This window comes from Onychomys torridus, chromosome 3 (genome assembly GCF_903995425.1).
Source record: "Onychomys torridus chromosome 3, mOncTor1.1, whole genome shotgun sequence".
Taxonomy (NCBI): domain Eukaryota; kingdom Metazoa; phylum Chordata; class Mammalia; order Rodentia; family Cricetidae; genus Onychomys; species Onychomys torridus.
Window position 1 is genome coordinate 27760479 of NC_050445.1, and position 72089 is coordinate 27832567.

Genomic DNA, 72089 nt, shown 5'->3' on the forward strand with positions numbered 1-72089 from the left:
TTCCACCAGAAAACTTACAGTGGAAGGACCAGTAGAAAGCGTTGAATCTACAAGTGTGATTATGATAAATCCATGTCTGATGATTAACATAGGGGAAATGCAAATGCTAAATAGACACCCAGAAAATGGTAAGTAAAAATAATGCCGGGGGGTGGTGGCACACGCCTTTAATCCCAGCACTCAGGAGGCAGAGCCAAGCGGATCTCTGTGAGTTTGAGGCTAGCCTGGGCTACTGAGTGAGTTCCAGGAAAGGTGCAAAGCTACACAGAGAAACCCTGTCTCAAAAAACCAAAAACAAATAAATAAATAAATAAATAAATAACCAGATTTGAGACATAAAAAAGATGGGAGATGCTGTATTCGTTCACATCCAGCGATGTAAGTATTCCACTTGGATCTGGAAAATTGGGTTAAAGATTTGAGGAGTACAGTTACTTGATAAAACTCACCATCAGTAGTGAGAACATGATCAGCTAAAACCAGGTGAGAGAAGGGAGAGACGTAAGGCAGGATAATGAGCATAGATGAATGTTCATCATCGTTGATAGCAGGTAATTACCTACCTGTAGCAGATGATTGATTTAATGCAATGAAATGGAAGATGAAGAATAGCCCCAATCTAGATGGAGGCTGGGGGTACGGTTTAGTGATAGAGTGTTCACCTAGTCTTCATAAGGCCCTAATCCCCTGCACTACAGAAACAAGAGAAAAGTATTCTACTATTTTAGGAAGTTTAGAAAAAGGACTTATTTAGAGAAAAGAGGAAAATTGAGATCTAAAACTTCAATGGACTTCTAGAATGAAATTATTAGAAGGACTACAAAAATAAAACAACAACATAGTTTTCCTTTGGGCTTTTCCATCCACACACACAAGACTTTAAGAATTCCGTTTCTCTCATGTGACCTTTAGGTTTCCAGCAGGTATGTCGCCCTCACACTGAATTAGGTATGCTCCTAAATGTTACGAGTTTCCTGCAGATTCTACAGAGACAATCACATCATCTTTGAACAGATGTCCTCTATTTATTCCATCCCAATCCGTATACCTTTCCTTTTTATTGCTATTATATTCGTCAATGCACATTACAAATGAGTATGTTTCATTCTGGTACGTCATCACCTGCATCTGTTATGTGTTGAACATTGCCATCTTCTTTCCCACTCTTTCTCTCTTCTCCGACCTTCTTCCCTTTCCCTAGTAGTCTCTGTTCTATTTCCTTTTGTGTGTTTGTTTCCATATACTAGAGAAGACATGTGACACCCATCTTGCAAAACGGAATTTCATCATTCTTTGTGTTTTGTTTGAATAATAGGGGTGTGTGTGTGTGTGTGTGTGTGTGTGTGTGTGTGTGTGTGTAACTGACATTTTCTTTCTTTATCTTCTGATCATTTGATGTGGACTTACGCTGCCACTAGACTTTGGTTACTCTGAATAGTACTGGGATAAATGTTGGTGTGTATGTGTCTTTTATGTGTGCAGATAACTTCCTTGAGGTGGATGCCCAGGAGTAGTATAGCTGCATCACAGGGTAGTTCTAATTGCACTCTCTTGATGAGCCTCCAAACTGACCTCTACACACTATTTACCATCCCTGAGAGCAGTGGATAAGGGTTCCTGCTCACTCCTGCATTCCCACTAACATTTGTTACTCTGTTGTTGCTGTTTGAGTTCTGCATGTCGTAAATTGGAAGCTTAAAGTAATTTTGATTTACATTTCCCACATGGATAATGATAACAAATATATTTTTTAAAGGTGTAAGTTCAGCATAAGACTGGATAATAAACTTCCAAATAAACTTTTCAGTCACAATAATAAATGGCAACAAACTACTTATTAAAATACTTTACAGATTGGGCTTACTTTTAAAAAGCTCAACTTTATTCTTTTTACAGGAAAGATGTAAAACAGAGATTAATCAGGATTAGAAGAAGTTTGGACAGTAGCATGCCTGGATAGCACCAGCCACAGTATAGATGGTAAACCTCATTTCAGACAAGGTTTAATCCAGACCAAATGCACTAGTGGCATAGGAGAGTATGAGTAGGAACAGAATAATGCCTGACAGGAGACAATCCCACAGCTAAAACTTCTAAAACAATAAATGAAACAGGGCCAATTATTTATTTTTATTTTTTCAGAAATAGCACTGAACATTTGTTTTCATTTTACATATCAACCACAGATCCCTCTCTCTTCCCTCCTTCTGCCCCCCAGCCTTCTTCTCTCATTCCACTTCACACTCCCTCTTCTGACAAGGTAAGGCCTTTCATGGGAAGTCAGCAGAGCCTGCTACACTACATTCAATAGAGGCAGGTCCATCAAGATTGTGCAAGGTGTCTGCATACCTCATGATGTCATTGTTTTTCTCTGCTGAGTAGTACTCCATTGTGTATATGTACCATATTTTCTTTATCCATTCTTCAGTTGAAGGGCATCTAGGTTATTTCCAGGTTCTGGCTATTACAAACAATCCTATATGGACATAGCTGAGCAAATGCCCTTGTGGTATGATTGAGCATTCCTTGGGTATATGTCCAAGAGTGCTACAGCTGGGTCTTGGGGGAGATGGATTCCCAATTTTCTAAGGAAGCGCCATATTGATTTCCAAAGTGGCTGTACAAGCTTGCATTCCCACCAGCAGTGGAGGAGAGTTCCCCTTGCTCCAGCATAAGCTGTCTTTTGTGTTTTTGATCTTAGCCATTCTGACAGGTGTAAGGTGGTATCTCAGAGTTGTTTTGATTTGCATTTCCTGGATAATTAGGGATGTTGAACAATTCCTTAAATGTCTTTCAGCCATTTGAACTTCCTCTGTTGAGAATTCTCTGTTTAGTTCTATAGCCCATTTCTTAATTGGACTGTTGGGCATTTTGATGTCTAATTTCTTGAGTTCTGTATATATTCTGGATATCAGCCCTCTGTCAGATGTGGGGGTGAAGACCTTTTCCCATTCTGTAGGCTGTTGTTTTGTCTTGTTGACCGTGTCCTTTGCTCTACAAAAGCTTCTCAGTTTCAACAGGTCCCATTGATTGATTGTTTCTCTCAGTGTCTGTGCTACTGGTGTTATATTTAGAAAGTGATCTCCAGTGCCAATGTGTTCAAGAGTACTTCCTACTTTCTCTTCTATCAGGTTTCAGAGTAATTGGATTTATGTTGAGGTCTTTGATCCACTTGTACTTAAGTTTTGTGCATGGTGACAGATATGGATCTATTTGCAGCCTTCTACACATTGACATCCAGTTATGCCAGCACCATTTGTTGAAGATGCTTTCTTTTTTCCATTGTACATTTTTGGCTTCTTTGTCAAAAATTATATGTTCATAGGTGTGCGGGTTAATGTCAGGGTCTTCAATTCAATTCCATTGGTCCACATGTCGGTTTTTATGCTAGTACCAAGCTGATTTTATTACTGTAGCTCTATAGTAGAGCTTGAGGTCGGGGATCGTGGTGCCTCCAGAGGTTGTTTTATTTTACAGGATTCTTTTGGCTATCCTGGGTTTTTTGTTTTTTCATATGAAGTTGAGTATTATTCTTTCCAGATCTGTGGAGAATTGTGTTGGTAATTTGATGGGGATTGCATTGAATCTGTAGATTGCTTTTGGTAAGATCACCATTTTTACTATGTTAATCCTGCCTATCCATGAGCATGAGAGATCTTTCCATTTTCTGACATCTTCTTCAATTTCTTTTTTTCAGGGACTTAAAGTTCTTGAAATTGATGGATCTAGAAAAAATCATCCTGAGTGAGGTAACCCAGACTCAGAAGGACAAACATTGTATGTACTCACTCATAGGAGGATACTAGATGTAAAACAAAGATGGCTAGACTGCTACACAACTCCAGGGAGGCTACCTAGAAAACAGGACCCTAGGAAAGACACAGGGATCACCCAATGACAGAGAAATGGATGAGATCTACATGAACAACCTGGACAACAGTGGGAGTAATGAAGGGCAAGGTTTGAGGGAAAGAAAGCTTAGGGGAGCAGGAGATCCCAGCTGGATCAAGAACAGAATGGGAGAACAAGGAATAACAGACCATGATAAATGAAGACCACATGAGAACAGGAATAGGCAGAGTGCTAGAGAGGTCCCCAGAAATCCACAATGATACATCCTCTCTAGACTGCTGGCAATGGTCGAGACAATGCTTGATCTGACCTAGTCTGGTGATCAGATGGCCAAATACCCTAACAGTTGTGCTGAAACTCTCATCCAATAACTGATGGAAGTGGATGCAGAGATCCTCAGCCAAGCCCCAGGTGGAGCTCCAGGTATCCAATTAATTGTCGAGAAAGAGGAAGGACTGTAAGAGCGTGAATTGTTGAGACCAAGATTGGAGAGGCACAGGGACAAATAGCCAAACGAATGGAAGCACATGAATTATGAACCAAAGCCTGTGGAGCCCCCAACTGGATCAAGCCCTCTGGATAAGTGAGACAATTAAATCGCTTGAACTCTTTGGGAGGCACCAAGTCTGTGGGACCGGGACCTGTCATTAGTGCATGAGCTGGCTGTTTGGAACCTTGGGCTTATACAGGGACACTTTGCTTATCCTAGAAGGAGGTGACTAGACCTGCCTGTACTCAATCCACCAGGTTGAAATAAATTCCCAGAGGAGTCTTGGCCCTGGAGGAGATGGGAATGGAGGGGAGGGGCTGGGGGGAAGGTAGGGGTGGAGGTGGGAGTGGGGAGGACAGGGGAACACATGGCTGATGTGTAAAATTAAAACACAAACATATATATATATATATAAAGATTGTGCAAGGTGTTCCACCATAGGTAGTGGGCTCCAAAAAGCCAGCTCATGTACCAGGGGTGGATCCTGATCCTACTGACAGGGGGCCCCTTAAGCAGATCAAGCTACACAACCGTCTCATTTATGCAGAAGGCCTAGCCCAGTCCCATGCAGGCTCCACAGCTGTGGGTCTAAAGTTCAGGAGTTCCCACTAGCTTGGTTTGATGTCTCTGTAGGTTTCCCCATCGTGATCTGGATGCCCCTTGCTCATAGAATCCTTCTTCTCTCTCTTCAGCTGGACTCCTAGAGCTTGGCCCGGTGCTTGGCTGTGGATCTCTGCATCTGCTTCCATCAGTTACTGGATGATGGCTCTATGATGACAGTTAGGGTATTCGCCCAATCTGATTACCGGGGTAGGCCAGCTCAGGCACCCTCTCCACTATTGCTAGTAGTCTAAACTGTAGTCATCCTTGTGGATTCCTGGGAACTTCCTAGCACCTGATTTCTCCCTATCCCCATGATGTCTCCCTCTATCATGGTATCTCTTTCACTGCCCTCCCACTCCATCCCTGTTTCAGCTTGACCATCTTGTTCCCTTTTGTTCTCATCCCCTATCCCCTTCCCTCCATTGCCCCCACTTTACTCCTGGAGATCTCATCTATTTCCCCTTCCCAGGGCAATCCATGTGTCCTTTTTTAGTTCTTCCTTTTTAGCTAGCTTCTCTGGAGCTGTGGGTTGTAGTCTGGTTTTCCTTTGCTTTCCATATAATACCCACTTATGAATGAGTACACACCAGGTTTGTCCTTCTGAGTCTGGGTTACTTCTCTCAGGATATTTTGCCTGCAAACTTCATGATGTCATTGTTTTTTTTTTTTTTTTTTTTTTTTTTACTGTTGAGCAGTATTCCATTGTGTATATGTACCACATTTTTCTCTATCCATTCCTCCATTGAGAGGCATCTAGGTTGTTCCAGGTTCTGGCTATGACAAATGAAGCTGATATGAACACAGTTGAACATGTGTTCTTGTAGTATGATTGAGCATCCCTTGGGTCTATGCAGGGCTGGTTTTTATAATGAGAAACCACACATGATTCTTTAATTAGCCACAAAAGTGGCTAAAGATGCGAATTCACTTTTCTCACCCATAGGAGATCATGGGGAAAGAGAATATACAGAAGGCCAAACAATGGAATGGACAAAGCAATCCGGTGAATATTCCAGAGAATCTGAATCCTGAAGTCAATGTACCTTCTTGTCAAATGCCAAAAGAGTTTTCAAGCACCAAGAAAAGGGAAGAGACTAAACTCCACATAAAACTGGCTGCAAAAACAGAAAACAAAACAGATATAATTTTTCTCAGCTCAGTTTAAAAATTAAAATTTGAAAGTATCTTAAAATTTCAAACTTTCCAAAATATGTTCATGTATGGGAAAATGTTTAAATGCTATTGAGAGGCCAGATAGCAAGCCTTTGCAATTCTTCAATAGAAATGTTAACTTTTTTTTTTTTTTGAGACAGGGTTTCTCTGTGTAGCTTTGTGCCTTTTCCTGGAACTCACTCTGTAGCCCAGGCTGGCCTCGAACTCACAGAGATCCACCTGGCTCTGCCTCCCAAGTGCTGGGATTAAAGGCGTGTGCCATCACCACCCGGCTGAAATGTTAACATTTTAAACACATCAATTTCTCTGCAAATAGTTCAATACATAGCATTCAACCTGACTATAGGCAGCGGCAAGATTTGCTCATTTTTAACTTACATAGGATGATACTAACAGTATATGAGAAAGTAAAAAGAATGGACAACATGAAAATTCTGTATGAGAATGATGTTTAAGCCTAGCCTTCTTATCTCTTCAGACACTCTAAAATGACCATGATTTAAAGATTTAAATACTAAGTTACTGATTTGTGGCTGGAGAGACACATGATAAATTAATCCAATTCAATAGACTTTAGATAACCAAATAAATATGCCCTGAGATTTTTATGGTGCAGTTAGAGTCTCAAATCAGCGAGTCCACAGTGGCTTACAAGATAAATGTAACAAAACTACTAAAGATGCAGACAATAATTTGATTTACGTCTATCATCTTACATTATTATGCATCACAGAAACCTAGATTGTTCTCAAGGCATGCAGAAGCAAGGGGAGAGGGTATGTCCTGCTTCATTTCAAGGCTAGACCACACAGTACACAAATATTTAAAATCAACCAGATGTAAAAAGATCTCTTTTGTGTATTCAGCCTCCTGTGCTGGCTTTTCTCATTATGAAAGACTCAGGCTTGCAAAATGTCTATCTTGGGCACAGATTAACCAAGACAAAGTCAATGTGATTCAATAATACAAAAAGAAAGCAATCAGCATGGCTACCCTCATCCTACTTTGTATGTTGTTCTTTGAGTTATTTACATAATTGTGTGTAAAGGCTGAGCATAGGGACATGTGCGCCTTTAATCTCAGCAATTGGGAGGCAGAGACAGGAGGATCTCTATGAATTCAGGATTATCCTGCTCTACATAGTGAGTTCCAAGCCAGTCAGGACTACACAGAAATGTCATGTCTTTGTGTGGGTGACAGTTGAGTGGCTTGATCTGTTTGTGGGGTCCCTGGCAATGAGACCAGGACCTATCTAAAAAGTACATGAACTGGCTTTTTAGAGCCCATTTCTAGTGGTGGGATGCCTTACTCAGCCTTGATGCAGGGGGAGGGGCTTAGTCCTGCCCCAACTTGGTATGCCAGCCTGTGTTGACTACCCAATGGAGGCCTTATCCTCTATGAGGGTGAAGGGGTGTGGGGTGGGGAGTGGGGGGGGAGAACAGGAGAAGGGGAAGGAGGGGGAACACTGGTTGGTATGTGAAATGAAAAAAGTTTTAAATATAAAATCACAAATAATGTTAAGTAATATGAACTACTTAGGAATGGTTGTTTTCCACTCAATGCCATCCTGCGATGACCCTTGTCACTTGAGCCAGTGTTTTGTCATCTATAGATACTTCGTGAATCATAACACAAATTTCCAAAACACACTGTGTTCAGATTCCTTTAAGTTATTTGAAATGTTAGGCATTTTTAAATCCGGTAACAAGCTCTCGGAGGAAACATTTAACCAAGTCAGAAGCACCCATTGACACAGCAGTATAGTATTTTTTTCTTACTTGCTGTGGATATCTCCTTATGATTTTCAAGCCTGGCTGTGATTATTTAAGCACTGAAATGACTAGCTCTGAGCTTGTGCCTCTGATTTCATGTGTGGTACTAGCTCGACACAGCGCCTTTCATCTACAGATTTAAAGCGTTTCTTCATTCCATAGTTGATTGGCATTTTATTTATGATTTAACACTGCCTTCCAGTTTCATCCTGTCCCGGGCTCTCTGTTCCTTAACACAGTCTTTCTCCTCTCCTTTTCTTCAGTCAATGTCCTGTCCTGGTTTTTCTAGTCATCCAAATCCTACAGAGCTTTCAAAATCCAAAGCAAATTTTACATCTCCTAAACAAAAACTCTTTTTATTTAATCATAATGCTTTTGTATTGTTTTAAATCATCGTAACAATCCCCTTCATAGAATAATTCCTCTGTCTGTCCATCACATTTTACTTCATTTCCATATCCTCCTATTGTGGTGGACTACATGAGGTGAGTGCATTTCATCTAAGCCTAATAAAGACCATGGGAAGATTCTTAGTTTCAAATTTTAACTTATTTCCCTGTTAATAGAAAATGTTGGACCAGGTGATTATTTCAACACTAACTGTCCAATCTCTCCTTAGCTGAGCACTACCTACATTTACCACTAGATGGAGCCAACAGCAAATTAACACCACTTGGAAGCATCCATACCTATTTTTATTTTATTTAATTTTTTATTCGAGTTTTTTTCTATACAATACGTTTTGATTATGGTCTCGCTTCCCCCAAAACCTCCCAGATCTTCCCCTCTTCCTCACTCACCTAAAGCCACACCTTTCATTTCTCTCTCTCATTAGAATATAAGTAGGCATCTTTAAAAAAAAGTAAAAGAAGATAAAACAAAAACAAACCAGAACATAACATAATAAACAAACAAACAGAAGGAAAAGATTTAAAAAACTATAATTTTTTTTATTTATATATATGCACTATAAATGCAGTGACATCCATGTTCTCACACACAGAAATCCTATAAAACAGAAAACTGGAAACCATCAGGCATATGCAAAGGACATGGAAGATAACCTGTTTTTAAGTTAGTGACAAAAATATAACAGGTCAGTTGTCGCATCTACTGGTTGTCATTGGAGAGGTAAGTTACAGATTTCTGCAGACACCCATGATGCCCTCAAATCAATCAAGGGACAAAACATAATATCTCGAAATGTCTTCCCATCCTCCCATGGCTCTTATTTGTTTCTTCCTTATTTTTGTTTGGTGAAAAAATTTAACCAAGTATCTTTTTCACTAATAAAATATGCATAATACAGCATGAACAACAGACAGCATGTTGGAGTCTAGAACTCACTTATCTTATCAAACTGAAACTTTATGTTGAATGAGCAGCAGAATCCCATTACTCACTCCCCTCACAGCCAGCATTCTGGGGTTGAACTATTTATACCTTACATGAGGTTGTATCACTAATACAATTTGGACTAAAAAAAAAAAAATGATTATCTTATCTGTCATCTTAAATATAATTTACATTTTGATAACGAAGAATCACATAGTTGTTCTTGTTTTGAAATTGAACATGCTTGCTAAATAAACCCTAATGAATATCCTTTAAATAGTTTATGGAAAAATACTTGTGAAAGGTTCATCAAATACCTTATTTAACAAATATGTACTAATTGTTTGCTCTATACATAATAGTATTACAGTCATCTGAGACAATATAATATCATTCACAACTCTATGATATGAATGAGAAGACATGAAACATTGTTTCAAAAATCACAATACAGACAAAAATGAGGACACAGGTATAATTATCAGCTGAAGAAATTAACTGGGCTATGTATAAGAACTGGGATATTTTAGAAAAAGGGGCCAAGTTTTACCTTATACAAGAAAAACACACTGAATGGGCGGTGGAGAATGTTGACTGTCTAAGTTAAGTCTCCGGATTTCATTCCATAGATGATGGGACAACTGAAGACTTTCTCACACAGTCTCATGAGCAGAGCCTCCCTCTAGGCACTTAGTCTGCTGGCTGAGAGGATGTTTGGCAAGAGTGAGAAGTAGGCAACAGAGCCGCAGGTTGAGGGGTATGACAGTCCACACATACTCCTAGGAGTCAGCGATGGCCTAAAGAAGGCCCAGGAAAACAGTGACAGCCAGAGATGTCAAGGAACACAGGGAAGAATGACTGGTGTAGAAGCAGAGAAGAGAGAAACAACTGGAGTCCACTGTGATTTAGTGAACGGTGACAGAAACAAACGACCATCCACGTGTGTCTTGAGAATTAGAACCTGATGCCTGCACTCTTTTCCTTACTCACATGCATGCTTTCTGCCTTTTCTGATTGCCACTGTCCTTCACTTTCTTTGTTGGTTTAAAAACTAACTACATCTGTCAAGCCAGTGTGAGGATGGCGGTGCCATCTGAAGCAAGTCACTCATCAGTGAGACTGTGTTGTGTTTATTAGTACAGAACTGGAGGAGGGGGCTTTCTGTGGGATGAGTCTCTTCAGGAAACATTACAAGACATTAAAATAGTAATGGAGACAGAGTAATGGAAGCAGATGCAGAGATTCACAACCAAGCACGAGGCCGAGCTCCGGGAATCCAGTTGAAGAGAGAGAAGAAAGATTAGATGAACAAGAGGAGGTCACGATCATGGTGGGTAAATCTACAGACAACTGAACCAAGCTCATAGGAACTCATGGACTTTAGACCGACAGCTGTGGAACCTGCATGGGACCAGACTAGACTCTCTGCATACAGGGGACAGTTGTGTAGCTGGGTCTGTCTGAGGGACCCCTGGCAGTGCAATCAGGAACTATCCCTGGTGCATGAACTGGCTTTCTGAATCTCATTACCTATGGTGGGACACCTTGCTCACCCTTGAGGCAGGGGGAGGGGCTGGGTCCTGCCTCAACTGAGTGTACCAGACTTTGCTGTCCACCAATGGGAGAACTTATTCTTTTGGAGGAAAGGATGAGGGATGGGATGGGGGCTTAGGCAGGGTCGGTGGAGTGGAAGGAGGGATGAGAGGGGGATCTGTGGTTGGTATGTAAAATGAATATTTTTTTTAATAAAAAAAAAAAGTAGTGATGGAGAAATACCCATGTGTGGGTCCAGAAAACTTCTTGGTCCTTTTTCTTTTTCACAGCAGCTCCCCTCCTCCAACTGGACTTTGCTTAGTTTAACAGTGCTAATCCTGAATCAACTCCGTGTGAAGGCTCCAGAGCACCAAGATGATAAGTCAAGAATCATGTTCACTTGAACTTAGAGACACAGGGCAGAGCACTATTCCTTCTGTAAGAAGAAGGAAATGGTACCAGCTAAGATTCCTGATACAGATAAAGTCTAATGGAATGGCAAAGATAAAAATATTGCTCACTGGAAATAGCCTGAGTCAAGACAGGGAGGCTTGATGCAGCAAGCTGGATTTTAGAAACAATGATTAGTTTGAGAACATGAAGTCCTAGTGGGGAGTATCAGGGAAGACTGCGGCAGCAGAGATGCCAGGGAGAGACACGTGGCCAGAAACTGTCAACAAGCCATGAGATCAAGCCTAAGGGACAGTGGAGAGAAATCTTGCCTGTTTTTAAAAGGAAACTGGTCTCATTCGATTAGTCTTTTTATTTTGGTGATGGGTGATATTTCTCTTAGAAATGAACAATACAGAATTTCAAGACAGAAAAATACAAAGTAGAAAAATAAGAGGTGATACAGGCAGAAGAGATATAAAATCCTTGCATTCTGCCTATACCCAGGATTATGTCTTAAAATTTAGTAGTCATGTTTCTAGATGTATTGCTATTAGAAAGTTATTATTGGCCACATGGTTTCAGTACACCATGAGGATCTCTTAATGTTTCAAAATAAACATGAATTGTAAAGGGAATTGTGGCTTAGGAATGCAGCTCTATTGGTAGAATGTTGTCTACCTAGCATGCATATAACCTTGGGTTCTGTCAGTATCACCTAAACTAGGCATGGTGGTACATATTCCAATCCCAGTACTCAGTAGGTAGAGAAGGAAGGATAAGTTCAAAATCATCCTTGGATACATATCAAGTCTAAGGCCAACTTGGGATACATATTGCTAAACAAACAAACAAAAATGGCTAGTGAAATGTCTCAATTAGTAAAGCATTGGTCATGCAATCATGAGGACCCGTGTCTTAGTTAGGGCTTCTATTGTTGTGAAGAGACACCGTGACTATAGCACTTCTTATAAAGAAAAAAAACACTTAGTTGGGGTGGCTTACATTTTCAGAAGTTTAGTCCATTATCATCATGGCGGTATGCAGATGGACATGGTGCTAGATACACCTTGTCCAGAAGGCAACAGGAAGTGGACTGAGACACTGGAAGTGGCTTGAGAATATACAAGACCTCAAAGCCCACCTCCCCAGTGACACATTTCCTCCAACAAGTCCATATCTACTAATAGAGCCACTCCCTTTGGGGGCCATTTTCTTTCAAACCACCACAACCTGAAAGAAAATCCCAAACACCTGTTAAAAAAAAAAATCCAAGTGTGATGTCCTGCTCCTGTAATCCTAACACTGGGAACACAGAAATAGGTAGATTCTTGGAGCTCACTGACCAGCCAGGATAGCAGAATTAGTAAACTCCAGGTTGAATGAGAGACTTTCTCTTAGAAAATAAGGTGGAGAGAAACTGAAAAAGACATTTGGCATCTAACTCTGACCTTCAAATGCATTCATAAATGTATGCAGCACACTTATACCTGTGCATATGTGTGTGTTTGTACCCACATGGAGAGCATTGCCCAAACGTTAAGTATGCTTTTTCAGTTAAAAAGTTACCTTAAGCTTTTCTCAGCATTGTGCTCCACTATCACTATTGTGGTTTGGATATGAATGCCCCCCCCCACCCCCCAGGTTCAAATGTTTGAATATTCGGTGGTAGGTTAGTAGAACTATTTAGGAAGGTGTAGGTGTGGCCTCGCTGGGGGAAGTGTGTCACACGGGGTGGAGTGGGGGATGGGCTTGGAGAGTTTAAAGACTGCTGTCATTTGGAGTTATCTCTCTGCCTTGTGCTTGAGGTTCAAGATAAAGTCTTTCAGCTTCCTTCTCCTGCCATTGTTCCACTAAACGTTCACTCCACCTTCATGGACTCTAACCCTCGGGAACTGCAAACCCAAATAAACTCGTTCTTCTTTAAATTGTTTTGGTCAAATTACTTTTTCACAAGAATAAAAAGAAGCTAAGGTAGTTATCCTGCCAAATGCTGTAGCTTTCTATAGGAAATACATGGAGGTCCTTGTGCTCACAGATAAGCACTGGGGAAACCAGGGATGATAAACACGTAGGGTTTTCTGCCCAGAAGGCTGGGAATGGAGGTGGTTCACAGCCTGGTGACCTCTGTGCTGTCTGCATGGCCAGGTCCCCAGACCCTTATCTTAAGCCTGTTTATCTCAGTCTACAGCCCTATCCTCTTCCAGACTCTTATCATATGCATTGTATACACTTGAGCTTGCTTTCTCTGTTGTCTATAGAACCTATGTTTACAAAAGACGTCACTTGTACTTCACAACAAGTTTCAGTATAATCATGTCTTAAGCTTTTTTGTACACATGAGATTGAGTTAATTATAATCAGAACCTCACCCCCAATTGTGCTGTGATTAAATATGCCTAAAATGAACGCTAGAAGTTTGAAGCAACACTGGTTATTGAGTCATGTTGAATGGGACTTCCTTCTTGCATCTGGCAGATTGATACTTCTGCTGGCTCTGGTGTGTGCAGAAACCTACCGAAGCTCCCCTCTTGTCACTGAGTCCCTATTTGTTCCAACCTTTCTGTTGTCCAAATCTGGTCTCTGCCTTTCTGTAGTCAGGAGGCTGGTTCTTATTTTCTTTGTGTATTGGGTTCTTTAGCTACCCAGGTTTCAGATGGATTCAACCAATGGAGATGAAAGGAAGAAAGTGGTAGGGAGGGCAAGTGAGTGGGGTAGATGGCAAGGTTTCTTTCTAATCTTTGTTATGCTTCATCCCTTGTCTACTGTTGAGCTCAATCTTTTCTGGCCTGCAGTTCCCTCTAGATGACCGTGCTTTGAGAAGCCCAGCTTCCTTTGTTCCTCCTGCTGCTCTAGAAATGCGAATGGTATCTTCATGTTGCTGGCCCCTGGAACCGCCACAATCCTAATTTGTCTCCAAGCCTGTTCCACACCTCTTAGTATAGCTTCCAGTAAAAAACCATTTCTCTCTCTCTCTTTTTTTTTTTTTTTTTTTGGAGCTGAGGATTGAACCCAGGGCCTTGTGCTTGCTAGGAAAGCTCTCTACCCCTGAGTTAAATCCCCAACCCCAAACTCTTTCATTGTGTATGAACAAAGGTGCATTGTGTCTTGGCAAGAATGGGACTAACAGAAAATTTTTTCTGTTTTCTACATGACTTCCTTCATAATCTGAATCTTCACTTCAAAATGTTGTTTCCTCAGCTCAGCTCTTAAATTCATAAACAGAAAGATCATGCCTACTTTACTCAGTTCTGTATTTTAAGCATATCATGGTTATTTATCTTATTTCCTTATCTATTGATTTATTTATTAAAATGTATAAATATTTAATTGCCTCCAGAAAATAAAATATCTATGTATCACCAAGATGGTCTAAACAGAGACATTTTGCTAGATACATCCTGGAACCAAAAGACTAGGCTGTAACTGACTGATGTATGTGGCCTCTGTGTTCCTGGAGGAGCAGAAAGGAGACCTGTGTCTCCTTACACAGTTTCTGGTAGCCAGTGCATTATAGAGCTTGTCTGTAGCACACCAATCATGGGGCTTTTCTCCATCATGAAGTATTTTTTTAGTTATTAAAATTAATGGTTTTCTTTCAAGATTACCGTTGGCATGCAGCAAACCAGGAATAGCCAGGTTGGTAGAAAAAAAGAGTTTTCACTGGAGAAGTCACATTCATTCTCACAGACAGAAGGAAGGTGCATAAAAATGCTTACCTGCATCAAATCTGAACATGATTGAGGTTGCAAGAAATTATCTGATGAGCATCAAGACATCCTCTGCTGGAGAGGCTGCATGCTTACAGAAGGGCAATTGGAGGATGGCTTAGAAGGCTGGAGCTCAGTTAAGAGTTTGGATAAGGTGGGGAGGTTGGCAGAAAAATCATATGGAGAAAGAAAACTTAGAACAGGGTGAAGGAAATCCATGGAGTCACTTCCTCATGAAAGTAATGTTTGTAATGCCTTCCTTTGTGGGATGTACAAGAGTGAAGCCAACCAGATCATGACCTAATACTGTAGTCTCAACAGTAAACCAGTGCACCCATGGCATCCAAGCTATCTAGATATGTGGGACTGTATATTGTTCTTCTTATTTTAGCCAATTTAAGCTGGGGTTTATATTTCTGTATTGAATGATGTACCAGAAATGGGTGCAGCAATAAGACATTGAGGGGAAATTGGCTGCAGTGAGGTAGGATGGTGGCCAGTGAGAACATGTCCTTCTCAGATATGGATGATAACAGTCTTCACAATGGAGCATACCAGCTGGCTAAATGCTTCTTATGCTGTCCTGTGATGCAGACATTTATCTAGCTTGATTGAAATGAGGTAGATAGGAAAATAGAGCAGATAAAAAGATTTTAGACCATGACATATGTTAGCTGCTTCCACCAGTTCAGTGAGAAAGAAGACGAATCTTGGCTATACCTGAGGACAGAGAGGAGCAAATATTTTTATTTTCATTTTTTATTTTTTTCTAGTCTCTTCTTGGCCTCGACAGCAGTGACAAGTATATGTTTCATCTTGGGGAGCAGACCTTAAATCCAATCACAAAGTGGTTAGTTCCTTCCATGACATTAATGATATTATCGCACCAGTGGGCATGTCTTACAAGGTCTATGATTATTCTAGTTATCAGAATTCACAGATGGGTAAGATTGATTGTTACTTTTCTTCTACCATAACATGTGCAGCTTCTCCCAGCACTATGAAAGCCATCCAATAGGAATGAAGCTTCCAGAATAGTATGGACTCTGTTTATCATGTTTTATGACACAAGTATGTAGTATCCTCAGCAATATGGTCTTATTTCTAAATTCTGACAGCTATTTGCAGTAGACACATGATGGGAGAGGGAGAGTCAATTTATTTTAAGGATGTGGCTCATAACAGGTTTTCCATCCTCCAGTGGAAGCCCATACATCCAAGAGTATATGAGCAGCACAAACTGGACTTGATGAAATTAAAAAAAAAGTTTACCAAAGTTGGTTGGGAAGGGGAAGGTGGTTGGAGCTGGGAGAAGTTAGAGGAGAGTGAATGTGATCAAAATAAGCGGTATGAAATTCTCAAAGAACTATTTATTACTATTATTATTATTATTATTATTATTATTATTATTATTAATCTATTTTCTGAGACAGGGTCTCCCTTAAGTGACTGGTTGTCATGGAACTCACTATTACAGACCAGGGTAGACTTGAATTCACAGAGATCTCCCTGCCGAAGTGCTAGAATAAAGCCATGTGACACCATGCTCAACAAATAACTCATTTAAAAAATCCTGTTTTCTTTTTTCTTTAGCCCTGAGTTAGAGTTTTCTGAGATTTGAATCTAACCAGAGAAAAAGCCAGACTCTGATTCTGGATAAGATGAATTTCATTCAGAGAAATTCTGAAATCCTTGCTGTTCCAGCAGAATATTATTTTTCCTCTTGTGAGGAGTTGCTTATCGACAGGAATACAATCTAGGAACCAACTGCATGTTATCTGTTATTCTCCTGAAAACATTATTTCAATTTATTTCAGGGTGGCAGCAGTGGCTGCTGAACTCAAAATATATGACATATAAAAATAAATAGAAGAATTAGCATGCAAGGCCCATCTGCAGTACACATTCAAGTATCTTACCCAACTTTGCTCTGAAGTATTCTGCTTTTAGTACAGGCTCACATTAATTAAACCAAAGAGAAAAATAATGTCTATGAATCTTCTGTGAAAGTTTCATTGACAGACTCCAGTTCAATCAGCTCAAAGACCAAAAAAAAAAAAAAAAAAAAAAAGAGTCATAAGTAATTGTTTACCACTGTGGCCCAATGCATGATACATGGGAAAATGACTGAATTTAAATGCCCTGTCCTGTTTACATGTATCATTTATGATCTGTAAACCTAGAAACCAGACAGGATGGTGTATGTCAACTGTATAGATGATCCAAAATTATTTTGGTGATATAGAACCCTGATTGTCAAGTTAACAATAGCTATAAATAGTTATCCTAATATTCTAATATCTATTGTTTGAGTGGTGTGTGTGTGTGTGTGTGTGTGTTGAAGTAGGGGTGGGAGGCATGGCTAGTGTCTTCTTACTACGTGGACAAGTATGTCTCTACAATCTCATTATCTCCCAGGAGATAATGTCTCTTGTGGTTCAAGAGGTTCAATTCACAGAAATTTGTCTTATCTCTTTCTGTGACCCCTGACCACTCAATCTGTGCTATCACATAGAGAGAGCTATGTGGCACTCTGTGATTCTGTAACTGATAAGTTAGAGCAGGATGCCAAATTGCTCACAAACAAAATGGCCATGACTCTCCTTCATTTTTGTTGTCTAGATTTTCCAGGTAACTTACTCCTGAAGGTAAATTTTCTAACTGGTTGAGTTATGGATGTAAGGCAGTCACTAGAGAAAAACAGAGTGTAGATCCTATAAGATTTGGAGGCAGAGCTGCAATGTTCTGGATCCAGGGTCTTGTGTTGAAGCTGGCCCCTGAGGAGATGAAGCTGAAAATGTAGGAGGATGTGATCTCCTCCATTCTGAACTTCCTCGTCTATGTGGTCCTGCTGTGAGTCCCTCCATATATCTTAAAGAAGCTGGACAGCATATGAGGATTGGGAGTCACATATGGATGCACGACATGAAGAACCCGGTGACAGTTTCTCCCCCTGTCTGCAGATGAATTGGTCCAAAAAGGTGTAAGACTGATTAAATGGACATAAAAGCTCTACTTGTTATGAACTAGTTGGGCTTTGGGAACTGACCTCAATAGCTGAAATATAAAACTATTTGGGAAGTGCAAAAAGATGCCTTGTGGTCATAGTATGTCCTTAGGCCTGTGATACCCACCTCTGTGAGTGTTGATGGAATTGTAAATAATGTCAAATTCATTCATTCTTTCTTTCTTTCTTTCTTTCTTTCTTTCTTTCTTTCTTTCTTTCTTTCTTTCTTTCTTTTTTGGAGCTGAGGATCAAACCCAGGGCCTTGCACTTGCTAGGCAAGCGCTCTACCACTGAGCTAAATCCCCAACCCCAATATAATGTCAAATTCTAAGGGACTTATTTTTGAAGAAAAAAAGATAAATTTTCTAAAAAAAACTATTGTCTGCAAAAATACTCAAACAAATGCCTTCCAGCCTCCTCCATCAATAGTAAGTAGACATGACTGAAAGTTTCATGGCTCACATCAAGCTGTAGATCTATGAGCACAGATAAATAAATGTCTCTTGCTGTGTATCCAAACAGCATTCTTATCTCACTAGTTTTAATTGTCCCAAACTTAGTATCAATCCTCAGTATTTTGGGAAATTATAACAGAATCTTTTCTAATAAAGTTGATGCTTGTGTGGTATTCCCAGGAAATGCTGCCATTTATTTAGTCATAATTTGCTATGTAAAAAAGTATAGAGTTTAGAGATTTATATGGTTATAGATTAACCTATAGAAATGTATATGGTATTATATTTTGGTAGTATAGTTAATACAGTTAAACTGGAGGTGATATGGATTATTAGACTGTAGAAGTTTACTTAAGATTGAGTCTAACTTGATTAATTTATATTGATGTTCCTTTTCTGAATGACAAAAGTCCTAGTCTGTTGTTGGAATAACTTCTTATTCCTTCTTATTTGTTCTCTCAGCAACAGGTTAATAACATTAGAATATAGTCAATATAGTCACTATTAATTTTTATAAAGAGTATGATGTTACAATCCTTCTTGGTAGCTAATTGATGAACTATTGTTTACTTTTTTTTTCCAGAGCTGAGGATCAAACCCAAGGCCTTGCACTTGCTGGGCAAGTGCTCTACCACTGAGCTAAATCCCCAACCCCTATTATTTACTTTTACGTGGCTTGTATGAACTTGGGAAAGTAAGAATTGGGGCAGCGGGGGAGGGGAATGAAGGTTGACAACCCATCCACCTATTCAACCTATTCTCCCTACACTGTCACCAGCTTTGATGCCTTGATCATCGATGTATGCTTGCTTATGTTTTCTAGATGGACTTCTTGGTCAGTATATAAATTCCTCATATAACTGACTTCCTAAGTAAAAATCTACAACAACTATTGCTTCTTGCCAGGTGCACAGTGAGGTTTAATTCAGAGTTCTATCCAGCCAGCTCCTTCTGAGCTTCATGTGTGAGTTCTGATTGTATGAGCCCAGAAGCTCGCTCCAACCTCTTGGCCATAATGATCTCCAAGGGGCAAGAGGGACACAGTGCTAAATTATAGTCAGTAAGATCTGAGCAAAGATCTTGCAATGTTTTTGCAAAGAAATGTTTTTGCTTTAATAGGAACTTGTTATTCCTATTTGGGGAGGCAAGGTGTCCCAGAGGATAGTGACAGACTATTTGTCTTGGCCATTTCTGTGTAATCCAGTTTCAGTGAAGCTTCAGATAGGTATATGGAAAATGTATTAGTTATATGTGTACATTATATATATATATATATATATTATATATAATATATTATATATACAGTCTTCAGACAATTGAAACTCTCCTAATTTCATACTCTTCTAGTCAACTACTTTCACAACAAAAATAAATTATTGAATATCTTGGGACTAATCCTCACATAGACATAATGATTGTGTGTTTAATATTACAAAAAACTTTATTGGACTGGTTTACACAATTAGAGGAAGGGTAGTCATACAATGGATATCTGCAGGCTGGAGGACCACAGAGATGTCAGTCCAAGAAGTTGGATGCCTCAGAACAAGAAGGACCAATGATATGAATCAGAAGCTGGTGTGAGTCCACCTTGACAGGCTAAAGAAGCTGTGGCCTGATGCCCATGGTGATGGCAACATCTCAGGAAGGCTCAGTCAAGCTTGGCCTTACTGACTGGCTGCTTCTCTGTTTTGTTTTTGTTCTGTCTGTATGCCCACCATATTGGACAATGCCAACTGTACTCAGAGTGAGTTCCCATTCCCCCTACATTGTCCTACTTGCCTATAATTTATAAGAACACCCCCAAAGGCATTGCTCAGTGTATTCTGGTTGACAATTGAGATTAGCTGGTAGAAGCTTTTTCAGAAATATGTTCTTCCACTGAGTCTTTTAATATTGTGGTTTCATGTCCACAGGTACATGTTGTTATCATTGCTTTGATTCATCTTTAAATAAGATGAAGTCAGAATAAAATAAAAGTGTTTTCCTATTTTTATTTTCTGGATTTTCTATCTCATGAAAAAAGTAGGTTTTAAATATACTAGTTTTCTTCTTCACATTTATTTTCCTTTTCCTTTGGAGGTATTTATTGAGGATTTCTAGCAAAAAGTAATTTAACTAGGACTAAAGAGTTAACATTGCCCCAACCTCAAGGGCGTCATTACCTGATAGTATCCTCTATCATCCCCGTGCCATTGAGATGTTCTGTGTCTTTATTCTTGCAATAATCATTTAACCTACTGGATACAAGAGCATATTACTCAGAATGTGTTTTTTTTTTCTTCTGAGTCAAATTTATTCAACATCATCAGTCTAAAAACCTCAGACAATGGAGGCAGCATTAGTCTTGTCTTTTATCCCTGTTATCCTTTCCAAGTTAGAGGAAAGAGACCAGAGATAATCCACAGAATAAGGTGTGAGTTACCAACATGAAAAATTTAAGAAACAAGCAGCTAATTAAGTTACAGTGGGCAAAACAAAGAATGACAATGATAATCCCCTAGTTCTATATTTGGTTCCTAGAAGGATTCTGCCATCTCAGGGGTTGGCCAAGATATATGTGGCCCTATCCTAATTATGGCTTGAACATTCTTAATCCCAGACATAGATTATTAATCAAGGATAAGATAAGATATGGTGTTAGTCCTGAAAACATTATATAAAGAAGAGGCTAGGCTTCCAGAGTTTTTCTCCAGTGTCAAGCACAGTTACCACAGACTTGATAGTGTAAAGTAGCAACATATTTTACTACTTTATAATCCAGAATGCTGAAACCAAAGTATCAATAAGGCTTCATTTTCTTTGAAAGCTCTAGAGGAGATTGGTGTCTCAAGGTAACCCAAGGAGTGAGTTGCATAGCATAGATCTCTATCCCATCTTCACAAGGCTTTCCTTCTCCATCTTCTATTCCCACAGAAAGGATTTGACATTGAACTGAAGGCTCACGCAGGTAATACATGATGGTCTCATAGTGCATCTTCAAATTCATAGGTTTAATGTAGAAATTCACATTGGTAAAAAGGTGTCAAAAGTTTTTTTGAATGGTTAACTGAAGCATTTGTCAACTGAAAAGGAGTTGGAAATGCCTAATATACCTTTGTTAGTGTTGATGAAGAGATTTCAAGACTTGGGAAAATTGCATTGCTAGAGTGATTATGCTATGTAAAATGTAAGCCTCCATGGCAGGAAGGCCCAGAAGACATGCCTTTCACTACTCCTTTTAAGATGCAAAATGGTGAAAGGGCATAAGCACATTTGAAGAGCTTTGTTTTTGCCTTTTATCTAGTATCAGATCTTAGTGTTGGAGACTCTTCTGCTCATTTGGATGAATTAAATGCAATGGGTTTAATTGGACCCAGAAGTAGCAGGGGCTGGGTGGGAGCACCGAATCAGCAAAGCCAAGGTGGTTGTAGTTATCATATGGGCAGCACAGACAATGCAATGTCCATATGGCCTAACCTGTAATGGCCCATACAGGCAATGTGAATTTTATGGTGGCATTACTCATATGGACCTTTGGTATTGACTAAGCAATCATGGTGTTTCTGGGAATGGAATGGCTAAGAGACCTACTGCATTTCTGTTTGATCTGTCTAAATGGTAAAATTCTCAAACAAATGAAAGAAAGGCTTTGCTGGATTATAGCAAAAGGGAATTTTGGCCTGTGAATCAATTTCCAGAATTGAGCCAGTTTGTAGGAAGGACTAGAAAGAACCTGGTTAAGTCCCTAAGAGTTTTACTATTAGCCTTTCTCCAGTCCTTCCCCATAGAGGGACCTATGGTTTTTGAGAAGGGTAACTGGACACAGGGGTAAAGGAAACAACCAGACTTTCTGGGGTCTGTTGGATACTGGTTCTGAACTGATGCTGATTTTGGAAGACACCAAAAAACATTGTGGCCTTCCAGTTAAAAGCAGGGGCTTACAAAGGTCAGGTGATTAATGGAGTTTTGTCTGAAGTCTGACTCACAGTAGGTCCAGTGGGTCCCTGAACTTATCTTATGTTTATTTCTCTAGTCCCCAAATGTATAATTGGAATAAATATTCTTAGAAGTTGGCAGAGTTCTTAACATTGGTTCCCTGACCTGTGGAGTGAGAGCTATTATGGTTGGAGAGGCTAAGGAGAACCTTTAGCCTTCGCCTGTAGGTCCGTGCACGGCCCGCCCAGTCATGCGGTCCACTCTAGCCCTGCCTGCCGGCACCGCTCTCCGCCAGCAGCTTCAGCACTTCAGCCCAGAACAATGCTAAAGTAGCCATGCTGGGAGCTTCTGGGGGCACTGGGCAGCCTCTTTCACTCCTCCTGAAGAATAGCCCCCTGGTGAGCCACCTGACCCCCTACGATATGGCCCACACACCCAGTGTGGCAGCAGATCTGAGTCACATCGAGACCAGAGCAACTGTGAAAGGCTACCTCGGACCTGAGCAGCTGCCAGACCGCCTGAAAGGGTGTGATGTGGCGGTGATCCCAGCCGGAGTGCCCAGGAAGCCAGGAATGACACGGGATGACCTAGTCAACACCAACGCTACCATTATGGCCACCTTGACTGCCGCCTGTGCCCAGCACTGCCCTGAAGCCATGATCTGCATCATCGCCAACCCGGTTAATATCACCATCCCCATCACAGCAGAAGTTTTCAAGAAGCATGGTGTCTACAACCCCCACAAGATCTTTGGTGTGATGACCTTTGACATCATCTGAGTGAATACATTCGTGGCAGAGCTGAAGGGTTTGGATCCTGCTTGAGTCAACGTGCCTGTCATTGGTGGCCATGCTGGCAAGACCATTATTCCCTTAATCTCTCAGTGTACCCCCAAGGTTGACTTTCCCCAAGACAAGCTGACCGCACTCACCGGGAGGATCCAGGAGGCTGGCACCGAAGTTGTGAAGGCCAAGGCTGGAGCAGGTTCTGCCACTCTGTCCACAGCCTATGCTGGGACTTGGTTTGATTTCTCCCTTGTGGATGCCATGAACAGGAAGGAAGGTGTTGTCAAGGGAAGGAAGGTGTCATCAAGTGTTCTTTTGTTCAGTCCAAGGGGAAGGAGTGCGCTTACTTCTCCACACCCTTGCTGTTGGGGGAAAAAGGCCTGGAGAAGAACCTAGGCATTGGCAAAATCACTCATTTTGAGGAGAAAATGATTGCCGAGGCCATCCCTGAGCTAAAAGCCTCCATTAAGAAAGGCGAGGACTTTGTCAAGAACATGAAGTGAGAGGTTCGAGCCTCGAGCAGCAGCATCACCCTAACTTATTCAGCATCATGTCACTGAAGCCACCAGGGTCTTCAATTTGCTTTGGTGGGTGTTGTACCAGCATCAGCCTCCCTTCCCAGTGGTGTGGCTGGTCTGTTGACGATAACAATAAAGAAGATTGATTGTCTTAAAAAAAAAAAAAAAGAACCTTTAGAGCAGTATCACATTCCTGGAGGAACTGCAGAAATTAGTGCCCCCATCAAGGACTTGAATGCTGCAGGGATGGTGGTTCCAACTGCATCTCTCTTTAAATTTCCTATCTGCCCAGTGCAGAAGACAGAAAGGCCACAGAGAATGACAGTTGACTATTGAGAACTCAAACAAGTTAGTCATTCTAGCTACGGCTGCTGTAGCAGATATAGTTTCCTTACTTGAGCACATTGATGTATCTCTTGGGACATGGTATATAGTTATTGATCTAGCAAATGCTTTTTTTTTTTTTTCACTACTTGTTCATAATGACCACCACAAGTAATTTTCTTTCAGTTGGCAAGGCCAGCAGTATACCTTTACTGTTTTACCTCAAGGATATATTAACTCTCCAATCCTATGTGATAACTTAGTTCAAAGAGATTTTGATCATCTGTCTCTTCCAGAAAATACCACGTTTGTTCGCTATATTGATGACATGTTGATTAAACCTAGAGACTAGGAAGAAGCAACTACTTTAGACTTGCTAGTAATACATAAGCACATTAGAAGATGGGAAATAAATCCAACCAAAATTCAAGGGCCTTCTACCTCAGTGAAATCCTTAGGAGTCCAATGGTGTGGGGTGTTCAGAGATAGTCCTTCTAAGGTGAAGGATAAGTTATTGCACCCACTGCAGCCTCCCCCCCCCGTTTCTGCCCCCATTTCCAGCTGATCACACTAATCTTGTCATCCAGCCTCCCTCTCTACTTATCCCTTTATCTCATACTCCAGCAGGCATTCCCTGTGAACCCATCAGCCAAGCCTTGCAGAGAAGAAACAGGCCAGTGAAGCACACAGACTAGCTTCAGATCTTCACTTGCCCTTCTCTCCTCCAAAACCAATCCCCCAGTTCTATCCTCGACTCTGTAGCAGATTACCTGCTGTGGCCTCTCCCCCATTCCTAGAGGGCTAAGCAATTCCTGGTGGGACACCTATCTTGCCTTCCTCCTGTGGACCCCCCAAACCCTACTGAGCCATTTCCATTCTTAAGTGACAACTCCCAGTACCCAGAAGCACATTTTACCTGGAAACCGCAGTGGCCATTCCTAGCAGAATCCCAGAAGCATTCAACCCCGAATAGCTACCACATCCTCTTAAGAACTGGAGAAGGCAACAGAGACCAAGGAACAAAATACCCACCCAACATAGAAAGGCCAGATATCAGCACTTATAATTACAAGTTTCCTGAATCCAGATGTCTAGACTATAGTGTGGAAAAACCACAATCAATAACAGCCAGGGCAGTACATGTCCACCAGACCCCACAGAAAGTCCTGAGAATTGCACCATAGCTGAAGCACAAAACAAAGACTTTAACATAGCCATTATGATGATAGAAATACCTAAAGGGGATTAATCAATACAATGGTGTATTGAATAAACAAGGGAAGTGGAAGAAAATGAAAAAAAAAGTACAATATCTGAGAGTGGAAATAGAATAAAGAAAACCCAAATTGAGGGAAATTTGGAAACAGAAAATTTAGGAACTTAAACACATACATCAGAGGGAAGCATCACCAACAGAATACAAGAGATGTAACAGAGAATTTCAGGTATTGAAGACACAATAGATTAAATGGATACCACAGCCAAAGAAAATGCTAAATCTAAAAAACTCCAGACGCAAAACATCCAGGAAATCTGGACACTGTGAAAAGAACAAAGCTAAGATAATAGGAATATAGTAAGGGGAAGAAACACAGGTCAAAGGCACAGTAAAATCATAGAAGAAAAATTTTCTTTACCTAAAGAAGGAGATGTCTATAAAGATATTAGAATCATACCTAATGTCAAATAGAATGGACCATAAAAAGAAAGTCCCCTGGTCACAAAATAATCAAAACACTAAATGTACAAAACATAGAAAAGATATTAAAAGCTTCAAGGGAAAAAAGTAACATATAAAGGCTGACCTATTAGAATTACACCCAACTTCTCAGTGGAGCCTCTAAGAGCCAGAAGGGTCTGGAAAGATGTTCTACAGACTCTAAGAGACCACAGATGCCAGCCCAGACTTCCAGCAAAACTTTCAACTATAATAGATGGAGAAAAGAAGACATTCCATAAAAAAGCAGATTTAAGCAACATCTATCTACAAATCCAGCCCTATAGAAGGCACTAGAAGGAAAACTCCAAACAGAAGAGGTTATCCCTACCCAAGAAAACACAAGGAATAAACAATATTGGACTAGCAAACCAAAAAAGGGGAAACACACACACACACACACACACACACACACACACACACACACACAAATCCCTTACACACACACAACTACAGCAACAAAATGACAGGAATCAAAAACTCTGTTTATTGATATCTTTCAACACCAATGGTTTCAATCCCTTAATAAAAAGCCATAAACTGACAGAATGTATAAAAACAGGATCCATCCTTCTGCTGTATCCAAAAAACACACCTTAACATCAAGGATAGACATCACCTCAGAGAAAAACGATGAAAAAAGATATTCCAAGCAAATGGACCTAAGAAGCAATCTGGTATAGTCATTTTAATATCTGACAAAATAGACTACAAACCAAATCTAATCAGAAGAGCAAGGAAAGACACTACAAACACATCAAAGGAAAAATCCACCAAGATGACACTGAAATTCATAACATCTATGCACCAAACATGAGGACACACAAGTTTATAAAAGAAACTACAGCTTAAATCATGTACTGGCCCTCACACACTATTAGTGGGAGACTTCAATATCCCACTCCCACCAATAGACAGTTCAGTTCATCAGACAAAAACTAAACAGGGAAATGCAGGACTTAACAGATGTTATAAACCAAATGGACCTAACACGTCTTTACAGAGCATTTCACACAAACACAAAAGAATACACCCTGTATTCTGCACCTCACAGAACTTTCTCCAAAATTCATCACATGCTTGGACACAAAGCAGGTCTCAATATATGTAAGAAATTGAAATAATCCCCTGTATTCTTGCACAGTACCACAGAATAAAGTTGGATATCAACAACAGAAACAACAGAAAGCTTATAAACTCATGGAAACTAAACAACTCTCTAAAGAATGAAAAAAATGGGTCAAAACAAAAAATAAAGAAATTAAACCATCTAGAATAGAATGAATATATGTATCAGACATTATGGGACACAATAAAATTAGCTCTAGGAGGCAAATTCATGGAAATAATGTCCCCCAACACACACACAACACATACCAACTAGAGAGATTTCATACTAGTTCTTTAACAGCACACCTGAAGGCTCTAGAACAAAAAGGAGAAATCCCACTCAAAAGGAGTAGAAGCCAATAAATAATCAAACTTGGGGCTGAAACTATAAACTACAAACAAAAAACAATACAAAGAATTAATTAAACAAGAGTTGGTTCTTTGAGAAAATCATTAAGACTAACAAACCCTTTTACAAATTAACCAAAAGACTCAAATTAACAAAATTGGAGATGAAAGGGGTTACATAACATCAGACACCAAGGAAATCCAGAGAATCATTGGGGCATACTCTAAACACCTGACTACCAAATTGGAAATCTAAAGGAAATTGATACTTTTCCTAATATATAAGTGGTATCACTTACCAAAGTTAAATCAAGATAAGACAAGCAATTTAAACACACCTATAACCCCTAGTGAAATAGAAGCAGTTACCAGAGGTATTCCACCAAAAAACTCCCAGGGGCAGATGATTTTAGCAAAGATTTCTACCAGACTTTCAAAGAAGAGTTAATGCCAATAGTCCTCAAATAATTCTACAAAATAGAAACAAAAGGGACATTGCCCAATTTGTTTTATGAGGCAACAGTTATCCTGATACCCAAAGACTCAACAATGGAAGAGAATTACAGATCAACTTTTCTTATGAACATAGGTGCAAATTTTTTTCAATAAAATATTTGTCCTTCTGAGTCTGGGTTACCTCAACTCAGGATGATTTTTTCTAGATCCATCCATTTGCCTGCAAACCTCATGATGTCATTGTTTTTCTCTGCTGAGTAGTACTCCATTGTGTATATGTACCATATTTTCTTTATCCATTATTCAGTTGAAGGGCATCTAGGTTGTTTCCAGGTTCTGGCTATTACAAACAATGCTGATATGAACATATCTAAGCAAATGCCCTTGTGGTATGATTGAGCATTCCTTGGGTATATGCCCAAGAGTGGTATAGCTGGGTCTTGGGGGAGATTGATTCCCAATTTTCTAAGGAAGTACCCACCATATTGATTTCCAAAGTGGCTGTACAAGCTTGCATTCCCACCAGCAATGGAGGAGAGTTCCCCTTGCTCCACATCCTCTCCAGCATAAGCTGTCTTCTATGTGTTTGATCTTAGCCACTCTGACAGGTGTAAGGTGGTATCTCAGAGTCATTTTGATTTGCATTTCCCTGATAATTACGGATGCTGAGCAATTCCTTAAATGTCTCTCAGCCATTTGAGCTTCCTCTGTGAGAATTCTCTGTTTAGTTCTATAGCCCATTTCTTAATTGGACTGTTGGACATTTTGATGTCTAATTTCTGGAGTTCTTTATATATTCTGGATATATGTACTCACTCATAGGAGGATACTAGATATAAAACAAAGATGACTAGACTGCTACTCACAACTCCAGAAGGCTACCTAGAAAACAGGTCCCTAAGAAAGAGACACAGGGATCGCCCAATGACAGAGAAATGGATGAGATCTACATGAACAACCTGGACATGAGTGGGGGTAATGAAGGGCAAGGTTAGAGGGAAAGAGAGGTTAGGGGAAAGGGAGATCCCAGCTGGATCAGGAATGGAGAGGGAGAACAAGGAATAACAGACCATGATGAATGAAGACCACATGAGAATAGGAAGAAGCAAGGATAAAAGTCCTGGAGAGATTAGGAATACAAGGGACATATTTCAACATAATAAAGACAATTGACAGCAAGCCCATAGTCAACATCAACTTAAATGGAGAGAAACTCAAAGCAATTCCATTAAAATCAGGAACAAGACAATGCTGCCCACTCTCTCTAAACCTATTGAATACAGTGCTTGAAGTCTTAGAACAATAAAACAACTCAAGGGAATACAAATTGCAAATGAAGAGGTCAAAGTATCTTTATTTTCAGATTATATGATAATATACTACATGACCCTAAAAATTCAACAGGAAATGTCTATAGCTGATTAAAACTTTCAGCAAAGTAGCTGGATACAAAATTAACTCAGAAAAATCAGTAGCCTTCCAATATGCAAATGACAAATGGATTGTGAAAGAAATCAGGAAAACAACACCTTTCATAACAGTCCCAAATAAAATATCTCAGGGTAATTATAATCAAGCAAGTGAAAGATATGTATAATAAAAACTTTAGATACTGAAGAAAGAAACTGAAGAAAATATCAGAAGATGAGATCTCCCATGCTCATGGGTGGGTAGGATTAAATAGTAAAAATAGCTATCCTACCAAAAACAGTCTCAAAATTCCATGCAATCTGCATCCAGTTCCAACACAATTCTTCATATATCTTGAAAGAACAATATTCAACTTCCTATGGAAACATAAGAAAAAATCCAGGATATCTAAAACAATCCTTAATAATGAATAATAATTGTTAGAGATATCTCCATTCCCAACCTCAAATTTTACTAGAGTTTCAGAAATAAAAACTACATAGTATTGGTAGAAAAGCAGACATGCTGATTAATAGAATTAAATAGAAGATCCAGAGATAGATTCATATAAATATGGACACTTGAGTTTTGATCAAGAAGCCAGAAATACATGTGGGAAATAAAGACAGCATATTCAATAAACTGTGCTGGTCAAAATGGACAGCTGCATGTAGAACAGAAATAGATCCATATTTATCTCCCTGAACAATATTCAGCTCCAAATGGATCTATTACCTCAACATTAAACCTGATACACTGGACCTTTTAGAAGAGAATGTGGGGAAACTTGAACACACTGGCACAGGAAAAGACTTTCTAAACAGAACACCATTAGCACAGATGCTAGGATCAACAATTAATAAATGGGACTTCAGGAAACTGAAGAGCTCCTATATGGCTAAGGACACTATCATTTGGACAAAGAGGCAGCCTACAGATAGAGGACCAATATTCAAAATATATAAAGAACTAAAAGAACTAGATATCACAAAATAACTCAATTAAAAAATGGTGTACAGATCTAAACAAAGAATTTTCAAAAAAGGAGACTTAAATGGATGAGAAAAAGTCATCAGAGAAATGCAAATCAAAACCACTTTTAGATTTCATCTTGTCCCATCAGATTGGTTAAGAGTAACAAAAAGTGACAGCTCATGATGATGAAGATATGGAGTAAGGTAAGCACTCATCCATTGCTGGCAGGAGTGCAAACTTGTACAGCCACATGAAATCAGTGTGGCTATAATAGATTTACCTCAAGATCCAGCTATACCAATCCAGGGCATATATTCAAACGATGCTTCATCATACCACAAAGACATTTTTGTTAACCATGTTCACTGTTGCTCTATTAATAATAGCCAAACCTACTGATTAGCCAAACAAATTGCAAACCTCTATGTCCTTCAACAGGAGAATGGATAAAGAAAATGGGTTCCATTTATACAGTGGAATATTACTCTTCTGCTAAAAAATAAAATTTTCAGGTAAATGGGTGGAACTAGAAAAAAATCATTCTGAGTGAGATAACCCAGACCCAGAATAACAAATACAGTATGTATTCATGCATATGTGGGTATTAGCTATTCAGTCGATGATAACCAAGCTAGAATATGTAGAACCCCAGAGGTTAAGTACAGAGTAAGGGACTAGTAGAGGACAGATAGAACTCCCTAGGAAAGGGAAATAGAATAGATAGTTGTGTGTGTGTGTGTGTGTGTGTGTGTGTGTGTGTGTGTGTGTGTGTGCGCGTGTGTTTATTTCTGAAACTCTGTAGTAAAATTTGAGGTTGGGAATGGTGATATCTCCAACAATTATTATTCATGCGTTGGATTGGGAGATCAAATGGAAAAGTAGAAGGAAGAGGAGGATGAGGGAGAGAATATGGAGAGAGACAGCCAAAACTAGGGGCATTTAAAGGCTAGTATGAAAACCTAATACATTAGAAGCTTCTATGCACATACATACACGCATATGTACATGTACATATATACATATATGAAGGTGATTTAAATAAAATTGCCAAATAATTGGAGAGACGGAGTCCTAACTGGCTATCCCTTGTCACTAAATAAAGTTTCTAGTGCCTGGAATGAATTACATCTAATTGAGTTGTTCAGGGTAAAAGGATTCCATGGGAATCCCCAAACAACCCAGGGCATTTCCATGACTATAGATTGCTTTCCAAAAACTGAAGGCAAGGTCCCATTACTGAAAACAACACCTACACAACTCACTGACAATGCAAAAACCAAGCTGTTGTCCATATAGAGCCTTCACCCCTACATTCTAGTGTCTTTGGTATAGGAAGGTACTCTGCATGCTACCAAAGGAGAAATGTAAAAACCAATCCAGCCACAAACACTTTGATCTACAAGGGTGTCCTGCCTGTAAGATATGTTAATTCAGTGGTGGCACAAGGCTTGCAGGAGTAACCAACTAATATATTATTTGACTTAAGATCCATTCCACAAGATTGAACCCATACAAGATACTGCTGTCCTTGGGTGATAAAGAACCTGAGACTAGGTAGCCCAGGGACCTAGGGTAAAACCAAGTACTCTTGTTCCATCAAAGGAATGTAGCAATAGAATGACTCCTAATGATATTCTGTTTTGCTCATAGATGGCCTTGCTCAGCCATCAATAAACTTCCTCCTGTAACAGTTTGGAACAAATACAGAGACCCAAAGCCAAACATATGTGAGTGAGAGAGCCTGGAACACTCAGGCCTAAATGTGATGTTACCATCAAATCCCTGCCCTTAGAGCTCAAAGAAGCCCAGGAAAGAGGAGGCAGAAAGAATTTAGGAGCCTGAGGAGATGGAGGACATCAAGGAACCAAGGACTTCTAAACACAAAAGGACAGGTTCACATATGAACTTACAGAAATGGAGGCAGCATGAGCAGGACCTTCACTATCTGGGGTTCTAGAGCTGAAAAGAGAAGTGGGCACATGTCCCGCACTGCAACCTAGACATAATCTTCAACTGATAACCACTTGCAAATGGAAATTTAGTTTTGTCTGTGGGAGTCTCACTAGGGAAACAAATTATACTGAAGGGCAATGTGCATGCCTAGCACTAGATGGCCAACAGAAAGTGAGCTCAGGGGCGTCTTTGAAGTTTCCTTGTCTTATAATGTCATGTCAGGCCCACCCCATTTTGTCTTATTTTTTATTTTTCTTTTCTTTTCTTTTTTCCTTCTCTGTTTTTACCTTACATGTCCTTTGCATTTATATTATGACTTCCACCAGACCACACCAGCCAGAATGAGTGAGTGACCTATTTATCAGCAGAACTATACCTCTCCCAGGATTCTGTCCCCTGGGACCCTTCCCCAGGTCCACAGCCATCCAACCCATCCCTGAGCCCTCTGTTGAGCCCTAGTCCCAACCTCAAAAGATTTCTGCCAAGCAGGCCAAGGCCACACAATCCAGAATGGGTGAGTGACCCATTTGCCAGCAGAACTGTACCCAACCCTGGATTCCGTCCTCCCAAGCCCTTCCCCAGGCCCATGCCATTCTAGTTCATCCCTGGCCCTGCTGCTGCTGGACCCTTCTCCTAATTCAGACATAGTTCTACTGCTGAGACACAGACCACTCCAGCCACAACCAGTGAGTGATCCTCTTGTTCTGTAGCCCACCTGCCTACTCCCATCTCAGGTCCAGACCCACTGCTGGGCCTTGCCAACTCCAGAGGAAGGAAGAACCCCACTGTTTTGGTGCAGCCCTCATCAGTCAATGAGCAGGTGAGTGATCCACCTGCCAGATGGCCTGCCACAACCTCCTGTATTCTGCACCTCCCAAGACCCACACCACCATTCACCCCCCCACCCCCAATCATCTTCCCGGTAGCCAGCCCTTCGGCAGAACTCTTGCAGAATCCATACGCTAGACACAGTTCATACCAGTTGGAAGAACAACCCCAGAAACTCTACCAGAGGCCGGGCTTGTCCTGTGTACCTTAGAAAAAGACTCAGGCTTTACTGGAGTCCAGGCCACATCTATAGACCCAAGAAGACTTTAGCTTTACCAGAGCAGACCCAAAGCTCCCCAAGTCCCAGTGGAAGACACCCTACTGGACCTGAAGACTCGTCAGTCATCAGAACCATTGGCTACTTAGGCCAGAAGACCAGGGAGGAAACAGAAACCAAGGAACAAAACACCCATCAAACAAAGACAAACACAGGAGTCAACATTAGATCTATAATCATCCCAAATCCAGACCCCCTAAATGCCAGGGTAAGACACAATCAATAACCGAAAGGGTAATATATCACCACCAGAACCTGGATATCCTACAACAGCAAGACCTGAATATTCCAACTCAGCTGAAGCATAAGAAAATGACCTTAAATATAACTTTATGAAGATGATAGAGGTCCTCAGAAAGGAAATGAAAATTATCCCTTAAAGAAATTGAGGAAAAGGTAAACAAAATTGGAGGAAATCAATTAATCTCTTAAAAAATGGCAAGAAAAAACAGTTGACAGAAAAAAAAACCTGTTTGAGATATGAAAATGGAAATGAAGCAATAAAGAAAAGACAAACTGAGGGAATGCTGAAAATGTAAAATCTGGGTAAGTGAATAAGAACTACAGATGCAAACATCATCAACAATACTAGAGACGGAAGAGAGACTCTCAGGCATTGAAGACAGAATAGAGGAAATAGATTCATCAATCAAAGAAAATGTTAAATCTAAAAAATTCCTAACACAAAACATCCAAGAAATCTGGGATACTATGAAAAGAGCAAATCTAAGAATAATAGAAATAGAAGGAGAAGAATGCCAGCTCAAAGGCCCAGAAAATATATTCAACAAAATTTTCCAACCTAAAGAAGGACATACCTGTAAAGGTACGAGAAGCTTACTGAACACCAAATAGACCAGACCAGAAAAAAAGTCCTTTCACCACATGATAATCAAATCACTAAACATACAGAATAAAGAAAGAATATTAAAAGCAGCAAAAGAAAAAGGCCAAGTAACATCTAAAGGGAGATCTATCAGAATTACATCCAACTTCTCAATGGAGACTCTAAAACCAGAAGAGCCTGGACAGATGTCTTGCAGACTCTAAGAGACTGTGAATGCCAGGCCAGCCTACCATACCCAGAAAAACTTTCAATCATCATAGATGGAGAAAACAAGATATTTCATGACAAAGACAAATTTAAACAATGCCTATCCACAAATCCAGCACTACAGAAGGTACTAGAAGTAAAACTCTACACTCACAAAGTCACATGCACTAGATAATCCCACACCAGCAAAACCTGAAGAAGGGAAACACACACACATACCACCACCACCACCACCACCACCACCACCAACAACAACAACAACACCAACACCAACAACAACATAACAGGAATTAACAATCACTGATCATTAATATCTGTGGTACTTTGAATGTAACTGCCCCCCCCCCAATCTCATAGGGAGTGGCACTACTAGGAGGTATGGCTTTGTTGGAGTTGGTATGGCCTAGTTGGAGGAAGTGTGTCACTGTGGATTGGGCTTTGAGGCTTCTATGCTCAGGATTCTGCCCAGTGGCTCAGTGGTTTCCTGTTGCCTGCAAGATGTAGAAGTCCCAGCTACTTCTCCAGCACTATGTCTACCTGCACACTACCATATTCCCAGCCATGATTATAATGGACTGAACCTCCGAAACTGTAAGTGAGTTGCCCCAATGAAATGTTTTCCTTTATAAGAGTTGCCATGGTCATGATGTCTCTTCACAGCAATAGAAACCCTGACTAAGACAATATATCTCACTACCAATGGGCTTAGTACCCCAATAAAAAGACACAGGCTAACAGAATGAATATGAAAACAGAATCCATACTTCTGTTGCATACGAGAAATACATCTCAACATAAAAAAGACATTACTTCAGAATAAAAGGTTGGAAAAAGATTTCCAATCAAACAGACCTAAGAAGAAAGCTGGTGAGCTATCCTAATACCTAACAAATTAGACTTCAAACCAAAATTAATCCAAAGAGATGGAGAAGGACATTTCATATTCATCAAAGGAAAAAATCCACCAAGATAATGTCTCAGTTCTTAACATCTACGTACCAAATACAGAGCACCAACATTTGTAAAAGAAATATTACTTACACTTAAATCACATATCGAATGCAACACATTAATAGTGGGAGACTTCAACACCCCACTTTCACCACTGGACAGGTTTTCCAGACAGAAACTAAACAGAGAAATAACAGAGAATAAAGGAACGAATAGGTGTTATGACTCAAATGGACCTAACAGATATCTAGAGAAAATTTCACCCAAACACCAAAGATGGTACATTCCACCTCATAGAACTTTCTCCAAAATTGACCACATATTTGGTCACAAAGCAAGTCTCTATAAATACAAAAAAATTGGAATAACTCCCTGTATCTTATCAGATCACCATGAATTAAAGTGGAATTCAACAACAACACAAACTATATATAGAAAACCTACAAACTCTTGGAAAACTGAACAACTCTGAACTGAATTATTACTGAGTTAAGAAAGAAATACAGAATTCAATGAAAATGAAGGCACAATATACCCAAACTTACAGAACTATGAAACAGTGCTAAGAGGAAAGTTCATAGCACTAAGTGTCTGCATAAAGAATTTGGAGAAATCTCAAACTAGTGACTTAGCAGTACATCTGAAAGCTCTAGAACAAAAAGAAGCAAACACACCCAAGAGAAGTAGATGGCAGGAAACTGAGGGCTGGAATCAATAAAAGAAAACAATACAAAGAATCAATGAAACATAGTTGGTTCTTTGAGAAAAATCAACAAAATAGACAAACCCTTATCCAAACTAACCAAAAAGCAGAGAGAGAATATACAAATTAACAAAATCAGAAATGAAAAGGGAGACATAACACTGACAATGTACAGACAATCATTAGGTCATATTTCAAAAACCTGTACTCTACAAAATTGGAAAATCTAAAAGAAATGGACAAATTTCTTGGTAAATAATACATACCAAAATTAAATCAAGATCATATAACTAATTTAAATAGACCTATAACCCAAAGGAGACAGAAGCAGTCATTAAAAGTCTCCCAAGCAAGGGGGAAAAAAGCCCAGGGCCAGATAGATTTAGTGCAGAATTCTACCAGACTTTCAAAGAAGAGCTAATACTAGTACTCTTCAAATTATTTCACAAAATAGAGACAGAAGGAACATTGCCAAATTCTTATTTTATGAGGCCATAATTATCCTGATACCCAAACCACACAGGCTCAACAAAGAAAAAGAATTACAAACCAATTTCCCTCATGAACATTGATGCAAAAATACTCAATAAAATACTGGCAAACTGAATCCAAGAACACATAAAAAAGATCATCCACCATGATCAAGTGGGCTTCATCCCAGAGATGCAGAGATGGCTCAACATACAAAAATCTGTTAATGTATATTATGACTTACAGTTTAGCAGACTTACTAGATTCCCTAGTGTGCAAATAAGTAGGTCTCTGTGTCTATAACTGTTTCTTGTGCCGTTTATTGGGGTCTTTCCATTCTGTTTGTTTTGTTCAATTCTGATGTGATAATTTTTGTTTTATACTATTATGTTATATTTTGTTATTATCCCTTATAAGTCTGTTTGTTTTCTAATGAGAGACAGAAAGGGGTTGATCAGATGGGAGGGGAGGTGGAGAGGAACTGGGAGGAATAGAGGGAGGGAAAACCATAATTGGAATATATTATTTTAGAAAAATAAATCTATTTTCAATAGAAGTAAAAAAATAAAGGAAAACCTAGTATGGCTTAGAAGGAAGAGGTAGCAAGAGCAGATGGAAACAGGCACCTTAACTAACCAAACATTCTCTCTGAGTAGAATCATATTTTTAAATTAAATTGCATTTCCTCTGATGTCTTCAGTCTTCTACACAACAAGAAATATTTTTTCTTGTTATATTTTTAAAGATTTATTTTTTATTTATGAAAAATATGTAAAATTAATGTGTCTATATTTAATTTTATAAAATTCTTTATAATTTTGATTGGTGATAACCATAGCCTCAGATTTTGCCTTCTGGGTAAGCTGACCACCAGACTTGTATCATCTTTACCTGCTATAAACTCACTTTAAGTACAGCAGTCTGGCATAAATGGACTGTTGGGGAAGTTGGTGCTCTGCTATGGCAGGCAGATGGTCCAGAAAGCACACCACATTAACATAGACCTCAGAACTGCTTTTTCTTTCAGTATCTGAAGCAGGCCTAATCGCACACTTCTACCTCTTATCCTGATTAATTCAGTTGTGAGTTTATCTATAATCTTAGAAACTCCATGTTGGATTATAATTAAATGGAATTTATTCTTTAGATATTTACATAGTATGTCTGTCCTTAGAGTTCAGACCACGCGAACACATAAGCATGAGGGCTCAGAATTTGTGTGGACATAGTGACATCATATTGATACCATTAATGTCTCACTGGGCCATTGAAGGAGAAAGGATATAGAAAACAGATAGCTAATCATTTTTTTCTAATGAATTGTAACATACTAATAAAATCTAGTGGCCTGGTAATAAGCTAGTTTCTTTGACCTCTCATTTCTTTGGACAATAATTTAAAGAGTTAAGGGTTGCAGTCAGATTGGCATTAAAGATAGAAAAAGTGTGGTGTCACATATTGCAAATAGCTTGTTTTGTCCTAATTTACCTATTAAACTGCCAAGAGTTTTATTCTTTCTGTTGAGGCAGATTCCTGCATTACTCTGATTTATACCCTGTAATTTCCTTCTATACCCTTAGGGATTCTTTTCACAAAGAGGTCAAGGATGCATTACTAATTCTCATTTGTTCTTTGCAACACAGTTTAATAAAATTGATACTCTCTCCAAAACCCACCCCATCACACCCTCTCTATTACTCAAACATTATGGAAATCATAAACACACAGACACTCCCTTGTATTTGCCATCTCCCAGACGATGTCCATGGGCACAATCAGTCTGTATAGGGTAGTTTTTGACAGGTGAAAGAACACAACCCTCTTGCTCATTTCTCCACTCAAGCCCCAATCAAGGGACACTTTGTTCAAATCTTAGACTCTCTCAGGCACTGAATAGTCAAGGCCTTTTGATCATATTAGCTGAGCCTCACAACCATTGTGCAAAACAAGCAGAGCAAGCACAATTACTTCTGTTTTGCATATAAAGAATCAGTTCCAAAAAGTATTAACAGTCCTTCCAAGGCCCCACAATAAAAACACATCCAGAGCAAAAACTTAGATTAAGGCCTGTAACTTTTATTATTTCCTTCTGGTTTAGTTTTCTGATCTCTACAGAAAAGGTTTTTTGTCTATGTTTCAGACATACATTTAATATTCTCTTAGGACTGTATCATGATAGTTTGATTCATATGAATTATTCAGAAAATAATTTCTTTTATATACTTAGGGTTTAAAATATAAAGACACTCATAACCACATTTCATTGACTAAGGAAATCCATCCAGAAGAGGCATTAAATCATTTCTATATGAGCACCATTTGCTTTTGCACATTTATTTCCTAAAGTGAAGTATGTATCTGTTTCTCTTTGTTCCTTCTGGGCTTGTCATTTGTCCACTATATTTTATTAGCTGTCTCCCACTGTAGAAGTTCATTATCTGCTCAATCCCTTCGCAATTAGTTTCTGCACACCTGGCCTCTGAAGAAGTATGTTTTCCTTTGGGAGACCCATGCACTAGAGGAGAGACCCAGAGCTCAGAACCAAGAGACCTGGGCTTTTGACCTTTGCTCTTCAATATTTTGGGGAAAATACTATCTACTTCCTTGAATATCTGTTCTAAATGTTTGTAAAAATGAGATGATAATCCCAACTAAATATCCTTACTTTCAAAGTGTTTTTTTTTTTTGTAGTTAGGCAAACGTTGTAGCAGATGTCATGAGTATTCTTGTTTAAAATTACTCATAAGAAAAATTAAATTCTGACCTGTAGAGCCATTATGTTGAATGTAGCTTACAGTAGAACTCACATTGCCATTCACAAGACTGTGAAACAGAGCATATCAAAAAGGTCTTACATAGGATGTCAGATAAAGAGAGCTAAGTGTCACTGTTACAAAAGGAACATCCATGTCAATTATTAAAATTGTGTTGTTACTTGTATCTGTGTACAAGTAGTAAAAGGAAAAGCTAGGAAAGGGGAAGAGGATAAATTAGAAAATACTGGGTTTGGAAGACAAGGGGACTAATAAGGCTAATTGACCCACACTGAATATATTTAAGATTTATTCATCATCTACACTTATCTATCAGAGCACGTAAACAAATGTTCTGAAGGGAAATATGAACTTCAAGAAAAAGCAATTACATAAATTGTATCAGACTTCAAGATATGATTATATAATGGGAAATCCACTCACAGATTTATAAAAGCACTCTGTTGCAGAAAGGTACTACTCAAGGAATTGTACTTATATGGGTAAGTCAGTGCTAGACACAGGTTTTGGAAGGATCTGAGGATCAGCTGCCTAGCCTCTGCCACCGACCCTAAGCGCATAGACAATGGGATTGTTGAGGAAGCTGCTTCTTCTGCCAGTCATGTAAGTGGGAAAGCAAGGACACCATAAAATCTCTTAACTTCGGAACTGTTTATGCTTGCAGGACCCAAATCAGGCCAAGCCATGTGATACCATACCACACCTTATTTAGCTTAATTATCTACAACCTTATAAACTCCATGTTGGATTAGAGTCAAAGAGAATTATTATTTTTAATAGATACCTACATACTTGTATGTCATTAGAGCACAGTTCTCATGCATAAATACGTACAGATGCCCAGGATTGGTGTGTACACGGTGGCGTCATATTAACATCTTGAGCTGGGGCATTGAAAGAGAAAGAAAAACAGAGAAGACAGTTTTTTTCTTTCAAACCAGTCAGAACAGACTAGTCAGATCTAATAGCCTGGCAATAGATCAATTTCTTCAGAGCTTCTTTGACCTCCCGATTCCTGAGGCAATAAATGAAAGGATTGAGGGCTGGGGTGACAATGGCATAGAAGATGGAAATGACTTTGTTCATATTGAAGGCGTGAATAGCTCGGGGTCGGGCATACATGAAAATAGTGGCTGAGTAGAAGATGGTGACCACCACGAAGTGGGAAGCACAGGTGGAAAGGGCTTTCTGCTTTCCTGTTGGCATGCGTAACACAGTGGCCAGAATGCATCCATATGATAAAGCAGTGATTGACAGTGGGAAGAGGAAGATGATCAGAGCCAAGACAAAGTCCACCAACTCAGCAATAGACATATCTGTGCAGGAGAGATTAAGCACTGGAGAGATGTCACAGAAGAAGTGGTTGATGACATTGGGACCACAGAAGCTGAGGCGAGAGATGAAGTAGATCTTTGCCAAAGAAATGCCAAAGCCAATGGCCCAGGAACCAAGAGCCAGGCGGAAACAGAGCCCGTGGCTCATGATGGTGGGGTAGTGCAGTGGGCGGCAGATGGCCACATAACGGTCATAGGCCATGGCAGCCAGGAGAACACATTCCGTACACATAAGTGCAATGAAGAAGTAAAGCTGTATCATACAGTGGGTGAAGGAGATGCTGTTACTTATGGACCAGAAGCTGAACAGCAGCTTGGGCACAGTCACAGAGATGTACCAGGTCTCCAAAAAAGACAGGTTGGCCAGGAAGAAGTACATAGGCTTGTGCAGTGGTCGGTTCTGCTGCACCAGTAGGATGATGATCACATTTTCAGCTACAGTCAAAATATAGGCCACAAGAAACATCAGGAACACTGCTGCTCGCATGCTCAAACTCCCAGGAAATCCTACCAGGATGAACTTGGTGACCCGTGTCTGGTTCTCCAAATCCATATCAAACACACAAGATGTAGCTCTTCTGAGAGAAAAGAATCACTTGGTCAGAGTCCATGGTCTGGTAAACATCTTTCATCCCTGTCTTCTTTGAGTACCAATAGCAGTAACAGTTGCTTATTAACAGCATATTATAAATTAGGTAGATGCATGTAGCATAATTAGCACACTCAATTTCTCACATAGCATCTTTAACCATACCCTATTACATTCATGTTAATGATGTGGTATTAGAGAGATATTAAATACATTTCCATGTTCTTACTGACAGGAGGGCAAGAATTATATTCAAGTCTAAGCTAAACCCATGTGCTATCTCACACCCTACACTGCCTCCACAAATATCTCCAAAGCAAATGAGCAAAGCCCACTTTGTGGAACAGCTGCTGGCTTCAAAAAGCACACTCGTCTTCCTGTGCTGTATGTAGCATGCTTACAGTCCTGGAAATTCTTCCTTGCAGCTGGGTGATCTTCACATGGCCCCTATGTCTTCTTTTCCTCTACCATTAGTGGAGATGGAAAGGGCCTGTCACAATGTGAGTTGTATGTGATCAGTAGGCACAGGGATAAGTCAAGCTTATCCCTATGAAATCCCTGGATTTCATTCAACTCCCAAGTCTTCCATGGAGTTGCTATGTCCTTGAAATCACGCCCTCTTTGAGACCTATTTTCATCTCTTATTTAATACATATTAATATGTGTTCAGTGGATGTCATTGTGGATTAAAATAAAATTGGAATCAAGCAAATAGTGTTTTATATAAACTGTTCATGATAATGAGAGTAAAAGGGGCTCTTGCTCCATATTAAAGCAGTAAAGATGAATATAGATCAGTACAGGGGAGGTGCGACTCCTGTCATCCAAGGAAGTGGTGAGAAACAGAAAGGGGGGCCCTGGTCAGTGGGCTTTCAACTTCTGAGGATAAAGACAGAGTTTTGGGGTGGGTATAATTACTAAGCTAAAATAGAAATGTGTCATAAAATTTTAGGTATTTTTAATGAAGAGTAAAAGCCAGAGAGAAACAACATATGGTCTGGAATGGAATGTCCCTCTGACCTCTGAGGAGGTGACATTTGAGCTGAGGATTCCAGGGTCAGCTCTTTGAAGGCTTTTTAGGTGAAGGAGACCCAAGCTAAAATGAGACCCCTATTGCTACACTGTGGCCAATAGGAAAGGAGCTAGGAAGTGGTGAGGAGGTAGGAGTGACTGAGTAGACAAGACCCCAATGCTCAAAAAAGGATCTACATAGTGGCCTAAATGCAATTTGAGGCAAGCAGAAGGTTAAAGGGCCAGGCATTACTGTGCCATGGAGAAATAACTGTCATTTCAAAGTCAACTTCCCGGAACGAGGAGTGGGAGTGGGTGGTGGCACAGGCTTTAAGGGAAGGTGCCAGTGACCGCCAAGACAGCTTTGACAAAAACGAATTTCAGGTCCAGCTTAGAGGGAGAGTCTTTAGCAGAAATGAGTGGACTTGGGTGTGGAAGTTTAGGTGGGGAAGATCAAGGAGAAGTCACAGACAGCTGTAACATAGATGTGTTGCCATTTACTAACAGGAAAACTGTGGGCTTTCATAGGCATTTCCCTGTAGTCAAAGAGACAGAAGTGGATGAAAACTTGCTTTATTAGGTGAGTATCAGTGCTCCACTTCATCCTCTAAGAAGAAATCAGAGAGCATCCACTAGGTACCAGGTGCTTACTGCTGCTCATAAAATGCAGCATTTAACTCATAAAATAACATTAGTGAGATACAGTTACTCTAATTTCCCAGAAAAGGCACTGTAGCTCAGGTGCACAAAGTAACAGTTCCTAATTAAAAAGGGTTGTAGTCAGAATTATGCTGAAGCCCAGGTCTGTCAGAGCCATAACATCAACCACTAGGCTCACTCTCCCACAGACAAAGAAAGTCAGGTTTTGGTCTCATCACGACTTTTAAACACTCAAAATTTATGATTCTTTTAGTAAATGTTCTCCAGTCCTGCTGCAATTTCATTATAAGCACAGGCCACTGGGACAGCAATGAACATATGACAGAAGAATATTTTTTACCCAAAACACACACAGCAGAAAGGAACCTACAAGGATGCTTGTCATGTGCGCCAGAGATAAGCACTGAATATATCCTGAGATGTATCAGGGAGAAGCTGGGGCCTTGCAGGCAAATGATTCAGGAAAAACAAAACAAAACAAAACAAAACCAGAGAGGTCAGGACTGCACAGCATAACAGCCCATTGGTCATGTGTTTGACAAACTGAGAATGAATGAACTGAAGAGCAATGCATGGCAGGAAGGAAAAGGGAGACTTGTCAGGGCCCAGATCATGGGGGGCTCCATACACAGTAGTAAGGAGCTGAAGAGCCATCCTAAAGCAAGAACAGTAAATGATGACTGAACATTTGTCAGGAGGATGATAATAACCTTATTTCACCCTGGCTGTTGATATGAGAGGATATATTGGGTGGAACAAGATTATCAAATGAGAAGTTGATGGGCAAGCTGGATGTCACCCTCATAGCAGACACTTACACAAACAAGGAAGAGCAAGATCACTAGCTGTGACTGATTGTTAAAGGAACTGAGATGAACACATTCAACTCTATCTACATACGAATTATCAAGATCTACCTATTTACATAAGAAAGAACAAGGAGTCTGCATCATAGCGAGACTGGGGAGCATGAAGAATCTAAGGATAGTGGTCATACTTTGGGGGTACTTATTATGACCCAACGCTGGGAAATATTTCTCAAAAAACAATCATAGAAGCCTATTCCCTTGGTTTATTATGTAATTCTCTATACAAAGGTGTCAGAAAATGAGAATATCATTGTGTTCAATTGCTAGAATTATAATGGATGAAAAGGAAAGACAAAACATTTAGGGTTTAAACATCACTGTACCTAAGAGTTGCCCATTTATTATGGATGCTGCAAGAGAGATCACTTACCTTGGCTTAGCAGCCTCTGACGGGGTAGAATGTGAAAAGAAATTCTTCACTGATTCTAAAATAGGAAGAAGTACAAAGGAAAGATTCAGATATTGAATAGATATGAGGACCCCACTCCTTAAACTTAGAAGAACACAATGGGCACAGATTACCCCCCTGACTTCCAGCAGATGGCCAGGGCTATATGAGAGTATATCCCTAGATACTAAGACCACATTTGTGTCCAGTGTGGCACCAGGCTGGATTTTCCAGCATCGTGGGGCCAGAGATCCCATTGCTTTCTGGCAAAAGCTGTTCTATACTAGGGCACATCAAGCTGTGAATGTCTTTGTTCTGAGAAATTTATACACCATCAAGATTTTCTTGGCATCTCTCCCAGGACCCAAGAGGAAAGAACATTGACAACAGCTGTCCAAGTCTCTTGTGGTATCCAAGGAAGGTTGTGTGTACTGTGGCCATCTCATTTGTTTCGTGTGATACTGCTTCCATCAGAGAAAAATCACTCGTGGCCACATACTTTAGAAAGAACCATGTTTTATTCTTTGTCAAAAGAGTAAGAGGAAAGAGAGCATTGAATTTAAATATCTTGGCTTTTCGGAAGCAGAATGACCATGTCAGTTCTCCAAGGGAGACCATGACTGGTGAACTAGACTGGGGTTGTCACACCTTAGTAGGAATTTAAATGGAAGTTTCTGTCATCAAGTATGTCATAAAGTATGCTAAGTGAAGTTATTATAATGGGTGAATGTGGCTATCATCTGCAGGGTATCACTTGACTAACATTTCCATCCTGAGACAAAGTAGCACACATCACTTCTCTGTGTGTGCAGAACTTACAAGCAGGCCTCGCAGCAAGGAAAGCTAAGAGATTCACTGTGGTTTCCTAAAACAGAAAGTGGAAACATTGAAAGTCATAAACAGTCCATGCTGGGGAGCCACTCACATTCATGGTAATTAGGAGACCTGTTTCACATGTAGATTGTTTCACAGGACTGAAACATAGAAAACAAATGATAAAATAATGAAAATAAGGTCCTCAATTTGCCTCCAAGTTCCAGAAACACTCTGATCTCACTTAAAATGTATCATTTAATCATGCTTTTCCATCATGGATTTAAACTCTTATTGTAGTGATTATAAGTGAAAAATGACAGAATTTCTACCAAATCATGGTTGCTTTTGCTGCATGAGCAGAATGCTCGGCAGAGCACGCTTCTTATCCAGAGTAAGAAAATCCCCTTCCTGTTGTAGCAAGAGCCCATGAATTTCCATGACTACAAACAATTCTTGAAGTAAAATTTCCATACAAATAATCTTAAATGGATGTGAGAAATTTGGCAGATACAACTAGGTACATTTGGTGGCACCCTGACATGCTGTCATCAAGAGTTCTAATAAGCTTTTTGTGTACACCCTAGTGGCTCCAGGTTGGTAGTCCCTGACCCAGGAAATACAGGATACATCAGCTTCTAAGGTCTTTGGATGTTTTCCATTTTTCAGAACCTTCTCTTGCTGTTGCATTGTGACTAAGTTCTCTTTATTCCTCCAACTATATGAGTATACTATAGTTTATTTGTTCACCATCTGGTGGACTTGTGTTCCTTTTGGGACATGTTTCCAAGACTTAGGCCACTTGCAACTGTGCTTTAGGTTTCTCTTGCTATTGAACATTACCTGGAGGTGAACTCTTTGGATTCCTTTGGACTTTATTTGAGCAAACACCCAAATGTGGGCATATGTATGACTTTCTGAGGTACACACCAAGGTTTGTTCATGAATTTGCACTTCATCTTTATGAAGGGGCCAGTCTAATTTTCTCTGTATTGTTCCAATTTCAGTATATGTGCTGCCAAAGCAAGCACCACACTGTTTTTACAATCCCCAATTCCCTAATGTATCTTCTTTCCCAAACACCTCCTTCTGAATATTTTTATATGTCCATTGTTTATCCCAACCTTTATTCATAGACAGAGGCTGCTACAACTGTTCCCTTTAAATGCTCCCAGTCAGGCTGGCCAGGTGGCCCAGGCCTGTACTCTCAGCTAGTCAGCAGGTGGAGTGTAGAAAACAAGCTAAAGGTTTGCCTAGGAAATTTAGTGAGACCCTGTCTCAAAACAAAAACTAAATAGGGATATAGCTCAGTGGAGACATGCCTAGTACATGCAGAGCTCTGGATTCAATTTCTAGTAACAAGCCCTCTCTGTCCCTGCACCATCCCCACTCCCCCGCCACGTACTGCACTCAGTAAGCTTTATCTGGAAAGCTACCCTGGTCTTGGAAATACTTCCAGTCATGGAAAACAGAGCTAATTCCTTGCAAGACCTTTCAGTACCTTCTTGATAAGTTGAAGATGTTGGCAAAATTTCTTCAAGAATATTGTTCACATTGTTCTTTCTCCTAGTTAAAGCCTGTACCAGAAGTAAGAGCCATCATCTTGATGTTTGCCCTGTATGAGAAGTCAGGCAATTTAAATGTCCCCAACTCTCTCCCTACAAGACAGTGGCTTCTACCTTCAGGAATCTTTCCCCTGAATGTTGAAAAGTTTTTTTTTTTTCATAATTGCACAAAAGTTGATTCTGACAAGTTTTGACATCCAATGAGTTATTTCTGTAGTGAGTCAGAATCTCCCACACCACTGCTGTAGGTGATCTTAATATGCACATACATACACAGCACATATTGTTCTTGAAACTTTCAAAATTCCCAATGTCATATTTAGTTCTAGGCACCCTACTGTGAGATTTTGTCATTGACTATTTTTAAATAATTTTCTTTATTTCTAATTTACATGATTTTCCTTCACTTTTCCTGTCCTTAACACTTTGCCTATGACTTTTAGTTAAGACTAAATGATGAGCATGAACATGTGGAACTTGTTTTCAATCTTAGGGAGAAATCAGTCAAGCCTTTCATCCATTAAAGATGATGCAAACTGTTACATGTCAATAAACCAAATTAATTCCTGAACCCCAGGCCTTTTGTATCACCATTCCTGCCTCATGAAGGATCACTTCCACTGGACTCTAATTAATTTTTAAATTAAAATATTTCACTCCCCCTCTCTCTTTTCTCCCTCTAGCCATTCCATGTCTCCTCCTTCCAACACTGCCTACACTCCCCAACTCCATGTCAAGCTTAAGGCTTAGTGTCTGATTTATTGAGAATATTCAAAAGTGTGTAAGTAGGCAATCACGTCTTTGATCTCTGAAGACATGAACATCACAGAAAGGAAATGGTCATTGACTGAAACACAGTTCATACTACTGTCTTTAAAAGTAGGGGGTCAGTGTGGAGGAAAAGCTAGGGTGCATCAGAAATGCTGTTCCCAGGGACAAGTTGGTAAGTGATAGTTTCTCCAATCACAGAAAAGGCAGGGCCAAAGATTGGTTTCACAGATTTACTGACTTCCATTATTTGCTCCCAAATAAGCCACTGGCTGCAATCAGTAACAAGCCAATCAGTCTTTTAAGATTGTTTTAAAGGACAGGTGCCCAGGAGGATGCTATCCATGCTCTTAAGTTGTATTTGGTTGAACCTTTTTTAGAGCAATTATGTTGCTACCAACTGAAAAGATCCTTATACTTTAAAAATCAGTAACAAGAAGACCCAAAAATGCATCCTATAATTAGAAACTATTTTCTCCTCAGTAGGCAAAAAGACTTCTTGAGCCTTTGTTATGCCCTTTTCAATGATATTTTTATTGTCAGTTTTTTCATTATTATGACAAAATATTGTGTTAACCAAGTGGAAGTCTCACTTTGGCTTGTGGTACGAGTCCATGAACACTTTGGGCTCATGGCAGCACAGCCCATCATGGTGGAAGCATGTAGCAGAACAGGCCCATTCCTCACATGTCAACAATGAAGTAAAAAAACAGGAAGGGGTTAGTGTCCCAATTCCTCAATTCTAATTTGCTTTCTGTTGCGATAATCACCAAGATCAAAAGCAAGTTGGGAAGGGGAAGGTTTATTTTATCTTACATGCTGCAATGCCCTTTTATTGTTTGCCCAAAGGTGACCCTACTTCAAGCTCAGTAGGTAATTTCTAAGAAGTTTTATTGCCTCTCAATAGGATCAAGGACAGCCCCACATCTTCAGCACATAAGCCTTTAGGAAACATTCAAGATACAAATGATTGATAACTTCTAGTAGCATCACACAAAATCACAAAATTATGTTGGGGGCAAACAAGAATTCATTTACAGTTCACTAAAAAGAATTACAGTTAGTAAGGTCAGAAAACTAAAGGAAAGGTCTTCTTCAGACCAAATATACTTTTGGAATGCCCTGTAGTCATTTATTTGTATGTGAATGTCCACAAAAGAAGTCATAGACATAGAAAATTGGCCCCAAATCCAACAGCTGTATTTGTTTTGTAGAAATGAGCATGTAATTAGCCTATTGAAGAAAAACAGTGAAGATAAATGCATCAGCATATGACAATATTTAGAGAAAGAGATATATTGTAAAGCACAGACTCCAGAAATCTACATTTAATGTTTGATTCATTTTGTTAGTGTTGTGGGCTGCTTTCTGAACTTTTAATTGAGGTCATTGGCATTACTCTCATGAAGTAGCTTTCTTCACATGAGAAATACAAATCCTGAGTCAAATTATTTTAGTTAAGAAGCACAAGATTAGTTAGCAACTATTGACTCGGTCTCTTTAAATGAGATTGGAAAAGGCTGTTATGAAGTGGCACTTCCATACACAGCCACCAGAACAAAGGTTGTATGACACTATTTCTTCTCCTGGAGTATGCTGCAGAAAGATTCTGTATTCTGAAATAACTTCAAATTTCTTGTTTAGTTTGGATCCCTGCCTCCTAGTGGTTTCTACAAAAGAAAGATATGTTGTGTAAAATTTCCCAAGGAGATGATGAATGGAGACGTCTATACTGATGACAGGCTCAGCAAATAACCCTATCCCAGTCTGCTTTGGTGAACAAATAAGATTACCGAAATGACTTGCAAGCAGATGGTGTTTCCTGGGAATCTGCTTCACTAAAAAGCCCACGCAGCATGGGTGGTGACTCAGAAAAGCTGAATCAACAGAGTTTCCTGTGCAACTGGCAGGCAGTTCCACTGAAGAATCTCCTTTTCCCTCTGTAATTTTTACTGTTCTTCTAACCTCAAAGCAGAGCCTTGTGAGTGTTGAAAGTTCCTTATAAGTTTTATGAGCCGCTTCTCTCCACCAGGAAGTGGTTCAATCTGGAAGAAATAGCTATAAAATGTGATAACTGCTCCTTGAAAGACCATATTTGAGCAACAGAACCTTGACCCCCCGCAAATTTCTGTCAATTAAGAGAACTGAGTGTTTTGGATTTGTGGAAGTGCATTCACTAACCCTAGTGCTAAGGATGAGAATTATACTGGAGTACAGGCCAAATTCTGCCAACGGTTTGAACTCCTTGCCTAAAGTCTGAGGTCCTCTGTCACTGGGACATTCAGACGGTGATCCCCAAGAGTAAAATAACTGTTCCTCATAGATTTTACTGACCACTGCAACTATGCCTTGTGACATAGAGAAGCTTCCTCACAAGTAGGAAACTGTACAAATGACCAATAACACTCATTTTTGTCTTAGTGAGGGTGACAGCCAGGTAGTTTATGTGTCATACTTAACAGCCCTAGAAGCTGAAGGAAATGACTTTCCTTGGGGGAATTATTTCTCAGGTAAGTATGACAATGGCTTCCATGCAGCTTCCAATGACGTGGCTTATCCTATTGGATGGTCCTATTTGTATTGCACTGGATTAATCTCTGTGTGTTAAAGAACAAATCATCATACACAATCAGAAAAGACTGGTCAGCTGCCTGGCTCCATCCTCACATTTTATTAAGAAATTAAAGATGCTGTGGATTGGTGGCTGTGGAGCCCCCATGGGACTGGACTAGGCCCTCTGGATACAGAACACAGTTGTTTGGTTCGAACTGTTTGGGGGGCACCCAGGCAGGGGATTCGAGATCTGTCCCTGGTCTATGGGCAGGCTTCTGGAATCCGGTGCTGTGGTGTGACACCTTGCACAGCCTTGGTGCAGTGGGAAGGGGCTTGGACCTGCCTAGGCTCAGTGTGCTGGGCTCTGCTGACTCCCCATGGGAGACCTTGATTTGGGGGATGTGGGGATGCAGGGTGGCTTGGGAAGGAGGGCTGGGGGGTGGGAGGAGGGAGGAGGAGGGGTCTGTAGATAGCATGTGGAGTGAGTAGAAAAATTCTGAATTAAAAAAAATGAAAAAAAAAAGAAATTAAAGATGTAGCTTTGTGTATGCAGTTTGTCTTGGTATTGTTCAGGGAGCGTTTGTTTTCACTCATTCTGCTCTTTAAATACAGTAAAATCGGAATTAAAGAAGCACCAGTCAACAGAAGGTCAGGATACACATCTACAACTCCAGCTGAAGCACCAGCTCGGCCATTTCTCTTTCCTTCTTCTATCTGGTACAGACTCCCTGCAGGTTGAGGGTGTTGCCCAGTGGTACAGAGCTTGTCTAGAATGCAGGAATTCCCAAGTTTCACTCCCAGTTCAGAAAAAAAAAATGCCTACAAGTGCATGCTCACTAATATCTGAGGCACCTGAATACACCACAGATTTAAAACAGGAGCAAAGATGTCATCTATTGGGCTGAGATAGCCTTGGGCATAGGCTTTTCTTCTTTACTTCACTCAGGAACACTATGACATAAACAGCTCTGTAATATGTATTTTTACTTTTTAGGTAAGATCCATTAGTGAACCACATTATTTCCATATGATCAAAAGAATAGATATTCCTTGTCTTCTAAGAGAGTAATTTGTCTGTTTACATCAAACAGACAGCAGAGATTTTTTTAGTTGGTGCATATTCATTATATCCTATAATGGGTTTATAGCCATTTTCATAGTTTTGGTCATATTTTGAAAGGTAAAAGATATGCTCTGAACAGAAATCAGAGTATTGCTTTGACCATATTTACCACATATGCCCCCTTTATGCTCCCTATCATCTCTCCACTAGGCTCCTTTGCTTTCCCCAGATAGTCTTGCTCATAATTTCATGCCATATAGATGAATTATAGAAAATATGAGAGAAACATACAATATTTGTGTTTTGAGTCTGGCTTATTTCCTTTAATATGTTGACCTCTAATTCCATTCATTTCCCCACAAAAGGAAAAAACCCACAATCATGCCATTCTTTATGGCTGAACAAACTCCTTTGTGTGTACAGCACATTTTCATTATCTAGTCATCTGTTGACAGACACAATGGTGGACTCTGCAACTTGGCTGTTGTTAATATACACAGACACACAAGTGTCTCTGGAGGGTGGTGGCTGGTGTTACTTTGACGTATTCCAGTGGACATGTTAGAATAGTTTTATTTTTAGTTTTTTAGTTTTGCTAGCTGTGATGGCACATGCCATTGATCCCAGCACCTGGGTGGCAGAAGCAGGCAGATCTCTAACTTTGAAGCCAGCCTGGTCTACAGAGTGAGTTCCAGAACAGCCAGGGCTACACAAAGAAACTCTGTCTCAACTAACTGAAAAAGAAAGAAAGAAAGAAAGAAAGAAAGAAAGAAAGAAAGAAAGAAAGAAAGAAAGAAAGAAAAAGAAAAAACCCTCCATGTTGATTTCCATAGTTGTTGTATTAATTTGTGTTCTTTTTAATAGTTCATAAGGATTCCCTTTCTCTCATTTTCTTGCCAATGTTGGTTGACATTTGTTTTCTTACTGGCCAGAATTCTAACTGGGGTAGGACAGACTCTTTTGGCTACTTGGATTTGCATTTCTCCGATGACTAAGAGTGCTGAACATCTTTTAATATGTTCCTATGGCTGTTTATATTTCATCTCTTGAGAGTTATTTATTCATTTCATTTGTCTATGTCACTATTTTTTCTTAGGTTTCTGAGTTCCTTATACATTATATATTATATTGTATATATTATACCTATATATTCCTCTGTTATATGTATAGCTAGTAGAGATTTACTCTCATTCTATGGACCTTCTCTTGGTTAATTGTTTCCTAGCTGAGCAGAAGCCTTAAAATTTCATGTAATCTTTTTTTTTTTCAGTTCTTGGTTTTATTTCTTGAGCTATTAGAATCTGTAAGTTCTTACCCATACCTATATATTGAAGAAAACACACACACACACACACACTATATATATATATACATATATATGTATATATATGTATATATATATAATATTTTTATTTTATAATTAATTTAATTTTACATCTCAGCCATGGGTTCCCCTGTCCTCCTACTCCCACCCCCCGGCATCCCCCTGCCCAATCCATTTCCCCATTCCCACCTCCTCCAAGGAAAGCTCTCCCCTAGGGAGTCAGCCTAGCCTGGTAGATTCAGTTGAGGCAGGTCCAGTCCCATCCTCCCTACACCAAGGCTGAGCAAAGTGTCTCAGCATAGGTCCTAGGTTCCAAAAAGCCAGCTCATGCACTAAGGACATGTCCCAGTTCCACTGCCTGGAGGCCTCCTAAACAGTTCAAGCCAGTCAATTGTCTCACCTATCCAGAGGCCTGGTCCAGTTCCATGGGGACTCCTTAGCTATTGGTTTACAGTTCATGTGTTTCAACTAGTTTGGTTATTTGTCCCTGTACTTTTTCCGATCATGGTCTCCATTTCGCTTGTTCACGTAATCCCTCCTCTCTCTCTCGCTGATTGGACTCCTGGAGCTCCACCTGGGGCCTGGCCATGGATCTCTGCATCTGCTTCCATCAGTCACTGGATGAGAGTTCTATTATGACAATTAGGGTGTTTGACCATCCGATCACCAGAGTAGGTCAGCTCAGGTACTCACTCATCATCAGGGAAATGCAAATCAAGAAGAAAACACTTTCAATAAAGCCTTTGATCAGTTTGGATTGTTGTACAGGGTAAGAGATGTCTAGTGTCATTATGCTGTGAATGAGTACCCAGTTTTCCCAGCATCATTTGTTGAAGAAGGTGTCTCTTCTTCAATGTATGTTTTTGGCATCTTATCAGATATCAAGTGGCTATAGATTTACAGGTTTGTTTCTGGCTCCTCTATTCTCTTCAACTAGCTTGTAGGTGTGTTTTGAACCCATGCCATGTTGTTTCTGCTATTATGGCTACTAGTATAGTTTGAAATCAAGCGCCGTGATACCTCCAGCATTATTCTTTTTGCTCCAGATTGCTTTGGCTATTCTATGAAGAATGTAATTGGAATTATGATGTAAACTGCATTGAATCTGTGGATTGCTTTCGGTAATAGGGCTAATTTCATAATACTAATTCTGCTATTCCATGAACATGGAGGGTCTTTCCACCTCCTAATAATTTCTCTCTTAAATGTTTATATTTTTCATTTTAGAATTATTTTACTGTTTTGATTATGTTTACTCCTAGGTACTTTTGAAAGTTTTCTGAGTGGAACATGAAGAATTTTACCAGAAGGGAGAAGAACAAGAGTAGTGAGATTCAGGATATTGTGTTAAATATTAGTTACTTTAGAAGGACACAGTAAAGGAGTTTTGTAAGATCTCATTCTGTTTGAAGATAAACACTAAGCATTGTGGGAATTTAATAAGCCTTCTAGAGCAGAAGAATGTACACAATGAGGCCATACAGATCTCATGTACAACCTGTAATGCTTTACCAATAGCTATAATTGCTCTCACACAGAGAGGTAACCACTAGCAACAGGAGCTACCTGCTAGCTGTGATGTCTAATTGGCCAGTCTCTGTGTTGCTGAATAACTTCTGATTCATTCTTATGTATTTCATGAACAAAAGAAAGTTGGACATTTATCCTCAGGATGGTCTTTCAATGGGAGTACCAGGCAGAATCTCCTTTGTGTCCTCAAACAGTTTCAGATTCCTCTGTCCAATGTTAAGTTTCAGTTCAATATGAGTTAGGTAATTCGTGAAAAGCTTGAACCATAATGAATAAATATGGGATCCACTTTCCATAATATTTTAGAAATCTCCTTAGCTGACTTTTAGTTTAGGGGAGAAGGAAAGGTAATGTGTCATGGAAATGGCCGAGGACTAAGGTGAATGCTTGTTTAGATCCTTGAGCCCCTTGAAACTTTTTTTAAAATTTAACTTGTTTTTAAATTTTTAAAAATTTTTAAATTTTTTAAATTATATTTGTGATCTAATTTTACACATCAGCCATGGGTTCCCCTGTCCTCCTGCTCACGCACCCACCTTCGCCCCAGCCCCTCCCCTCCATTCCCATCTCCTCCAGGGCCAAGACTCCCCTGGGGATTCATTTAAACTTGGTGGATTCAGTCCAGGCAGGTCCAGTCCCCTCCTTCCAGGCTGAGCAAAGTGTCCCTGTGTAAGACCAAGGTTCCAAACAGCTAGCTCATGCACTAAGGACAGGTCCCGGTCCCACAGCCTGGATGCCTGCCAAACAGTTCAAGCTATTCAATTCTCTCACTTATCCAGATGGCCTGATCCAGCTGGGGGCTCCACAGTCTTTGGTTCATAATTCATGTGCTTCCATTCGTTTGGCTATTTGTCCCTGTGCTTTTTGCAATCTTGGTATCAATGATTCACGCTTTTACAGTCCCTCTTTCTCGACAATTGGATACCTGGAGCTCCACCTGGGGCCTGGCTGAGGATCTCTGCATCCACTTCCATCAGTTATTGGATGAGACTTCCAGCACGACTGTTAGTGTTTGGCATCTGATCACCAAACTAGGTCAGATCAGGCTTTCTCTCGACCATTGCCCATAGTCTACAGAGGATGTATCATTGTGGATTTCTAGGGACCTCTCCAGCACTCTGCCTATTCCTATTCTCATGTGGTCATCATTTATCATGGTCTGTTATTCCTTGTTCTCCCTTTCTGATCTTGATCCAGCTGGGATCTCCTGCTCCCCTAAGCTCTCTTTCCCTCGAACCTTGCCCTTCATTACTCATTTCTGCATCTAGTGAGATGATCATGTGTTTTTTTTTTTTCCTTTGAGTTTGTTTATATGGTGTATTACATTGTCAGACTTTCATATGTTGAACCACCCTTGCATCCCTGGGATGAAGCCTACTTGATCATGGTGGATAATTGTTTTGATGTGTTCTTGGAGTCTGTTTGCCAGTATTTTATTGAGTATTTTTGCATCAATATTCATGAGGGAGATCGGTCTGTAGTTCTCTTTCTTTGTTGCATCTTTGTTTGGTTTAGGAATAAGGGTAATTGTAGCCTCATAGAAGGAGTTTGATAATATTCCTTCTGCTTTTATTGTGTGAAACAATTTAAAGAGCATTGGTATTAAGTCTTCTTTGAAGATCTGGTAGAATTCTGCAGTGAAATCATCTGGTCCTGGGCTTTTTTTGGTTGGGAGACTTTTAATGACTGATTCTATTTCCTTAGGGGTTATTGGACTATTTAAATGGTTTATCTGGTCTTGATTTAACTTAGATATGTGGTACCTATCCAGAAAATTATCCATTTCTTTTAGATTTTCCAGTTTTGTGGAGTAGAGGTTTTTGAAGTATGACCTGATGATTCTCTGGATTTCCTCATTGTCTGTTGTTATGTCCCCCTTTTCATTTCTGATTTTGTTAATTTGGATGCTCTCTCTCTGTCTTTTGGTTAGTTTGGAAAAGGGCTTGTGTATCTTGTTGGTCTTCTCAAAGAACCAACTCTTTGTTTCATTAATCCTTTGTACTGTTTTCTTTATTTCTATTTTGTTGATTTCAGCTCTCAATTTGATAATTTCCTGGCGTCTGTTCCTCCTGGCAGACTTTGCTTCTTCCTGTTCAATAGCTTTCAGGTGTGCTGTCAAGTCACTAGCGTGAGATTTCTCCAGCTTCTTTATGTAGGCATTTAGTGCTATGAATTTCCCTCTTAGCACTGCTTTCATAGTGTCCCATAAGTTTGGGTATGTGGTGTATTCATTTTCATTGATCTCTAGGAAGGCTTTAATTTCTTTATTTCTTCCTTAACCCATTGGTGATTCAGTTGAGCATTATTCAGTTTCCATGAGATTGTAGGATTTCTGTTGTTATTGTTGTTGTTGTTGTTGAAATCTAACTTTAAACCATTGTGGTCTGATAGAACACAGGAGGTTATTCCAATTGTTTTGTATCTGTTGAGATTTGCTTTGTGGCCAACTATGTGGTCGATTTTAGAGAAGGTTCCATAGGGTGCTGAGAAGAAGCTATATTCTTTTTTGTTTGGGTGGAATGTTCTGTAGATATCAATTAAGTCCATTTGAGCCATAACATCAGTTAAGACCATTATATCTCTGTTAAGTTTCAATTTGGCCGATCTGTCCAGAGGTGAAAGTGGGGTGTTGAAGTCTCCCACTATTAATGTGTGGGGTTTTATATGTGATTTAAGCTTTAGTAATGTTTCTTTTACATGTGTGGGTGCCCTTGTGTTTGGGGCATAAATGTTCAGAATTGAGACTTCATCTTGGTGGATCTTTCCTGAGATGAGTATGTAATGTCCTTTATCATCTCTTTTGATTGATTTTAGTTTGAAGTCTATTTTGCTGGATATTAAGATGGCTACACCAGCTTGCTTCTTAAGACCATTTGATTGGAATTTCTTTTCTCAGCCTTTTATTCTTAGGAGGTGTCTATCTTTGAATTTGAGGTGTGTTTCTTGTATGCAGCAGAAAGATGGGTCCTGTTTTCCTATCCATTCTGTTAGTCTGTGTCTTTTTATAGGTGAATTAAGTCCATTGATAGTAAGGGATATTAATGACCAGTGATTGTTTGTTCCTGTTATTATTTTTATTTTTTGGTGGTAGTGTGTATGTACTTCTCTTCTTTGGGGTTTACTGCTGTGGTGTTACCTATTGCCTGTGTTTTCATGGGTGTATCTGCCTTCCGTAGGTTGGAATTTTCCTTCTAGTGCTTTCTGTAAGGCTGGGTTTGTGGATAAGTATTGTTTAAATCTGGCTTTGTCTTGGAAGGTCTTGTTCACTCCATCTATGATGATTGAAAGTTTTGCTGGGTATATTACTCTAGGCTGGCATCCATGATCTCTTAGTGTCTGCATTATATCTGTCCAGGTCTTTCTGGCTTTCAAAGTCTCCATTAGAAATTGGGTGTTACTCTGATGGGTTTGCCTTTATAAGTCACTTGGCCTTTTTCCTTTGCTGCCCTTAATATTCTTTCTTTATTCTGTATGTTTAGTTGTTTAATTATTATGTGGCGAGGGGACTTTTTTTGGGGGTCTAGTCTGTTTGGTGTTCTATAGGCTTCTTTCTTTCATCTTCTGCATTTAGAGTGTCCTCTTTTTTATATATTTATTTATTAATTTTTTTTTAAATTTTACATACCATCCCCAGTTCCCCCTCCTCTTCTCCCACCTCCTCACCTTCCTCCCACTCTACCCCTTTCCACTCCTCAGAGTGGGTAAGGCCTCCCCTGGTAGTCAACAAAGTCTGACATACCAAGTTGAAGGAAAGCCTAGCCCCTCCCCATTGTATCAAGGCTGAGCAAGGTATCCCACCACAGGCAATGGGCTCCAAAAAGTCAGTTCATGTACCTGGGATAAGTCCTGGTCCTGCTGCCAGGGACAAGAGGATCCTCTTAAATGTTGAATGAGAGCCTCCATTTTACCTAACCTGGATTTTTCTAAAATGGAACTGGGCCGCGTTTTTGTTTGTTTATTTTCTAAGCTAAGTGAACTTGACCAATGTTCATGTTATGTTAAACTACTGTCTGGTAAAGTATCTACATTGTAGTTTGAATGTTGTTTTGAATGTAAATATCTTCCCTCCTTTTGGAATAACAAGGTGTTTACTTTAAGAATTTGAATAAAATTTCAACTACATCCCAGTGCTAGCTCCATGCTGAAGACTAGTTGGTTAACACAAAACAAACGCCATGCTTCTTTTGGTGGACTTTAGGCTCTGGTTTGTTTTGTTTTGGAACTTTTTGTCTTTTTAATTTGCCTTGATTTTTGTTTTGTGGGGTTATTTTGAAAGAGAGAGAGAGAGAGAGATAAAGAGCTTAAAGTTGTATGGCTAGGAAGGTATTGGGGGAATTAGGGGAGGGGAAAATGAAAATATATTATATGGAACACATTGAAATAAAAAGAAAACATTCTTCTAACAAATTATAGGTTGAAATGGAAATATTAGAATTGATGAGTTCGTCAATAGGTCCGAACTACAGAGGGATTGGTTAGGAATTTAAAATGGCTGCAGGCTGTCTTGAAATGTTCTTTATTCTGGGGAAGGGGAGTTTAAGGGACATTAGAGAATAGAATCAATATAGTCTTATATCAGTTAGGGTCTTGGTAAATTCACAATTGAATGAATTGTTAGTGAGTATCAGCAAAATCCTCTTTAGTCCATCAGAGCAACACCATTGAGAAAATGTGCACAAGGACACAGGGTGAGATGATTCTTCAAATTCCACAATAGAGAAAATTACTAAGCATTTCCCATCAGGCACCAGTGCAATAAAAGAGAAGAGTGTTGGCAAAGGCATGGATTTGTAAGTGACACGGACCCCAATTTAAGACAATTTCCACAGTTTCCTGACTTCTCTATAAAGAGAAGCATTACTCATTTCATTGATTTGTAAATATTAAGTGAGAAAAGTGCATGTGTTGATGAAGGACAGATATCACATATTACTCTCCCAAATCCCACGAAAACAGTAATATGAAAAAAGGCTTAACAGAAACCTTCCCGAGAAGTGCCACTTAAGTGAGACTTAGACTTTCTCAAAGTGGATAGAAGGAGCAAGGAAGATGGTGCTGTAGAGGGAAGTAGAAGGCATCCAGGGATACCAGGAGGACACGTGCTATGGAGTCCAGCGGGGGCCAGAACATGCAACACACTTAGATCATTGTAGCAAATAAGATTGTTCCTGCTAATAGCAAGTGGGCATCATTAAAATATTGAAGCCGGAGGGAATAACATATACATTGGCATGTGGATTATGGCTGAAGATAAGTGAATTTTATAGTTATTTTACTGTAAGAAAGAAAACCGAGGGATGGAGAGATGGCTCTGGGATTAAAAGAATTTGCTGTTCTTCCGGAGGATCCAGCATTGGTTCCCAGTGGTCACATGACAGTCTACAGCTGTCCATAACTCTACTTCCAGGAGATCTGATGGCCTGTTCTGACCTCTGTGGGAACCAGGCATGCACTTGGTGCAGGCAACACACTCATACATATATAAATAACATCTGTAAAAGGAAAGGAAAGCAAACTGAGTAACTGCAGCCCTTTAACTTCAGAAACCTTCATGGTTGAGGCAGGGCTTGCCTTATTAGTGAAGATGCTAATTGAAGAAAAACAACAGTGTCAGAGCAGTGATAAAGAGTCATCTTGGAGGGTTGGGGATTTAGCTCAGTGGCAGAGCGGGCATAAGGCCCTGGGCTCGATCCTCAGCTCAAAAAACAAAACAAAACAAAAAACCCAGTCATCTTGGATACAAAGCCAAATTTCCTGTGCATGAAGTTTTCATTTTCCTGTTAGCAATACAATAATAAAACAGCAGATCTATGAAATAGACTGTCATCCTTCTCTTTGTTTTTATGCAACTGAGAAGGCCACAAAGACTCAGAATGATAATAATAGACTTTCACAAATATTATTTCCTTATCCAGTGTTAGTTATTTCTTCTTATTTCACAGAAGTTAGCTTTTTTTTAAAGCTTTCAATTGGCCTTTAGTAGCACTTAATACTTTAATACTAACAGTCCTAAGTGTACAGCATAAGAATACCAGAAGTCTTGTCTGAGTAAAAATTTATATACTATGAAAACCTTTTTAACCTAATGTTTTTATTAATTCTTTGAGAATTTCATACACACACGATGCATTTTGATCATATTCACTCCCCTGACTCTTCCCACATCTACCTCCTTTCCCCAAATTTGTGTTCTCTTAAAACACAACCCCACTGACTATAATATGAAAAACTGTTTATACATTCAGTTAGCACTTGTGCATACATATGTGCATATGTGTGTGAGTGCCTTGCTACATCATTAATGTGGAGGTCATTGATGGAGTTTATTTTCTCCTTCCACCATGAGGTTCTGAAAAGCAGTGTCTGGCAATAAGCCTTGGTAGCAAGCTCCTTTATCTGCTGAGCCATCTTGCCTGCTCTGAGAAACATTAATTGAGAGGGTAGAACATAATCTTACTTAGACCCTTAAACTTTGAATGCTTTTACATTATAAAAGTATTACTTGGAAAGCTTTTGAACAGTGACAAAATACCAGCACTCCAATGTTTTAGTCAGTAACGTTCATCAACTCAATATTACACACAGTGTGTTTGACTAGATACTATATCTGTGTGACACAAAGATGAAACCCTTGCCATGCAAGATATTGCCTTCATCTTCCCAATTGCAATCAGGTGCTTTTTCCATTGGAAAGCATACATAGGACTTGCAAAATGGCTTAACAGATAAGGGCAACTGTTCCCGAGTCTGATGACCTGAATTCAATCCCTAGAACCCATATGGTGGAAAAAAAAAAACCTATTCCTGAACTCCCTAGCTTACACACACACACACACACACACACACACACACACACACACACACAGAGAGAGAGAGAGAGAGAGAGAGAGAGAGAGAGAGAGAGAGAGAGAGAGGAGAGTAAGAAAAATGTTAGAGTAAGAAAAAGAATAGATAGTAACCCCAAAATACCTACAGTTTTATGTAGGAATTAATATACATATAAATTTATAAATTTAAAATGCGCATATATAATATGAACATATCCATTACACTAAAACAAGGTAAAATATTTTGTTTCATGGCTCATATCCCTAATCCTTAAGCCAGACACATATAAGGACCCATATACATAAACACATACACACACACACACATCTATTTTTAGAAGATTTTATTTTTATTTTTGATTATGGGTACATGTGGTAGTGGAGGTGCTGTGCATAATAGTACAGGATCCCTGGATCCCAGAAAGGGCTGTTGGATGCCTTAGATCTGAAGTTACAGGAAGATGGAAGGCATCTTGGGTGCTGAGAATTGAACTCCTGACCTCTGCAAGGGACCTTCTGAGCCATCTCTCCAGCCTCCTCAAATATAAATTTTATAGAACGTTAAGTCAACATAAATTCTTTGGAGTAATGTACTTTTGTCAGAAATTTTCTTAAGCTACCTGAGAAAGATTCCTAATTACAAACTCTAGTGAGCCCACTTCATTCTTACAAGGACTGAAGTTATAAAAAAAAAATGCCATGCATTCACGTTATAATTGAAGTAAAATTATCTTCTTTGGCAAGAATTATCAGAGCTCAGCCTACATCTCAAGAAGTCCAACTGCTTGCATTCATAACTTCAAAAGTGAAACAAAGTGACTTGCTCTGTGTGAGTATGTCTTTGAATTAGCTGACAATTTGGGGCACTTGAAGGAGGGAGAAGAGTGCACTTATCTTGTAACTGATGGCAGGAGGGCATTTAACACAAATTACCCCAATGTTTGCAGCCACTCTGGAAACTAAGTACATTTCTGTATTTAGCCAAACACAATATTTCTGGGCATAAAATAGTTCAGTAACTTACCAGAGAGCACAGCTAATGAAAAGCAGAACAAGGATCCACAGCACAGTGTGTTTGGGAAAGCTGAGGCTCATTCCCTTCTCATTAATAAACTGACAAAATTCAGAGTGGGAAGATGGAGACTCCAAGTCATTGTATGTCAGAGAGAACCGGATCTTAAGGGGCATCTCATAGGTGACTGACGTGCAGATGTTCAGTGATGTTCTGTGATGAAACTCATTAGACATGTGTAGAAAGTTCTTTGACAACAATGATGTGACTATATTGATCAGTTTTCCTCGTTGACGTACAGGAGCTCTACCTACATTTGTCTGATCTATGGCTTGATTCTGAACATGATGGCACAACCTTCTTAAGATCTTTATTCTTTTACCTTAATTTCTCTACAAGTTTCCTAAGGGCAGCCATGACTTCTTTATTCCTCAAGCTGTAGATCACAGGGTTCAACATGGGTGCCACCACAGCATAGAACAGAGCCACCATCTTCTCCTTGTCCTCAGAGGAGGCAGAACGTGGGCCTAGGTAGGTGAAGATTGTGGCCCCAAAGCACATGCAAACCACAGTGAGGTGGGAGGCACAAGTCCCAAAGGCTTTATGACGTCCCTGAGTAGAGCGAATGCGCAGAATGGCAATGGCTATACCAGTGTAAGAGAATAGAACCAGGCCACAGGGAAGCATGATTACCAGAAACCCCGAGATGGCCACCATGACCTTGTTGAAAGAAATGTCTACACAGGCTAGCCGAAGCACTGCAAGGGTCTCACAGGTAAAGTGGTTAATGACATTGTGACACAGAGGAAGACGGAAGGTAATTACTGTCTCCATCAGCGAATTCAAGAAACCAGCCACCAGGCAACTGACAGCCAGCCCCAGGCACAGTCCTCCATCCATGATGACAGTATAATGCAACGGGTGGCATACTGCCACATAGCGGTCATAGGACATAGCTCCCAGAAGGAAGAACTCAGAACCACCCAATGCCAAGGAGACATAGAGCTGGAGCACACAGCTGCGGAAAGGGATGAGCTTTTGGGTTGAAACCAAGTGGGCCAACATTTGTGGAGCAATACTATTCCCATAGCAAAGGTCCACGATGGATAGAACACTAAGGAAGAAGTACATGGGTGTATGAAGCCGGCTGTCCAGCCTGATGAGGAGAAGAATCAGGGAATTCCCCACAACGGTTATCAAGTACATGGCAAGGATCAGGACAAAGAGGAAGATCTGAAAGCCCCAGTCACCAGAAAATCCCAATAGTATGAACTCACTGACCCATGTCTGGTTGACAAATTTCTGGCCCATGAATTCCAGGACTGGAAGGGTATTTTTCCAACCATGGGGCAAACTGATATTTCTGAATTTTAAGGTCATCCACATGGAGACTATGATAAGCTGTAACGGCACCACTGAAAATTAAGGAAAAAAGAAGTGAGGTCTTCCTGAAACATCATTTCTTCTCCCAAATGCCTAACCTTAAATACCCCCCAAATTAATTAATTTTAGATTCAAAGTCCTACTTGGTTTAATAATACTTAGTATTTCACTTCTCTCTTTGTGGTCAGAAAGGTTTTGTGAACAATAAGTCTCTGAATTCTAGATGATGTCCAGTTCCATTTAACTTTCATTATTGGATTTAGATCTCAGACTAAGCTCTGAAGCCTCCACAATAGAATGAATCCAGAAAGCCTGGAATATTTTCAGTGATCTTCTTATGCATAGAATCACAGAGCAATATGAAGCTGATTTTGTATAGCTTTGACTTTCAGAGTGTCAAGTTCAGAACCCCTATGTCATATGTCACCCACATTATACCATCATGCCAGGTAGCCCACTGCAATTCGAAAAGTCAATTTTAAGACTCAGGTGTTACATAATAGCAATATATATATATATATATATATATATATATATATATATATCTCCCATAGGCCTTCAAGGTGGATTCAATGAAGGGTCCAATAATGTCATGTTCCTCCTGAGTAATAGTATTTTCCCAGTGATGATACAATTCATTTCCACTGGAAAGGGGACTCACTCTCACCAGTGAAGAGAGAAGAGTAGAAGACACAGCACTAACCAGAGAACATATGGAATAGTGATATTGTTTACCATCTGCAGTGGCTTGTGCTTGTAATATCAACACTTTAGGGACTGCGGCAGAAGGATTGCTGTTTGATAAGTCCCAGGCATCCTGGGTTATAATGTGAGATACTATCTAAAAAACACAGTAATAAAAACAAAGAAACACAAAAGTAATAGTGTCACTTTTTAGATGGTTTATTTTTAGCAACTTATTTAGTTTCCATACAACAAAGGAGAGAACAAGCAAAATGAAAAAGCAACCTGCCAAACAGAATGGACAAATACACCTACAAACTATCTCCTATGAAGAGTCGGTGTCCAGAGTGTCCGCGAGGAAATTTCTGCAACTCAAAAAACAAAGGTAAACACAAAGTAACCAGAGCTTATCATCAAATGATTACTAAGAACCCAGTGTGCTTTTCTCAGGAGACAAAGTGAAAATCAGTATCACTGTTAGTGAAATGCCAATCAAAACAACAAGGAAACATTACCTCACACTGATAGCAACTTTTGACTCCACAATGAAATTTCCTTCCTGTTTTTACAGATGGGAGAAAGTGACCCATTAACTAGGAAGGAAGATCATGTCCTGTGGCCTTGAAGGGAGTCCTGTAACAGTACACTAGGGTGAATGTCCCAACTGCTTCTACCAGTCACAATGTGACTACAAAGGGGTTCCCAACACAGGTGTCTCTGTTGATGGTGTCCACTTTCAGCCTATGAGCTTTTGGAATGCTTATTAGATATCATATCATTTATAGGTGGTTAGGGTACCCAATATTAATGCACACTATTATGAAAACAGCAATGGTCACTCCTTTCTTATAAATGTCTGCTGTATTTTCTTTTTACATTTAAACTTTTAGAAAGAATTCTACCACATTGTATACAAGATAAAAGATGATTTACTCTATAATCATTATACTAGTTAGAGATTTTCTTAGTCATGAAATCCTTCCTCCAAATAAAGGCTGCTGATGTTTACAATGTTTTCTTATGAAAATATAAATCTACTCTTGCCACTCTAATCCTTCTGAAAGATAAAAAAAAAAACAGCTAAAAAAAGTACACTACAAAATACAGCTTAATACAAAACTCATCCCTCCTTCTAGTCTAACTGCCTTGTTCCCTACAAATGGCTCCTTTCTCTTAGCATTTTCAGAATGTGTGTTCTGAGACATGTTGTTAGGTCTATTTGGTGATCAAGAGAACTTTCCAAAAATTAATTACAACTAACCTGTCTAGGGCCATTAGTTTACATCTAAAGATTTGAAGTGTATTTCTTTAGTGTGAGAATGTTTTCTCCTTTCTTTTTATGTTATCTTTCCCTCATGAAAGAATGGCTACAGACGTCTGCAATTCTGCCATTTAAAATTTTCACTCTCTCTTAAATAGAAATGTATGAGTATACATTGCTACCAACTTGGAGTTAAAATAATAGTTACTTTTGCTTACTGTTTTGCTGTAGGATTGAAACAATGCTTTAAAACACAAATAAAACATAACCTGCACCACTGTAGGATAAATAACTTTAAAGGTGTGTGTATTGTGGCCTGTTATTTAAAGGAATAGCAATAATTCTCTCTGTATTGTGTGTTAGACCTACTCTAGAAAACCATCAATCCTGTTCTCCATCTTAATCAGAGCAGCCTTTCTGTGCAGTCAATGGAGGTAAATGTTGACCCATGGCTGCACAAAATGTTAAGAATAAAGTACGATTTAGCCTTCAACAAGACATTTATGCCACCCTTTTAAGACTTGGGAATATTGCAAAAGATGGTAGAGAGTAAAAATAAAAACTGGAAGATAAGAAAAGGGGCTGAAAATGCCATTTTCTAAGCATAACACAGCCATAGTAACCATGGAACTCACAGTAGTTGTACCTATTAGTACTGGGCTCACACAAGTCAACCCCACCTCTAGTCAGGTATGGATACAGAGGCTCAGGGGCCCTACCACATACCACCAAACTACTTGCAACTAACAGAATCTGGGAGGTGGGGAACATAGTACCCACTGGTAAGACCTCAAACTTTAATGGATAATTCTAAACCCGTGGTCATGCAGAGGACTCTAGCTAAACTCTGTGGCATGCAAAACAGAACCCTAATTCATGAATATGGGAAGCAGATCTATAGGGGAAAGAGGGCTTAAAGGGATAGGAAAGACAAAAGAGATGGAGTAGAGGCAGTTATCAGAAGGCATTGTGTACATGTATGAAATTGTTGAAGATCAAAATCTATTAATCAAAAGATAAAAAGAATGGTTAATTGTTCATTCATTTTATGTTATTTATGTTTCTACTACTTATATTTAAAGGGATAAAATACAACAATAACCAAACAAGCGATGTTTTCCCAGCTACCGCAAAAACATTTTCAAAAGGAGAAAATTTGTGTTTAAAGTCATGTTGTCCTTGCTCAATAGGGTAATCATGGAGATGTGTTTCCCAGTGATTTACTCCTGTTATATGTAATTTTTTATTTGGTCAAATATGTTTTACATTTTAAAAGTGATTACAAAAACCAAGGAAGATGTGTAACTACAAATAACTAAATGACTGAAATTATTGATAAGCTACCTATGTGAGAAATTAGAAGACTAACTATTCTCTGACAGAATTTTGAATAAATGTATCTGGATGTCACTTGATAGATACAGTCCTATTTATGTTTTGTTAAAGTCCAATTTTATACACCAGAATCTCTAATAGTTTTAGTTTTGTTATTTATTCTTTATGTGTTATGTTTAGGACTTTATATGAAAGTTTTCTAAAATTTAAGTTTATCACATTGAAAATTCTGTTCAGTGTAGTGAGCACAGAGATCGAAGATCCTCAGTTTTGTATAATAGGAACTTCAGAATCAACTAAGCACATGAAATTCTTTTTCTTTGCCATCATTACAGAAAACCTAAAATTTTCTACCAAAAGGTAGAATTCATCAGTAGCTGGAGAGATGGCTCAGAGATCAAAAGTATTTGCTGTCCTTGCAGAGGATTGAGTTTTCATTTAATAGTGTTATTATTATTATTATTATTATTATTATTATTATTATAACATATTTAAACTTCGGGAGACAGATTTGTAAAAAGTTAAACACAAGATCAAAGCAGAAAGACTGAGTAAAACATACAGGGAATATAAGGCAAAGGGCAGAGGGGGTTGTGAGTGACAAATAAGCTGCAGTTGCTGTCTCTATGGCCATTGCCCCCACCACTCTACCCAGCATCTGTCCAGCTGTTACATTATCATCTTGTTCCATTATTTGTTCCGGAATACTTAAAGAATGAGCATTAAGTAGAATACAGTCATAATAGTGACTGAACCACATTTTATTTCAAGTAGAAATATGTACAGTTCTTATTTGTATGTGTGCACATGTGCATGTTTGTGTGTGTTTATATGTTTGAGGAGGCCAGAGAGCAGCCTCAGTCTTTGGTCCTCCAGTGACATTCTGCTTATTTTTTTCACAGTCTGTTACTGAAACATGGAGTTCATTAACTATGTTAGGCTGGACAGTGAGCTACCAGCAGCCACTTGCCTCTGTTTTCTAAGCACTAGGATTACAATTATGGACCATGAAACCCATCTTAAGAAATATGTAGGTCTTGGGACTAAAACTCAGGTCTCCATTCTTAAGGAAATTTAAGGACTTCAATCTTGGCAGGCACTTTCAAGACAAGTCTCTGTGATTTTAATGCTACCATGACAGGCTTTGTGTCTTTCTCTACTTAGAAATACTCTTTCCATTGGATTGATGACTTATGTGAAATCAGATGTTCCCCTAAAATGGCAAAAGATATGCTTTCACACATATAAAATCAAGCTTGATAAAAAATTATCTCTCTTCCAAAGTTTAAACATGTTATATAATAATCACTATTATTATTATTATTATTAAATGAAAATAACCTTGAAACTATAAGAATATTTTAAAATCTGTACCAGTTATGTAGCACCTTTGACCTAAAATGGTGGACACTGTTCCTAGTGGAGCTACATGGCATTCTGATCAACTCTAGACTGGGTAGTTGTAGGAAACATTTTTAAAGAGAGTTAGCCATTAAGAGACTCAAACCTGTCATAGCCTGAGAACCATTATATCACTGGCAAGTGATTCTTCCTGACTTGAAGAATTAGTGTCCAGCTTCTGAGGACCAATCTTGACCTGGGACTGTTCTATCAAGACACCACACTTCCAGGGTTGAATGGACAGAAGGCTATGGGTTTCAGCAAACTAGTTTTGTGAGTCACATTATTAAATGACTGTGAAAGAAATAAAAATTTCCCAACTTACCTTTGGAGAGCTCATCAGGCTGCCCTGTGCCTTTGAAGGGTGGCAAAGCTGAGAATGTTTGGAATTTGAAGACAGTGACTTTGGAACAGGTAACTTTCTCAAATTTTAGGAAGGAAAGCTCTAGGGGCCAATTATGCTTTGTTCATTAGACATCTCTTCTTTCCCCTCATCCTTTATCTGTCAACTTCTGCACCCTAACACCCTAAGCATTTCACTTTGCAAAAAGAAGTTTGCTGTCCTTGTCCCTGGAGCAAGGCAAGGGACTTGCCAAAATTTAATTTCTCAAGGGACCAACCTCTGTTCTGAGTGTTTTCACTTTAGATGGTTCTATCCAAGTTGATGAGGATGGAGGTATAAATAAACTTCTACTTCCTCATTCCAGCTCAACCATCTACACTCTGCTTTGTCCAAAAGGTCCAGTTCAGGGAACTCAGGAGGCCATCTATCTGCTCTCTGTACATAACTCAATAATGTGAGAGTGGGCCATGGATCATTTTATTCTTATCCCTCTCAATATATTGTATACTCTTGGTCTGCCCTTTGTGTTTGGGATTCTATCATGACATTCATCAACTTTCTTAGGATATTGGTCTTTGCCTGTTCTTTAGGGAAGACAGACCATTTCACTTCAAAAGTTGCAAACTTTACTTCTCTGAATTTATAATCAAAGTGCAACAAGCTTACGTGATATGCTCTAGTGAAGATGGTAAGTTCTGTGCAATTAAAGCCACAGAACTGAGAAGCCTTCCTCTTCCCAAGAAGAGTGGAGGCTTCCATGAGTAGGTACTGCTGTTCTTATCTGGTCTGCAAACTAGGATTGTGCCAGGAAGTCTCAAATTTTGAAAGTGAGAACAAGGCCACTCACTCTTGGCCAGTGGTCCAAGAACCATTCTCAAGAACTTGTTATAAAGATAAAATATAGTCTGCCCAGAGAAGACATTGCTGTAGTGCTGGATCTGGAGAAAGAGATGCAACAGAGACTGTCCATCAGCCCAGAGTCATGAAAAGACAAGGAAGGAGAGGAGACCAAAGAGCAGGGAAACAGATGGAGGGAGAAAAAGAAAAATGTCTCCCTATTGCCAAATTTATAAAAGGGGCCTCATGAAATTATAAAGTTTCTATAGAGAAGACCAAGCCATTAATCAAGTAAAGTGAGAGCTTTCAAAGTGAGATTAAAATAATTTCTAGCTCTATATCACACATAGAATTAATAACTAGAATATACAAAGAATTTCTCAAAAATTAAAAGGAAAGCAAACAATGTAATAAATAAATGGGCTGATGTAATTAACAGTTCTCAAAAGATGGAATGCAAATAGCCAGTAGACATACAAAAATAGTCAACCATTATCAATCAGAAAAATGCAGATCAAAACTACATTGAGATTCCATTTCTCCCCAGTTAGAATGACAGTCATTAAAAAATTGTATAGCAAATATTGGCTAGGATGTGGAAAGAGGAAAACCTTATACACTGGTGGTAGGAATGGGTACTAATGTAGACACTATGAAACTGGAGTTTTCTTTAAAAATTATCAAAAGATATTCCATATGACCCAGATAAATACTCGGGTATTTTCTAAAAGAACCCGTCAACATATCACTGAGAAACTTGCATGCCAATGTTCATTGCAGCACTATTCACAGTCACTAAGCTATAGAACCAACCTAGGTGTTCAACAACAGAGACATGGACAAGAAGAATGTGGTATGCATGAATAATGTAATTTTTCACTCATTAAATGTTCCTATCATTTGCAGGAAAGTGGATCCAATAGGAGATCACCATATGAAGTAAACTAACCCTGAAGGTCAGTCTCAGAAAGATAAATATATGCTTTATATAAGTTATGGTTCCTAGAGATCCCACAAATACACAAAGTCATACATATAGACGATGTAGATGTAGAAGAAAAACTGGCTAGAGGAAAGGGGGCACAAAAGGAGAATAGGGATAGGTGAGATATGAGGGGAAAAAGCTTGACTTTTTAATGAAAAGCTTACTCTTTCAATGAACAAAAAACTGTTTGGTAACCCTTGTTTAATAGTAGCTAACTGAAGTTTCCAGAGAAAAAGCTGCAACTGTGCTAGTAATACTACAAGGCGGAATACTGATGAGGAGTGTGACAGATGGGAGGTCAGGGTAAAGGAGGGCATTTGGAGTGGGTTAACTAACATTAAAGGCCTTTCTAAAGATGAATATGGAAAACTAATATAGAAACTACCATATATATATGGTATACATATACATATACATACATACATATATATATATACATATACATACATACATATATACATATACATGAAATGAAAAAATGAAGTTCAATGGAGTTATTCTACAATGGTGAAATAATACCCCAACTAGACACCTCATACCAGCTAACAAAAAACTTAGTAACAGGAATGGGTAACTTCTTTTTGAGTTGTTGTCCAATGTAGCCACATAAAACCCAAGCATCATAGACCGTTGCCATTCCTCATGACTATCTTCCAGACTTGATGGTAAGACCTTTTTGCTAATTATATCACATACTTGAGTCACAGAACATGATGAAGTCAATCTGGTTTTCACCTGGAAGCTTCATTCCTCTTTGCTAACTTTCATAGTGATGGAAGGTGCCATAGGAGAAAACTAATACTCTCTGTCTCTCTCATCCAGCTGTGAACGCTAAAAACTATAACAATCACTAGCCAGATAAGACAGACCACTGGTACAATAATGGCATGGACATAATGGGAGTAACCAATTACTTTCTGGTTTTATCTAAGGCCCACTTCATGAGATGGAATTCATACCTGACATTGTTAAAGGAACCAAGAACTAATGGATAGACAGATCATAGATACCAAAGGAAAAACAACCCAATACTTTTATTTTACTAAATGTACACAGTATTAAAACAATTCATAATGATATTGCTTAAACTACAGATAAGTGCCTTTCTCAGTCCCTATCAGAGAATCTTCTTACCACTGATGACAGTTAACGCAAAGACCCTTAACTGGTCAATATGCAGAGAAAAAGACTGAAGTCATCATCTATGAATGAAACATACTTATCCTACCTCTCCCTCCAAGGCTTTGGCATCTTCATGAAAGAGCAAGTATAAAGATTATAAGAGCCAGAGGTGGTTGATAATCTCAAGAATTTTTTAGACACACAGGGTAGTTGCCTGCTCTGCACTTCCTGTTTACTCAGGTAATATTATATTGTTCTTGGGTCTTTGATGGTGTTGAAGACCACATAGTTATAGTGACTGTTTTCCCTGTTACTAAATCCAGGAAAAAAACCTACATAAGAGATGTAAAGTTCATAAGGTTGAGAAATATAAAAGTTTAAGTTGTTTATCTAAGATTCTTTAAGGTCTAAAAAGATATTTTCAGGATGATAATACAAGTTAGGATAGAAAGCAAGTTAGGCACAAAACTTTGGACTCACCAAGGTAGGATAGATAATGGAATATTTTCTCTGAATTTGCCAAATACAGATAGACTGAACAGTGTACATGTAATTCTTACCTTACAATTGTTCTTATTGTACATAATTTTATTATGTTAGACTTAAGAGCTTTCCTTTTTATTTAGACAAAAGGTTGGAAATGTTGTAGGATATTTGTACACTATGTGAAGATACATTGCTGTAATTGGTATAATAAAAAGCTGAATGGCCAATAGCTAGGCAGGAGGAACAGATGGGATTCTGGGAGAGAAAGGAAGAGGAGGATGAATTTAGGTACATGAAAGACACCAGGAGACATGGAGAGGAAGCAGGAGGTGCTAGATGGAAGAGAGGTAATGCCATGTGATAGAACAAAGATTAATATAACTGGTTTAAGTTATAAGAGCTAGTTAGGAACAAGACTAAGCTATAGGTTGAGCTTTCATGATTAATAATAAGTTTCTGTGTCATTATTTGTGAGCTGGCAGCACAAAGGAAAGTCCAACTACATAACTTTGGCCTGGAAAGTAAATGCAGACACTTACAGTCCCTTAACCTCTAGATACATGCCATGATACCTTCATGTATGCACACACATGTACATATACACCCAGGCACACTTACATGCATATATACAGCATTGGGATTGCTATTGCTTTAGTGGATATCTGACTTTTATAATATTAATTGTTCTTCATTAAAAGTAGATACATCTCCATTTTGGTTATAGCTTATTTGATTCTTTATTAGTATTTTTAGTTCATTACTAGTAGAGTAAGGAAATACTGTTGGTTTTATTATCCTAGGACACCGTCTTTTTTTTTTTTTCATTATTAACATTACTTATCAAGTGTCTTGGTTAAGATATGTAACCCTTCTCCTCCCATGGGCTCAAACAAGGTAAGAGCACTTGTCTCTTACAGAGGACCTGAGTTTGGTTACCAGCACTCACATGGCTGCTCAACACTACCTGTATCCTCAGTTCCAGGAGACCCAGTGCCCTCTTCTGGCCTCTGTGGGCATCAGGCATGCACACAGTGCACAGACATACATACAGGTG

General features: G+C 39.3%; 2 protein-coding genes, 1 non-coding gene and 2 pseudogenes across 3 annotated transcripts; 2 read left to right on the top strand and 3 right to left on the bottom strand.

The window, feature by feature from the left end:
* Positions 1 to 17598: 17598 nt before the first annotated feature.
* LOC118579386 lies at positions 17599 to 17754 on the top strand (annotated as a pseudogene).
* Positions 17755 to 22488: 4734 nt separating this feature from the next.
* On the top strand, positions 22489 to 23660 carry LOC118580663 (annotated as a pseudogene).
* A 16126-nt stretch (positions 23661 to 39786) lies between these two features.
* On the bottom strand, positions 39787 to 44049 carry LOC118580911 (olfactory receptor 6B1). Its single transcript, XM_036182957.1, has 3 exons — positions 43878 to 44049; positions 43726 to 43780; positions 39787 to 40804 (listed from the first exon to the last, which is right to left on the bottom strand). The coding sequence occupies exon 3, from the start codon at positions 40777 to 40779 to the stop codon at positions 39844 to 39846; it is 936 nt and encodes a 311-aa protein (XP_036038850.1). The 5' UTR covers positions 40780 to 40804; positions 43726 to 43780; positions 43878 to 44049; the 3' UTR covers positions 39787 to 39843.
* A 1431-nt stretch (positions 44050 to 45480) lies between these two features.
* LOC118580930 lies at positions 45481 to 45587 on the bottom strand. Its single transcript, XR_004944591.1, has one exon. It is a non-coding gene; the product is annotated as a U6 spliceosomal RNA (small nuclear RNA).
* Positions 45588 to 61576: 15989 nt separating this feature from the next.
* On the bottom strand, positions 61577 to 62509 carry LOC118580867 (olfactory receptor-like protein OLF3). Its single transcript, XM_036182872.1, has one exon. It carries the CDS (start codon positions 62507 to 62509, stop codon positions 61577 to 61579), a length of 933 nt encoding a protein of 310 aa, XP_036038765.1.
* Positions 62510 to 72089: the final 9580 nt, after the last annotated feature.

What these genes read in the sequence shown, in the direction of transcription:
- LOC118580911 (XM_036182957.1), bottom strand. Translation starts at nt 40,779, where the DNA reads ATGGATTTGGAGAACCAGACACGGGTCACCAAGTTCATCCTGGTAGGA.
- LOC118580867 (XM_036182872.1), bottom strand. Translation starts at nt 62,509, where the DNA reads ATGGGCCAGAAATTTGTCAACCAGACATGGGTCAGTGAGTTCATACTA.